Raw genomic sequence first — 61,685 nt, forward strand, 5'->3', positions numbered from 1 at the left:
ATCTACTGTTACCAGCTCTGTACCGTTTATGTTAAGTATGTTATGTTTATGTTATGTTATGCTTATGTTATGTTAATGTTATGTTATATTTATGTTATGTTATGTTTATGTTATGTTTGGTTTATTTATGTTACGTTATGTTATGTTATGTTATGTTGTTTTATCAATGTTGTTTTGTCAATCATGTCAATTTTATCCTGTAATTTGTTGTATTTATTAATAAGAAAAATGTTGTAATGTATGGCCAAGATCACTCTTAATGGGTGAAAGCCAAAATAAAGAATAAAAAAAAAAAAAAAGAGCCAAGAACGCTTTGTCTTTGACAGATTCCATTTTGCCGCGAGTCACGAAATGACAGGAAGGCATAGAAGTACATATACATAGACCACCACGAAATCACAGGAAGGCGTGGCCATGCTTGACGGAGAGGCTTGATGCGGGCTGTCAAGCCGCTAAGCATAGACAATAATAGACGGTAATTATTTACCTACGACTACCGTTTGAGAAAATATTCCGTACATGTTAGGTTAGGTTGGATTAGGTAGAATTAAATCACAAACCAGTCTATACAAACCTAGCGTAGCCCACAAACTACTTGAAAACTGGGATATAACTCTAAAGGGGACGCGAGCAGGCGTTATTAAAGGGGCAATTTTTTGTAGTAGTAAAAACGGTAGTCGTAGGTAAATATTTACCTAATAGACAACAATAGACAAAAAAAACTACGTGCTTGCGATCAAGCCGCTTGACACAAGATTTGAGTCATAAACAAACCACTCAGCAAAGTAGAGGAGACAATAAAAAAAGCGCGGCCATAGACAATATGATCCTTCTTAGGTAGGCACCTAGGGAAGATCATATTGTGCTATTCATCAGCCTAAAATATTATTTTAAAAATAAATCTTAGAAATGTTAACAGATTCTCCCAGGACGCCAAGGCTCCAACTCACAAAGTGCGGTCCTGCGAAAATGAGCTATAAGGCATCTTTACTTACGGCACATTTTCTCAAGATGGATGGAGAAAGGATGCTAACGAACAACACGTACGCATAACGTAAAGATCATTGGGATACCAGAAAAAAACAAAAATACCTGGGGGAGATTATCAAAAGCATCTACTCAGAATTAAAAATAGTAAATCCTAGCGAAATCGAATAAGCCACCCTATCTCCACCTGAGTAACCCCCAAGAAGAAGATTGAAGAAAAACCGCGAAATATTATCTTTAAATTGAAGTGCAGAAAACAAAAAGATGACATCATGGCAGCAATCCGGACCTAAGCAACCGGCGGGGCTTAACAGCAGAGGATATTAACTTGAAAATCAGATCAATGCTAATGAACATTTAACTCATAAATAAATATTAACATATGACTAGCACACATGGGCACTAGCCTAGTGTGATAGTCAAAAGAAAATGTGTATTTATTAAAAAAAAATTAAATATAGCAAAGTACTCTACAAAAAAGGTCAGAGAGTTTACCAAAATTAATAAATTCAAATTTTGCTGGATTAAAAATTGTAAAATTTATGTTAGACTAAATGAAAACTCAGATCACTATTGAATAAACTCTTATAACGATCTAGAAAAACTAAAAAATACGATATTTCCATCAAAAACGCTTAAAACATATCAGCAACTTTCATATTAACTGCATTGTAAATGGAATCTTTAGAGCTATATTATCAAAATTTAAGAGGTGTCAGAACTAAAACAAATACTTTTCTTCAAAATTTACTATTAAACAACTACGACATTATATGTCTCAGTGAAACATGGCTAAACAATTCAATCTTTAATGAACTTTTCGCTTCTTGAAGGTATCTTGATACCACGTTTCCAGACAAGATAGAGATTATCATAACCTCAATCAGAATCGCGGTGGTGGAGTTTTAATTGCAGTAAAAAATAAATATTTTTGATAAAAAAAATAGAATGGGGCTCTGATGCGGAAGACGTGTGGGTAACTAATTCACTTGCTGGTAAAAAAAATCACATATGCACTTATATCCCACCAGATAATAAACACCTCATAAATATTATGTCACACATAAACAAAGCATCACAAATTATCACAGATAACAATAATGAAAGTTTCATTATGGTAGAAGATTACAATCTACCTCACTAATAATGAGAACGGTGACTATATGGACACCGAAGCCATCAACTCGTCATTTAATAATCTGAAACAATATAACTCTCAAAGTAATAATATAAACTAGCAGTTAAAAACCCGCTCCGCGGGCCTTGCTGGCGGCACTTAGTAGGGCTTCGTCCAAATTAAGTGATACTAACAACAGTTACATTTAATAGGTAGATATTAGGTCATTCACAGAGATAATGTGAGTATTATATTGTAAAAAACACAGAACAGGAAGGAGTTAATGAATAATAATCCGTTCAATTTAGGCATAATAAGAATGACAGTTGTTTGAATAAATGAAATTGTACGTATTTATTTTTTCAAATGAAACACTATTATTCACTACATGTCTACAACTGATATTAACTGTATTAATTTTATCTAATATAATCTGCTCTCTTAGGAGACTTGCAGTGCTTAAATATGTGTTACAACAATGTCTATAAGTTAAATCAATATCGTATAGTTTGTCACAGCAATTAAAGACAGTTATTATTGTGCACAGGTTCCTATTTTTATAATTTTGTAATTACCTATTATTACCAGCTCTGTATTGTTTTTGTTAAGTTATGTTTATGTTGTACTTATGTTATGTTTATGTCATGTTTATGGTAGGTTAAGGTTTATGTTTATGATATGTTATGTGTATGTTATGTTATGTTTATGTTATGTTCATGGTATGTTTGTGTTATGTTTATCTTTATATTTTATAATCACATTTGTTTACTCTCATATGCTGTGTTTGTTTATAAGATTGTCAATTTCTTAGTTCTGTTTAAAAAAAACGCTACTAATTTTAGAAAAATCTTTGGTTAAATAACGAAAAGCGCCCAATTGTACACAGGTTCCTATTTTTATAATTTTGTGATATCCTACTGTTACCAACTCTGTTCCGTTTATGTTAAGTATGTTATGTTATGTTTATGTTATGTTTGGTTTATATATGTTACGTTATGTTAGTTGTAAATGGCCAAGATCACCCCTAATGGGTGAAAGCCAAAATAAAGAATTAAAAATAAAAATAAAAAACAAAACAAAGTTGACTGAAATAATAGATTATTACATATTGATTAATTGTACCCGTGTTTATGAATAAAAGAAGCGTAATTGTGCGATGAGTTTAACACGTTTTAATTAAAATGTGTTAATTTTACTCCAACTGATGGTAATTCTTTGCCTGCAAGTACCGTTTTTAATACGCATTTAAAAACAAATAAATATTTGATTCAACTTAACTTCAACCAAGCCTATCCTAAACTAACCTAACGTAATTTAACCTAACCTAACCTTACCTAACATAATCTATCCTTATCTAACTTATAATAACCCAAGTTAAAAGTTGAATCAAATGTTTTTGCTCTTTTTTAAAGGCGTATTTAAAATGGTAGTTGTAGGTAAAGTTTTACCCAACTGATATCAACTGTTACTGTGTCTAATAAAGTTAAAATTTATAACAAAGTATACTGAAATAATAGCTTATTAAAATCTAATGTTGAAATTTTATTGCGTACATATGCATTGATATACAACGGAAATGGATTAAATAATGTAATCTTACTTAACTTTATTTTATTAAAACACAAATAACTTTGTTTACATCACTTTATTATATACAACCTCTACAGGTTTCATGAACGAAGTTCACCTCATCAGGAGTAAGTATACACCGTATTCACTGAAGCACTGAAATCAAAAATTAAATATAGATTACAATTGGAAAAAAGAAGCGAAAGGAGGGGGTAGGAGTAAGAGTGGGTGGGGTTTATAAGAATTAGGAATTACAATATTGTTAGACGGGAAAGACCATTTAAGTGGGAAAATATTTAAAAGAAGTGATTTATGTTTTTTAAGAAATATATGTTTTATTATGAAATCACGTATTACATGAGGCGATCCTATTTCAGTGTGAAATCGGGTGTTAATTTTTCTGGTCCGGTCAACCGAACAGGCCTGTTCGGCCTGGTGGCCTGCAAACCGAAATGAACCTTACGGTCGGTTAAAATTGAGGGGCAGGTCGTTTTTTGCCTGCAGACCCCCGATTTATTTATTTTGCGCGAAGGCTATGCGGAATTTACGAAACATAAGATTTGAATTAGACCAATCAGAGGGCCGAAACCGTCCAGACGTTAGCTTAATAATACTATCAGAATAATCGCATTCTTGATTTAGCTGTAAGCAATATAATACTGAAAATTACGCACAACAATGTCTCATTAGTACCAGAAGATGTTTATCATAAAACACTGCTAATCTCGATTCTTTCTAAAAAAATAAAAACTTTAAAACTAGGTAACACAAAACAAATATTACAATTCATAAAAGCGGATTATTCAATAATAAACACAAAACTTAACGAAATTGATTGGGATCATGAACTGAACCATTTGAATACTCAACCCGCAAGTGACGTCTTCTACAACATATTGATCAATATTAAAATAAATTATGTACCAACTAAACCGGCAAAAAATTATCCACCATGGTATACATCATCTCTTATAAAAATAATTAAAGAAAAAAATAAATATCATAAAAATTTCAAAATTTACGTGACTACCAAACGTTTTCACTCTTAAGATCTAGACAAAAACGAATTGCACAACAACTCTACATTAACTATTAACATACTGCTGAAAGTAACAAGAATGGTAATCCTAAAATCTTCTGGAATCATTTCAATAACATAAAAAAAAACACAATCGTCTCTTCGAAGGACGATGCACCTAGATGATAAAAAAAGCAGAAAATGCTAAAGACATAATATGTAATATTTCCAATCAGTTTACATAAACGATAATAAACTACCTGCATTCGACATACCAGAAAACACAAATATCACCATGGTTAAATTCAAACGAGAAATAGTCTTAAAATAAATAAAAGCTCTTGACATAAAGACAAGCGCGGGGTGTGATGACATTCCGTCATAATTTATAGCTAATTGCGCCGAAACACTCGCAAAACCTCTCTGCTTCGATATCTTAAGCAACTCTACTTTGCCTACGTACGAAGTCATCTGGAGTTTGCATCAGTTATTTGGTCTATTATTTTACAAAATCCACATAAACAAAATCGAAGCAATTCAAAACAAATTCCTAAAATATCTTTGTTACAAGTCATTTTTAAGATATAATAATTATGCAGAGGCACCTTCATACTTTAAAATCGATTCACTGAGTGTACGGAGGCATCATAAGGATGCACTATTCCTGTATAAAGTAGTTAACAATAATATTCAATGCCCAGAGTTGCTAAATAAGATTCAATTCAATGTACCTGCGCGTTCAACCCGCTCTGATGTCCTGTTCAGGGTGGATCAGTGCAAAACGAACTCTAAGCAGAATTCTTGCCTGAACAGACTATGCAATAATTACAATAGCCTATTATCCAGGGTGGATATTTTCAGTTGCGAACTTACCAAATACAAGAGGTCCATAACATAATATTTCTCCGATGGTTATATATTATGATTGTTTATATTTCTATTATGATTTGATTTACCTATATCTAAAACCTCTCTCCATGGCTATAAATTTTTCGTTTTGTATAATCTTTTGTTTTGTATAAATTTTTGATTTCATATTCCTTTCTTACAAATTTAAATTACTCATTCCTTATTATGCTGACTCAGTAGGTAGAGGTAAAGTCACAAGGGGGAAATCCATAATTGGTTTTATTTTGGCTATATAATACTTATGTACAGACTGAAATAAATGTAAACTGTCGATTTCTCGAAAATTAATAAATAAACTAATGTATTTTTTTTAAATACCATACAGTTTCATTTTTTGATATGAAACAATACATAGGATTTTGCCGAATACAGCGTTCAAGTGATTCAATGTACAGAATCAAGATTGAATTTTCATAGTGCCGAAATATTTCGAAGATATCTAGTTTCTTAATTTGAACACCTCTGATATATGGGTGAGATGGTATGGGGTGTGGTGTAGTGGTTGTTTGAAATACATTGTAATAATATACATATTCCTATTCCACACTAGTACAGTTCCTACCTCACTTACAATATTTAGTTGTGAGGACAGTTGAATTTCCTTTCCGGTGGGGTGGTGTGATGACCTTGACGATGAATATGACAAACAGAAATACATACCTTTTTATTAGCGCTATTACCCGCTTAATAAAAGCGGGAAAGTTAATGTTTTTGTCGGAATATATGAATGGAGGATTGGATTAAATATTTTGAATGTTTAAATAACATAACGGGTTCTAAAAATAAGATAAAATTATAATTTTGCAAGTCAATAAATCTCGCGTGGAATTGCCGCCATTTTTCAAAAATAGTTTCATCCCTTTGACACAAGATGCCCCTTGCGGGGGGCAGATGTTTGCTGACTCAAATTTATGTTAGAAACACAGTGGAAAAATCTAGGGAAACAAAAGAAAATGGTGTAAATAATATGGTAAGTTTGACAATAAATATTTAATCGTGTATAAAATCGGTCTCCGTGTCTTGTTGGCCAGTTTGATCGTCAGTTTGGCGTAAATGAACGCCGGTAAAAATAAAAAAACAACCGTCTAATATACCGGGGATGGGGTCGAATGGCGGGGGTTGCGCATTTTGCCATCTCCGTCGGACGCCTTAATTGCCGTCAAACGTTCGTGTCCGCGAAAGGTGTGAAAGTTTCGTGTATTTACTTACGCCGATAGTGAAAATTATCGCAATATTACGAAAATGTGCGCGGTTCCGGTTTACGAGATGCGAAAAATCGATGACCTCTTTAACATTGGGATAGGCCGAAGGCTAATTAAAGTTTTTAATTATCCGCAGGGCAACTAGATGTAATTTGACAACAATGAATTTTTCACCATTTACGGGCCACTTTCCCGCGACAATACCGACGATACACCAGTTTGCTGCCAAGTTCACTCATGATGGCACCGCCACCGCTCTGGTGCAGAGTCAGGACTCTGGCAACCGCTACCACGCCAACAACGTCAGCCACTTCAACCAGCACCACACATCGCTGGGCATGGCTGTCAATGTGGGCAAGTTTCGGCAGGCGGAGAATGTGGTGGTTAGCCTCAACAACGTGCCCAACTCGGGGGGGAACGCCGCCCAGCAGAACAGCATCATGCATACAGGTTGGTGTCCAAGTTTTATTATTTCCTTGCCATGTTGTAAATACCGGTGCGGAAGTCACAATCTAATCAACAAATCCCATTCATGTTATATGACACACCAATTGCTATTTCTGTTGACCTACTTTGATATACACTGACAACATTTTTATCTGCATTTGATTGTGTATTTTAATTCATTTCAAGTACCCACTTACCGGGGATTTACAATTTCAGCAATATTAAATTAATACATTCTGGATAAAGATGTTGTTTGATAATTATTTTGATCCGTAAAAAAGGTGTTTTATTTTGTACCTGTCAATATGATTAATTTGAGACTTTGGCATTGTCAACATTTGAGGAAAGTTCTTGCTGAAATAAATGATTGGTAGGAGAATGAAAAGAGGAAGAGGAAGACTGGAATAGTAGCCATACAAAGAGAAATTCTAATAATTAAAAAAACCCACACAAATTTCATTCAGTTCATTGAACCCTCGTGGGGTTATGAACCCACCATAAATGGTCTTAGTCCATTCGTACACAAGCGACTCAAGTTACGCATAGCATATGCGCCGTTGTGAATACCTGCCATATTATTTTGCTAGTATTAGTACAGTTAGTTTGACATCAGTTGCACGCTACTTGAGTTGCATCATCTACTACTCGTTTGACAGAAATGACTTCCGAACATGATTTGAATGTTAAATTTGTTCTGGAGGTAAGAAAATATCAATGTTTATGTAACTATAATTTACCAGAGTATGTTAGAAAAGATTTATTAATATTTATTTCACTGTATGGGTGAACCCAAAATCTTCTTTTAGATAGTTTTTATGCTTGTATATAAAGAAGAACGATATTATTGTCTTCGTCGCTAGAGTCACTTGACATTTTATAAATTCCACGGCTGCACTTGAACAAATTATCAAGTATAATTCAGGTAGCGCAGTGTACCGAAATCAGCTTTAAAGAGTAGCATATCTGTAGACTACTTGTGGTTGCATCACAGTCATGTAGGTGTGAGCTCTGCCAGAGAGGTACAAGTATATCTCAAAACTAAATCAAGAACTAAATACAACAATACCAAGTGTTACAGTGATCATGTATTATATGTTACACAAAATATAAAGGTACACACCTATTTTAAAACACTTAGCAGTGATTTTTTTATTAATTTTCTCCTATTCCGCTTCACTCTTAATACGCAATATTTCACTTTCAAATAAATGGATTTAGCTTTATTAATTCAAAACATGATTTATTATGTCGGGGGAGACGGTAATGTACGCACTTTTAATTTTAATTTCGTTTATTAAGTCACTTACGCGATATGTCAATTAGTATGCGGCGCCGCCGAAAGCGACTATGTTCATATCAAGAGTTGGATTATATTCATAATATCGTAATTCATACCTACAAAATATTTCATAGATATTGCTGCCAACCAAAAAAATTAGTATTGCCATATTAAATAAATAATATCATCGTGTATAATTAATCCATATTAATATGTAAGTCAATGTATTATTTATAACAAATAATCAACAGATAATTAAATAAAATAACCCGAATAACAAACAAATAGAATAAAATGTGATTAAACGTATTCCGTTTAGGTTAGGTTAGGTTAGAACATGGATAATAGGTATTAGAATTAAATCACAAACCAGTCTATACAAACCTAGCGTAGCCCACATACTATTTGAAAACTGGGATGTAACTCTAAAGGGGACGCGAGCAGGCGTTATTAAAGGGGCATTTTTTGCTATAGAAAATCACAGTTAGATTAGGTTAGGTTATATATATATATTAATTTAATATTTTCAAGATTTTATTTTCTTTAACTGAATTAGTTAGTAGGTAGGTACTGTACCTAACCCGCGCACTGGCTAGGTAAATAACTAGTTGTGGTATTTCCGGCAAATGTCACATTATTTTGTTTCTTTGAAATCTCGTGTGACATATCGCGTAAGTGACTTAATAAACGAAATTAAAATTAAAAGTGCTTATTTTTCCGTCTCCCCCGACATAATAAATCATGTTTTGAATTAATAAAGCTAAACCCATTTATTTGAAAGTGAAATATTGCGTATTAAGAGTGAAGCGGAATTCGTAACCTTTACCATTTTTTTTATTCAACCAACATCTAAAGTAATTTTTTTGTAATATGTTGCAGTTGCCAAAAGTACGGTAATTGCTTGATATTTAACCTAAATCTTAATTTTGTTTCAAACATTATAAATAGTGGAAATAGCTGATCAGTTAGATAACTTGTCTATACTTCCGTGTATGGAGACAAACAATGCTCTCGTAGTTCAACAAATATTATTGCCCTAAAAATATTCGCAATGAAAGTCCGAAGCATAAACCGAAATTTTAATGAATTGTTGTTAGCAATCACAGACCTGACCTCTGACTTTAATCATTTTAAGTGAATGTTGGATCAATGAAAATTATATTCCTAGAAACATAATAAACTGCACACACTACAACACACAGAATAACCTAACTCAAAATGATGGAGACATTATATACATAAAAAACACATATCTCTCTCAGTAAACGAAATCGTAACCCATCACTCTAACTGTCTCAAAATTGTTATAGATAAACACGTAACCATTTTTTCTATATATCGATAACCTAGCACATCTAACATAACCCCTTTTCTAAATTCACTAAATCACTCCTTATCTGATTGTGATAATATCCTTATTATTGGTGATCTCAATGCAAATATTATTATTGCATTCATCCTCAAGCGAATGAATATATAAATCTACTAACTCTACAAGGTTTCGTCCCAGCCATCTCAGCACCCACCAGAGTATGTGGCTCGTCAGCAAGTTGTATTGATCATGTATTTTCAAAATGTAAATAAAAAAACTAGATCCCTTGTATACCAATGCACGGTCACAGACCACTACGCTACCATAACCTCTCTTTCGCACAAAATACACAAACCGCCGCCGGGTGAAATCTCACAAAAGAAAATATCCTATAATACACCATTTCAACTGGTCTCTCAGGAAATTTGGTCAAATATTTACAAACAGAATGATCCCAACTCTTCCTGCCAATCTCTTGTCGACACACTACATAACCATTTAACCAATGCCACATCCGACACAACTCACAAAACTAAACGCCGTGACACTAAACTCAAACCTTGGATAACTGCTGGTATAATTCATTCTATCCGCAAGCGTGATAAACTTCACGCAATCTGTAAAAATAATCCTGACGACTACGAATCTGACTTATTCTATAAGAAATACAGAAATGTGTGTAAAAAAATTACTTCAAAGGCCAGAGAAAGGCCATTTCTAGACACAAGCGCCAGCTTCTATAGAAGAGGAACATTATTACTATAAAAAACTAATCAATAATGACGAAAATGACAAAAAAAAGGGATATTATTAAGGACATATCTTACACCAAACAAACGACAACACCCATCAATAAGATTAACAGTGAAGAATGAAGTGAATCTGAAAAAATCGCACACCATTTCAATGAATTTTTTACTTCAATCGGTCCTAACCTTTCCAATCATATTGTGGCCAGATATAATGTTTCGGAACATGACCTTGCTAAAAAAATATCCCTGGCCCCCTTGAGATAGAGTACATTTATTTTCACTCCCGCCACAAAACTAGAAATAATAGAAATCATTTCTACTAAACTTACTAAGCACCTGAAAGTTTTTATTGCGAAGCCTCTCCAGCATATTATAAACTCAAGCCTCCAATCTGGCATATTCCCAAACTCTCTCAAACATGCTTCAATCATCCCCATATTCAAATCAGGTGACAGATTCTCCCATAATAATTACAGGCCAATATCCCTATTGAGCACAATTTCCAAAATCATTGAAAAAGTAGTATAACTAAGACTCCTCAAGTTCCTATCAAATAACCAGTATGGTTGTCGCAAAGATCGTAGTACTGCAGATGCAATTGCAACCTTTACCAAACTGATATTTGATAACCTCGATGGAGGCAATAAACCTCTTGCTGTCTGTCTAGATCTGTCTAAAGCCTTCAATACAATTTCACACCTCATTCTTCTAAAAAAACTACAACAGATTGGGATAGAAGGTACTGCCCTGATGTGGTTTAAAAACTACCTCACACAGGGATCATAAACAACTGTCATTCACTCCAATCAGGAATATAAAAGTAAACATTTACCGATCTCCTATTTCTCGTATATATGAACTCCTTATTGAATTTGGACATCGACGGTAATATAATATCTTGCGCAGACAATACGGTTATAATATTTACAAGTAAAACATTAATAGAGACAGCTAATTGTGGACTGAACAAAATAAAATAAAAAATGGTTAGACTTTAACCTCCTCACACTAAATGTTCAAAAAACTCAATTCATACATTTCTCAATCCGTAAACTTAAGCTCCCAGAAAACCTTCCTAAATTAATCATTCACACTTGCTCACAAAACCTAGATGCATCTCCACTATCTCTTAATAACAGTTGTGCATGCCCAATTCTCAAACGGACTAATGAAATGAAGTACCTAGGTGTCATTATAGATAACCAATTACGTTGGGAGGCCCATATTAGCTCCATAACAAAGAGACTACGGAAGTCATGCTATATTTTCTACTCTCTTCGATCAATCCTTGACATAAAAACTTTAAGAAGTGTTTATTTTGCTCCATTTGATTCAATAGCAACTTATGGCATTATAGGATGGGGAGGATAAAAAAAAATGTTTTGTCTCTTAACTCCAGTTAACACAGGCGGCAAATACCATACCATAACAACAGCAACCACCTCCTCTTCAGGCCTGAACAACCTCAGCCACCAGTACTCGGGGCAGATTTCCGTGCCCTACTCTCAACAGCAGGGGGTTTCGGAGACCCTGCAGCAGCAACAACAGCTGAAGGGGGACAGGGATAAAGGAAACAGAGAGGGCCAGTATGACCAGGACATGATGAATGCCACCATATTACATCAACAGCAAGGTGAGGAAAAGTTCTTACTTATGATTTTATGAATAACTTTTTAAGAGTTTTTTTTTAAAAATCTTTTTATCAAAATCCATTGTAATATGGAGGTGTGCACACATGGCGATGTGATAATATTAAAGCTTTTTTTGATTTTGAAATAGTCACCCAAATGTCAGGACAAAACCAGAATTTCTGCATATGTGGATTTACGCTCGCCAAGCCACTACACATTACACAACGCGGCACAATGATTCGCTAGTAAGGCAAAGATAGTGCCCGCCTCCGAGAGCAACCAACTTCATGTAAGCGGAGGAGAGTGGAGAAGTCACATGGAACGGTAGCTGACATAGCACGCATTGTTTAGTTTGAGGAGCTCCCCAATTAAATAACACTTCCGAAGCAGAACCGATCATGTACGATTTTGTTTAATTTTGTGATGTTTAAGTCCCATTTTCCCTCCTTTCACTCTTTCCTAAAAAAATTCTCTTCACACAGCTTCCCCAAAGATGATTTTGGTGAAATAAATGTGATTAATAAACAAAAACATATTTCAAATTGTTGATCTTTTGGAATCACTTTTTATCACGGCTTATCATCATTTTTTTATGTTAACTCCACACAGGAGGCCCTGAGGAAAATAAATTCCCGCAGGGCCTGTCATCTTCGGCGATGCTGTGTAGAGGGTTTTTTTGAGGAAAGGAAGGAGTTAACACACAGAGTCTTCAATACAACACCTATATATGAATTTAATTTCCAGCATCCCAGAACCAGAACCAGCTCCAACAGCTGCAGCAGGCGGCGGGCTCGCAGCAGCAGCTGGTGGTGGTGGTGCACGAGTCCAAGGAGCACAACTCTTCGGGCAAGAGCATCAAGCAGGAGAGCCGCTCCGACATCCGCGAGAGGACGCCCACCAACGGCAACTCTGACTTCTTGGGTAATTCTTTTCTATTTTCATCATCCAAATCATTATCAATGGATGAGAGAGCGGAAACTGATAAATTCTGATTGACATTTGCTGCAAGTGGCTCAATACTGCAAACTCAATTCCAAAGTCAATGACTTATTATGTAATATACTTTGTTTTGCTCCTAATCCATTCATTAGTATTTCTATCTCTCAAAGAGATACTGAGCATTCCTCTTTCTTTATATGAAGAATGTGTGGCCGTATGTCACGGACATAAATAGTCCATGTTATATACCTAATACTTAAAGTTACTTCAATTTAAATATTAGCCTATGTAATTTCGTATCAGTGGAAATACGGACAGAGAATCCTAGAATATAATGTGCCAAAGTAACATAAAAAATTGTGAATTCCAAAATAGATTCAGCTATATGCTGAAAACATGGCTCATAAGTAGAAATTCTTTATACTAATCATCACTGTCAATAAATAGTTGTTATTTATTGGCATGTAGATTTAGTGTGATTTTAGACTGTGTGCCAATAATAATAATCTGAATAACCGTTTTTAATACGCATTAAAAAAAAAAAAAAAAACATTTGATTTAACTTAATGACAATAAACAATAATTTTTGCATTTACGTTTTTGAAAAATATTGATATTTTGATTTTTAATATTTTATTTATCCGTAAATTTGCCATATGAAGTTCGCGCATAGTTTGCGTTTGTTTGTAGGCAGTGTAGGCACTGCCAACCTAACAATAAAAAAACATGAAACACAATGGAAAGCTAGAAACGCAAAAATCTAAATATAATTAATAATAATTGATTGTAAACAAATCTCTAATCTGATATATATTAATTTACCTTTACCCATTTAGGCAATTATTCGTGATCGCTGCCCACGCTTAATACGAGTTTGTTTTAAATAAAACGTTTTGATTTTAGGTTAGGTTAGGTTGGGTTATTATAGGTTAGGTTTTTTTAGATTGGGTTAATATAGGTTAGGTTGGGATAGGTTTTGTTAGGTTGGGTTATTATAGGATAGGATAGGTTAGGTAAGGTTAGGTTGGGTTATGATAGGTTTGGTAAGATTGGGTTATTATAGGTTAGGTTGGGTTATGTTATTTTAGTTATTTCTATGGAGTTTATAACTGACCAAGCAAATATTTTCAGTCTACAAAAAGTGCTAAAAATCGTGATCTACATTGTGCTTCTCGTAAACAAACAAAGTGCAACACATTAAAAAAGTGCATTGTATAACAATGGGCAATGTACAACTTTTGGGCAAAAAAGCTTCTTATATCATAGTATTAAACTCTACAACAAAATACCACTCACACTCAAAAACCTCAACACTTTAACATTTAAATCTGAAATAAAAAGCTGGATACTTAACATAGGAAGATCTGAAATAGAAAATTTACTGAAATCAAACACAGACTAAAACAGAATCAACTGAACTATACCAAAAAACATTTCATATATATAACTATACCAAAAAACACTTCATATATATATATCAAAAAAACATCTTACTTATTTTAAAATTATAAAAAAAATATATATATATATATTGCATGATATTTGTTCATAATTAAATTTATTTGTAACTTTGATGTAATATTAATTTTCTTATAATTAAATTATACATAATATGTAAATGAAATCCTCAGCACAGGAGATCCCAGTGAGGATATCATTATATCTATTTGTTACACAAAAAAAAGATAATAAAACACTTATTATTATTATTATTACAAATAATAAATAATTATAGTGAGAATAAACTTATTAAAATCGTGAACTTATTATAGGTTAGGTTGGGTTATGTTATTTTAGTTATTTCTATGGAGTTTATAATTGACCAAGCAAAGATTTTCAGTCTACAAAAAGTGCTAAAAATCGTGATCTACATTGTGCTTCTCGTAAACAAACAAAGTGTAACACATTAAAAAAGTGCATTGTATTACAAATAATAAATAATTATAGTGAGAATAAACTTATTAAAATCGTGAACTTATTATAGGTTAGGTTGGGTTATGTTATTTTAGTTATTTCTATGGAGTTTATAAATGACCAAGCAAAGATTTTCAGTCTACAAAAAGTGCTAAAAATCGTGATCTACATTGTGCTTCTCGTAAACAAACAAAGTGTAACACATTAAAAAAGTGCATTGTATTACAAATAATAAATAATTATAGTGGGAATAAACTTATTAAAATCGTGAACTTAAAAATAAAAATCTTGAAATTAGCATGACAAGTGACATTTGACAAGTAATAAGTCATAGACAAAAACATTACCAGAATTCTGTACTGGCTGTTACTACAACAGGAGGCAACTTTAAATTCTGAGCAAAGTGGGGCAATATTGAACACAATTTTTTTGAGAACTATGAAATGTCAAATACACGCAGCAATAAATATAACATCGAAAAGGAGGAAAAACCAAACATAGAAAAAATATTTGAATATATATAGATAAAAAATTTGAATCATTGAAAAAAGATATAATTAATACAATAGAGTCTAAAGAATATGGAATCCATAAGAAGTATTGAATATATTAGCACTCAATACGATGAAATAATTTGATCTGAATAATAGCCACAATAATAAAATTCAAAATAAACTTGAAAATATAAAAAAAGATCACCAGGGAAAAAATCTTCAATTAAAAAACTAAAACTCAGACTGGATGAAATGGAATACATCTCAAAACTTGACAGCCTGGAAATAGCAGGAATCCCACAAAAAAACGGAGAGCAGCTGGTGGACATTGTTAAAAAAGTCGCATCTGCAGCAGGACTAACATTTAAACACGCCTATATCAGCAGTGCAACCAGATCCACGGATGGAAGAATTAATGCTCCACTTAAAATCCTTGTAAAATTTACGGACATAAAACAAAAAGATATTCTTCTAACTAAAAAAAAGGGAACTTGACCTCGATTTACTAAAAGAGTTAACCAGTGAAAAAATATATAAAAAAAGGGAAAATAATAAGTCCCTATCGAAAGGAGTTGCTATGGAAAACCAAATAATTGGCGAAAGAAAAAAAGTACGATTATGAATGGTTTAAAAATGGAAAAATAATGGTTATTTATATTAATCATCTAGATGACTTGGATAAATTAATCTAACAAAATACCTAACTGAACCAACCGTATTCAAGTACTCCTAAAATGGATAAGGAAACAATTATTACAAATGAACCAGATAGACTGTTAACTTTGAAAAACAATTTTAATATTTTAAATAAAAATATACAAAGTATCAACAAAAATTTCGATGAACTTCAAATCCTAATTAAGAATCTAAAAATGAATCTAGATATAATTATCCTCACCGAATGCTGGATAAAGGATAAATTCTCCCCTACATATTAACCGGTACATCTCCTATTTTTTTTTAACAATACTAGCTATTTATCGATCACCAGCAATAACAAATATTAATCCGTTAATAAGCTTTATTTACAAAAAAACACTAATATAAAATATCTAGCACCTATAGGCAAAAGTGACCATATATGTTTGTTGTCAACTCTACAAGTAAGTACCAGCCATAACAACGGATCCTCCGGCCCGAGAGGCAAGAAGCCAAGACCCAACTATCACATAGCAGATTATGATAAAATAAATGAAACCTTAAGCACTCGTGATATAATGTGGTCTCTCGTGGAAACCACTACAACTGAAGAAAAGTGGAACTTTTTTACAAACATGTTTGAAGAGAAGATTGTGTCAAAAATACCACTATCCAAAGGCAATAAAAACCACAATAAGAACAAACCTTGGATCGACAAACGCATACTAGCATTGATTAAAGGGAAAAAGAAAGCCTGGGATGGTTATAGATTATCCAGAAAACACATGGGGAATGTAAATGAGATTGAAAATGAGTATTACAGAGAATATAAACTGAAAAATAACTAACTTGTGTCGCAACTAAGAAATACCAGAAAAAACTTTGAGCAAAAATTGATTGACAGCGGACAGAAACCATTTTACAGTTATATAAGGAAACAGATTGCCTCAAAAGTGTCTACTCCAACCATACTATATAACTTCTCTAACGAAACAGTTACCAGCGAGATAGACATAGCGAACATCCTTGCAACACAATTTGAAAAAACCTATGTCAATGAACCAGACACCAGTATACCAACTATTAGTCAAGATGTGTATGTAGATAGTTCACTATGCGAAATAGAATTCACTCCATCAGCAGTTGAGAATATTTTCAAGGGGTTACGAGAAGATAGCGCTACTGGCCCTGATAATATTCCTGCTATTGTTCTCAAAAAGTGTGCAGCAACTCTCAGTCATCCCATAGCTCTGGTTATGCAACAATCCTTTTTAGATGGGAAACTCCCTAAAGATTGGAAGAGAGCTATAATTACACCCATCTACAAAAAAGGTGATAAACTCAAACCAGCAAATTACAGACCTATAAGCTTGACTAGTATTATCTGCAAAACCACGAGACGAGATACGCTCGTTCCTGATCAAACTTGACATAATCTCAAACAAACAACATGGATTTGTGCCAAAAAGATCCACGATTACCAATCTCATTCTTAACATAGATTACTGGACAAACGAGTGGGACAAACGGATTCCCACTGACGTAATTTATCTCGACTTCGAGAAAGCCTTCGATACTGTTCCAACCAATAGACTGTTGGCTAAACTTAAATTCCTAGGCATAAGAGGACGACTTCTCGAATGGATCAAATCCTTCCTCACTGAGAGAAAATTACAAGTTCGAATTGGCAACCAACTGTCATCTGAGCGAAATGTGACCAGTGGTGTCCCTCAAGGATCAGTTCTCGGTCCAGTTCTGTTTATTTTGTACATCACGGACCTGCATACTATAATAAAATCAGACTCCAGCTGCTTTGCAGATGATACAAAATTCTTTGCCAACCCACACACTCATCACAACCAACTGCAAAACGATTTAAACGAAATATATCAATGGACAAATGATTGGCTTCTAAAACTCAATGTCGAAAAATGCACTGTCCTACATGTTGGAAAAACTAACCCTACACTTGCCTACAAACTTAATGGAACACCTCTAAAAGCAGTAACATTACAACAAGACTTAGGAGTTACCATATCACAGGACTTGAAATGGGAACCACACATCGCTGGAATTGTGAAAAGAGCAAATTCACTAACATATCTAATCAGGAAATCCTTCCTTGACCTAACACCGGACATGATGTTAAAAATATATAAAACATATGTGCGACCTAGAATAATAATACTACTAGAAAAAAAAAAATAAATAAATAAATAAAAAGAAACCAAAACACATTCATCGTATTCATAGACCTGGAGAAGGCTTTCGACAAAGTAGAATGGAAAGGACTTTTCGAGATTCTGAAGAGAATTGACATAAAATATAGAGATAGACGAATAATCCAGGCGCTATACAAGAATGAGGCCGCTATAATTAGATGTGACAATGAAACAAAAGAAGCCAGTATAAGACAAGGGAGACAGGGATGCTCTCTGTCACCTGTTCTTTTTAATGCTTATATACAGAGTGCGATTGATGACTTGAGAGAGAGAATGAGTCACAGAAAAGGTGTAAAGATACACGGGCAAAAGGTGGATATGATAAGGTTTGCTGACGATATTGCTTTGGTTGCTGAAAGCGAAGAAGAACTGCAAGAGGCCTTAACAACCATGCAAAGCATTCTTCAAAACAACTACAACATGAAGATAAATAAAGACAAAACAAAGCTGCTGACTGTAGGCCGAACGCAACATCAGATGAGAGTAGAGATGGCAGGAGTTCCACTAAAGAACACCAAGGAGTTTGTCTACCTCGGAAGCAAAATAACATGGGACGGTCGGTCTAAGAGCGAGGTCGACAGCCGTATATATCAGGCTAGGCTTTCATTCAATAAACGGTCGAAAATAATAGAATCCAATAATATAGACCTAAAACTGAGAATACTCCTCATCAAGACCTATGTATGGAGTATCTTGATGTACGGCTGCGAAACATGGTGCCTATCCGAAAGAGATAAACGGAGACTAGAGGCTTTTGAGATGTGGTCCTATAGAAGACTGTTAGGAATTTCCTGGAGAGACCATGTTACAAATGAGGAGGTTCTCCAAAGAATCGAAGGAGGAAGGCACCTGCTCAGGACCTTGTCCGAAAGGCGTGCAAGATGGATCGGCCATGTTATACGACAAGAAGGCCTCTTGCATGTCATAATAGAGGGTATGACCGAGGGGACCAACTCTAGGGGACGCCCACGCCGAGAGTACCTGGAGGACCTGCTGGTGGACGTGCGCTGCTCATCATATGCAGAAGTCAAAAGAGCCGCACAAGACAGGGAAGAATGGAAGAGGAGATTAGATAAAATTGCTGCAAACCAATCCCAGGATTGAAACCAGAGAGAGATGTGCGACCTCTCCTGGAATATGCTTTCCAAATATGGAGTCCTTACTTCGCAAAGGATATAAATCTCTTAGAGAGAGTACAGAGACGTTTCACTAAAATACCAAGAGCTCTGAAAGATCTACGATACGAAGATAGACTCAAGGAACTAAGATTACCAACCTTACAAGAAAGAAGAGAAAGGGGTGACTTGATCGAGACTTTCAAAATTTTATCTGGACATTACAGTTGCCCTAGCATCCAAGAAATCTTCACTACTAATAAAAATATAAATCTCCGTGGACACTTGAAAAAAATTACCAAAACGCCTTTTGCATCTAATCCTAGAAAACACTTCCTTGCAAATAGAGTAGTGGATGCTTGGAACAAACTCCCACAACATGTCATCGATGCAACAAATATAAATCAATTCAAAGCTTTATTGGATTCACATTTGGAGAGAAGAAAGGACTTAGTTCAAACTTAAAACAACTCAATTACTGTCAAACTTGTTGTGAAATCAGATATGAGCGCATCAGCAGAATGCTGCCTGCTCATTACATAATAATAATAATAATAATGTACACCTTATTGATGACATATTAGAAGATAGCCAACCAAATAGAACTGAATATATACAAACATAAGCCTTTCATGGATTTAAAAGTATGATAAATAAACCTACCCGAGTATCTAATGACAGCAAATCCTGCATTGACCACATATTCAGTAAGACAACTAAATCAACCAACTCTACACCACTACGACAATTTTATCCATTACGAGGATTACCCTACCCAATTATCCTGCAAAAAACAGAAACACAATGGATTGAAGTAAAACTCACAATGCCTTACGAGATGTGGACATTTTCAAGTGTAACTTGAATACATATAAAATGCAACTTACCTAACTGATAACTTAATTTTTTATTTTGTGAATTAATCCTATCATCTTAGTTTATTTTATTGTTTTTATTATAATCATGCGAAAACTGTATTACTACTAACTGTCTTTAACTGTTTTTATAACATTTTGTAATTCCTTATAATGTTTATTCTTTATATTTCTTTGTCATTTATAAATATATTGTATAGGTGCAAATATTGAATCAACGACTAGAATTAATGGAACATTATCGGTCTAATATTGTAAATAATTGCTGTTTATGCTAAATATATAAATGACTGTTTGTTTCCTACGTAAAATAAAAATAAAAAAAACAAAAGAATTGCTTCGCAATTGTGCGGAGGTTGCGGGAAGTGCGATAAAGACTTAACAAAACGAATTGAATTTGCCTTATATTGTTTACAAGAGAGGAAGAGAGTGGGAAAAGCCAAAAACTTACCCCTAGGTCTCGTCCTCCGTAGCCGCTGGTTCCTTTTACACCAATCATTTTGCATATAATTAAGGCAATTCCTTTTAACACTTGTTCACATAACATAAAAACAGTGACATTCACTGGGGCAGGTAAAAATGTTTCACTTGACGATGTGATGTTCCAAATAATCACAGCCGAGTTTAACACTTTGCGGGTATTCACAAATGACACGAAAATGTTCACGGAGACCAAAAATGCAATGATAATAATGTTCCTTGTCGTTTCGCCCGGGTTAGCAGGAAAGGGGACAAGGGGGCAAAGGAGGGTGAAGGGTACACATTTTAAGGCTATTCAATCAAACCTCACGCGCAACTAAGTTACTTAATACAAACTGCATAAACCTATTGGAGAACCTTGATATTAATAATGCCTGAAGTAAATTCATTGAATATATCACTCACAGCATCTTGTCAATTCGACATTGATCACGTTCCGTCCTCCTTTTTGCGCCACGGAATGGTTGGCGATGTGATGGATAGCGAACCTCATCGACATCTTTGTCGGCCATTCCCTTCCAAGTAATACTTATAACATCTTACTTATACAAACTTAACATACATGGCACAATCAAGTGAATCAGATACTCGAGTCGGGCCATGTCAAGACATCAAGAGTCAGAATAATAAAAGAGTATGTATGAATGTGAATGAGGCAACAAGTGTGTGCCAAGACCGAGTTGTTTGGCATTCCGTCTTCTCCGCCTACCCCTGCGGCGAAACAGCGTGATGGTTAGTTAGTTATCTTGTCGTACCAAAACAACAGAAAAAAAGATTTCACCCGAAAACCAACATCTTCACAGACGGCCAACTACAATCGTAGTGGAAGAAAAGTTCTCCTAGAGAACGGCTCACTACAAGTGTAGTTTTGAGCATTTGTCATGTTCATCGCTAAATATTTAGTAAATTTAACAGTAAAACTTCGAGGTTAAAAATGTTTTGCATTGAGTTGTTTATTTTCTACCACATCCTTTTAACAGATTCTCCTTTTTACGTATAGTTTTTTTTTTAACAGAACTTTTAAGTACGTTGTATCCCTCTTCACTTGATTCTTATCTTCAGCGCACGCATACAGTCTTAGTTGTCCTTTCGCCGTGTGAGTGTCGCGTTTCTGGCCGTTCTGCTGGACACTGTTTATTGTTATATTAGGGTGTCCGTTTTTTTATTACTCTTGGAGTGTTTCTGTGTTAATATTTACTTTTATGAAGTGTTTCGTTCGTATTTATTATTATATTGTGGGTATTATTTGTGAATTTAAGATCATTTTATTGTTTTGTATATTTGAGTGTTGTAACTATTTAAATTTGATTTCTAATCCTTAAAATGAATGAAGACGTCATTGAAAACTTTGTGATAGATTTCGATTTTGATTTTTCGATGAGTGATGATGAAGATTATATTCCTGAACATTTGGAGAGCTTAGAGGAAGCTTCAGAACAAAATGGAGATAGTGAAATTGGAGATTTTGAATGCTTAGATGAACTAAACACCATGCTCCTGGGTCAGTAAAAAAGGTAAATCGAGTAGGCGACTATACGCTGAGGCTAACTGCCAGACATTTTCCTTCGGACGTTCCACCATCTTCAAATTCTAAGAGAAAATCAGTTTATCAGGAGTGTCACGTATGCAAAAATTCGTCGCTAAATCCTAAACGTCGAGTTCAGACACGTTATTGGTGTTACTGTTGTCAAGTTGCCTTGTGCCCAAAGATATTAGAAGAACGAGATGTGCTATGCGCAGTTCGTACTGAGTGGAATTGTTTTGCCGAGTGTCGCCGGTTTTGTTCACCAATACTACTGCACACCTTCGCTTGCGCTAAGGTATCCGCACTAATACATAGAACAGATTTCTGTGCGTACACGTCCCGATACCGTTCAAAGTACCCTAATTAGGTAGTACTCCGGCTACGGTCCGGCGGCCAACATAGCATATCTCGTTCTTCTAATATCTTTGCTTGTGCCCCACTACATGTATTCGTATATATCACACTGTAGAAAAGTTTTAATAATTAAAAGAGCCCGTCGCGCTGTACAATCTTGTGGTCACCCTTTCTAATGCTGACAAGTGGCCTTGCGCAAGTGTATGCGTGTTGGCCAAATATTTTTCTGCATTGTACGAAAACATTTATTATAATTACTGTGTAGATAAAACTCATCGTAAAATTTAATAACTTGATTGCCAAAGGTTCATTTTTGTGTGAAAAAAGGAATTTTTACGACTTAAATAAACAATCTGTGAGTGTTCCATTCCGGGATTTTGTCATTTGAAGGTAATATTTTTTATTTACATTCCATCTAACAAAAAATAACCCAGTAAAAATATAATATTAAGTGAACCAAACTAATTTTACAATATTAAAGAATACCGTAAAATAAATAAAAACATTGTAAAATCTTTAGGTACAGCTAAATAATATTTCAAACCTGGAGTGAGTATAAAATGTAATTTACGAAAATCTAGCCGTTTCAGGCGGGCAATTCATGCAAAATCTGCTAGTCTTCTAAGGGTTAAACCGGGGATAACTCAAAACTTTATAAATTGCATTAGAAAAAGAGACGAATTACACAAAAAAGTTAAACTAAATCCAAGTGATATTTTTATACTACGATATTACAAAAGATACAGAAATATCTGCAAAAATTTTATAGGTAATGTCAAAAAAAACTATTATATATATAAATTTAATGGCTTTTCACCCCAAATGAGTGTTCTAGCCAAAAACTATTATAAGATGAAAATAGAGGAATGGAATAACATTAATTGTCTATGGACATTCTAGCTGTCAGTTGTGTTGTTCTACAATTCACCAATTTTCAAAGTTAAAATACAAGTCTGCTGTTAAATAGTGATAATATTAATTAAAATTATATCTGTTATTAATGCCAGTTGATTTGGCAACAAACTGTCCTGGTGTAGAAACTGTAATCATATTTGTTCGTATTCGTAGTGTTGACATTGTTATTCGCATAGGCGTAGGTATCTGCGCTCATCGCTGCCAAAGTGCACAGTGCTTGGTGTATCGGCTAGTATAGTACCTAAAGTCCTATCATTCATAGTGTAATCAGGGCTGTGCCATTAACCATATTTACCAAATAATAAAAAATATTAATGCTAACCAATGCATGATGAAGGCGCAGGAGATAATCAATCAAATCCATTTAATTATTACCGACAGTAATAATAAATTCACCAAAGAACAATTGGCCTGAAACAAAGAAGCAAAGAACAATTAAAAATGGGGATCATGGAAGGCGAAATATCTGCATACAAACATATTATTAATAACCAACCTGCAATCACTGGAACGTCTCAATCCACTTCAATGGAAATATGTGACGCAATTAATGAAATTACGGAAAGAAATATACGTTCTAAAAATCTTATTCTGCTGAACATCCCTGAAAAGACGTCGAGAATCAAACTAACAGGATATCTGATAACAACAACAAAGTATGTTATTGATAAGTATCGACGGTATATTACAGATAAATATCTCTAAAATTTACAGACTTGGCGTAAGAAAAACCGATAAAATCAGGCCCATTAAAGTGGAACTCCAAGATTCGCACCAAGCTAGGGAATTATTTCTCAATAAATATAAGCTGACAAATGGTACCAAAATGAAACAAGATCTAACGGAGCTGCAAAGAAAACAAATATCCGATGTATGGAAATAGTTTGAAACAAGGAAAGCTGATGGGGAAACCAATATTACAATAAAGTATATTAACTCTGTTCCAAAAATAGTTACAAATATACCAAAAAACTTAAATATCACCTAAAATTGTTTTTACCAAAACGTTCGTGGGATGATAACCAAACTACAACATCTCAAAACAATCTCTCCCACCATTCCACACGATATTTTATTATTAACTGAAACTTGGCTAAATAAGGATATCAGTTCATCGGAATTAGGCCTAAATCAATACAACATTTATCCTCTTGATCGTAACCACACTACAAGCAATAAATCATAAGGAGGCGGTGTAATGCTGTGCATATCCAAAAAAATATCATCCAGTAAGTTACCAGTCAAGTACAAAAACGTTGAACAGATGTTTGTAATGCTAAACATTTCAACCAGTAAAATTATTATCGCTTGTACCTATATTCCACCAACGTCAGACCTACAGATATACAAGAACCACAACGAGGATGTAGAAATATGTACTGAAATATAAATATCCTAAAGCCAAATTTATAATTACTGGCGATTACAATCTACCGAAAATTGACTGGTTCTTCGATATTAACAACGAAGTGGTTGCTAACAAAACAGAAGTACAGTGTGCCAAATCAAAGGAAATGCTGGACATGTCTTTCTTCCTAGGACTAACACAGTTAAATAAAGTGCATAACTCTAATATTCGAATGCTTGACCTTGTATTTTCAAGTGACCCAAAGACAATAGTGGAAAAATCGGACGAACTGTTATTACCTCTTGATCAACATCACCCCGCGTTAGATATTATTATTACAAATGAATCTAGAAATTTGCAGAATTTAAACACTTCAACATGCAATTTTACTAAAGCTGACTACCCAAATATTGTTGATTATCTAGACCATGTGGATTGGTCATTTTTAAAGGCTGGTAACAATATAACTGAGCAAGTAGAACAATTTTATTCATTTTTAAACACTTCAAGATCTTTATGTTCCTAAAATTAATTTTAAGGCTTCACTTTATCCTATATGGTTTTCAAAAGAATTAAAAGTAAACAGTCCACAGTAAAAAACAAATGCACAAATTGTATAAGCAATCTAGAAACGTTAACGACTGTACTAGTTTTACTAACTTAAGAAGGCAATGCAAAGAATTATTCAGTAAATGCTACAATGATTATATTAGTCTTATGGAAAAAGAGGTTCATCATAACACAAAAAGATTGTGGAATTTTTCTAATGCTTAACGAAAGAATTATTGTGGTTTACCAAGTTCGATGTATCTTAATAACAAATGTGCTAACAGTACCAAAGGCATAGTCGATCTTTTTGCAGATTCATTTAAAAGTGTTTATGATTTGGATATTCCTGATAGTGAGATCCCTAACGATATATCACTTGAAGAATCACTTAACCTAATCCATTGTTTCATTAAAATAGCTGCAATAGAAAAGGGTATAAAAGCATTAGATTCCAATAGAAAGATCAATTAAGTGTATGAAGAATGGTAAGGCTGTCAGTTTCGACAATATTGCTGCTGAATATTTTAAAGGAGGTAGCCGTATAATTCTCACATGGTTGTGCAATCTTTTTAACCAATGTTTAAAGGAGGCTTACAAGCCTTTAGATTGGAGAAGGGCAGTGATCATGCCATTATACAAAGGTAAAGGGTCACATATGGAATGTGGGAATCATAGGGCTATTAGCCTGCTAAGTTCAGTTGGCAAGCTGTACAGTAGAATTTTGATTGAAAGGGTAAGAAAGGAAACAAAGGATAAAATATGGGATGTGCAAGGTGCTTTTATGAGTGGAAGGGGGTGCATGGACCAGATCTTCTCATTGCGTATGCTCACCGAGAAGTTTCTGGCAAAAAACCAGAAACTTTTCTGTGCCTTTGTAGATCTACAAAAAGCATACGACCGAGTCGACAGGAAAAAGCTATGGAAGGTGTTGTCCAAGTATGGAGTGAATGCGAATCTGACTCAGGCAATTGCGTCTCTGTATGAGGGAAGCGTTGCATGTGTTAGGGTGAACGGTGGTTTTACGGGGTGGTTTGATATCACAAAAGGTGTTAAACAAGGCTGCGTAATGTCACCATGGTTATTCAATCTATACATGGATAATTGTATGCAAGAATTGAAAGAGGTGGGATTGGGCGCGAATTTGAGTAATTTGAAAGTATGTTGTCTCTTGTATGCTGATGATGCGGTGCTGATTGCTAATAGTATGGATGATCTGCAGTCTCGTGTCTAGGATGAACGAAGTATGCATGAAGAATGAGTTAATGATGAATGTAAGTAAGTCTAAAGTAATGGTGTTTGAAAGAGAGAGTACGAAAACAGTGTGCAATATAGCTGTGAATGAGGAATACTTGGAGCAGGTGGATGAGTTTGTATATTTAGGAAGCATGTTTACGAGAGATGGGAAGGCTGACAGAGATATTGAAAGAAGGGTAAATGCAGGTAACTCCATTAATGGAGGACTGAACGCAGTTGGCGCTAACAAAAAATTGTCCAAAGAAGCGAAGTTAGCAGTCCACAATGGAGTGCTGGTGCCTACCCTGATGTATGGAAGTGAGGCATGGAACTGGCAAAGAAAGGATGAAAGTAGATTGAATGCTGTTGAAATGAGATCTCTGAGGCGTATGTGTGGTAAAACCATGTATGATCGTGTGAGGAATGTGGAGATCCGCAAAGAGTGCAAGGCTGATGTAAGCGTAATGAGTAAGATCAAGAAAGGGACGCTTAGATGGTTTGGGCATGTAGAGCGAATGAGCGAAGAAAGGAGTGTAAGGAGAATATACGATGCAAATGTGAATGGTAGCAGAAGTCGGGGACGCCCGAGGAAGACATGGCATGACCAAGTGAATCAGATACTTGAGTAGGGCCATGTCAAGAGTCAGAACAATAGAAGAGTATGTATGAGACGATGTATGAATGTGAATGAGGCAAGGAGTGTGTGCCAAGACCGAGTTGTTTGGCGGTCCGTCCTCTCTGCCTACCCCTGCGGCGAAACGGCATGATGGTTAGTTAGTTAGTTTATCAAACTACAGACCAATATGTATACTGTCGCTATTCCCAAACTCTTTGAATCGTCAGTCCTAGATGTCATTACAAAACAAATCAATAATATTATCGTACCCAATCAGCACGGCTTTATCACAGGTAGAAGCACTTTTAAGTAACTTGATCATTTATGAAAATTATATAACTGATTCCCTTGTTCTCAAGCATCAGGTGGATTCGATATACACTGATTTTTCCAAAGCTTTTGATAAAGTTAGACATATTCTTGTGCATATACTAAGGACGGGTTGTTTCGGAGAATTTGAACAATTCATCAAATTTCAACGTTCATTTTCGGGTTCCGTGAAAGACTTATTCAAGTTCTGTTTTTATATCATTGTAGGCTAGTTGCTTGACAAAACTGAAATAAAAACAGAACTTAAAAAAATCTTTCACAGAACTTGAAAATGAACGTTGAAATTTGATGAATTGTTCAGATTCTCCGAAACAACCCGTCCTTAGTCTTTTGGGCATTAAATAATAATAATGATTTATTGTCTTCTTTTCTTAGTAACATATAGAGATAATGATATCCTCACTGGGATTTCCCGTGCTGAAGATTTCATTTACATATTATAATTTAATTATAAGAATATTATTATTACAACAAAGTTACATATGAATTTAATTATAAACATATATCATGTAGTATAATTTTTTTTTTAAATAATTTTACAATAAGTAAGATAGTGTTTTTTGTATAGTGCAGTTTAGTAGATTCGGTTTTAGTCTGTGTTTGATATCAGTATATTTTCTATTTCAGATCTCCCTATATTAAGTATCCATCTTTTTATTTGAGATTTAAATGTTATAATGTTGAGGTTTTTGAGTGAGAGTGGTATTTTATTGTAGAGTTTAATACTATGATATAAGAAGCTTTTTTGCCCAAAAGTTGTATTTAGTAGTTATTTGTTGGATAAGTTTTTGACCATGAGATCTAGTGTTTCTATTGTACGTCTTTGTTGTTATTTCTTGGGTTTTGTACTTATGAATGTAAATGAGTATAATTTTAGAATATAGTTGTTTAATTGACATGATGTTAAGATTGGTGAAGATTTCGTCAGTGCTAGTTCTTACAGGAACTTTCAGTATAATTTTCGTTATGGCTTTTTGAGTTTTAATTTAAGTGGATTTAGTATATTTTTATTTGCACTGCCCCATCCGATAATACCATATTCTAACAGTGATTGGCAGAGAGCCATCAGTGATTGGCAGAGAGCCATGTAAATTTTGATTAAGTCTTTTTTAATGAGCATATTCCAGATAGTTTTGAAAAAATAACTTAGTTTTTTAATTTGATTATCTAAAAAGCTAATGTGATTAGTCCATTTTAAATTTCCATCAATTTTAAAACCTAGATACGTTATATGGTCAACGTTTTCTAATGAGGGACAATTACAATGCTCATTTAAGTGATGCGGGCTATGAATTTTCAAGTAAAGGTTTTCTTCAGAGTTTTTTGTATTTTTTATTTTGAAAGTGATGAATTTGGTTTTATTAGCATTTAGTGTAAGTGAATGGTAGTCTAGCCATTTTTTAATCCTGTTTAGTGTGTCTTCTGCTTTCTTAAATGTTTCTGTCCAATTATTCCCATTTATAAGGAGAACAGTATCATCCGGAAAACTGATGATTTCTCCGTCACATTCTATGTCATTAATGGTCATTAATGTAAATTAGGAACAGAATCGGACCCAGAATTCTTCCTCGAGGAACCGCGAATTTGACATTAATACACTCACTGGTTATGTTGTTAAGTTTCACAGTTTGCTTTCTATTTCCCATGTAGCTTTTAAAGAATATCAGTTCATTATCAGTGATCCCTATGTTCTCTAGTTTTTCAAAAAGATGTGTGATTTATTGTGTCGAAGGCTTTAGAAAGGTCGAGAAATACTCCAATGCATTTTTTATGTGAATCTAGAGAATTTTTAATATATTAAATTACTAAGGCTATGGCGTTGGATGTTCCTAAATTTTTTCTGAAACCAAATTGTTTTGGTGATAATAGTTTATTTGATTCTAGGTAATCGACGAGTTGAGTTTTAACTGTTATTTCTAAGATTTTAGATAATGTGTTCAGAATTGTGATTGGTCTCTAGTTATTGATATCTGTACGATTTCCTGATTTAAAGATTGGTGTAATAGTCGGGATTATTTTGAGTTGGGATGGAAATCTGCTTTCCGTAATAGATTTGTTTATTAGAAAGAGTATCGGTTCGGTAATTATATCTTGTATGATTTTTAATGTTTTCATTGTGATTTCATCACTACCAGATGAAGATGTTGGTTTGAATTTAGAAAATATTAGTGTTAGTTCTTGTTTAGTGATTTGTTTTAGAGCAAATTTAAACCTTTGTGGATTTGGGTGTTTGTTTATTTTCGGGTTATAGTGTTGGGGTTTGTTTATTTTATTCGCTAAGTTCGAGCCTATGTTTGCAAAAAAGTTGTTTGTGTAGTTAATTAGTTTATGTACGTTTTTGTTGAGCGAGAGTACACCGTTCTTTGTGTTGATTTCTTCCAATGGGTTTGCTTTGTTTTGATTTGTGTAGGTGATTTCTTTAATTATTTGCCAGATAAGTTTTGGATTATTATTGGATTGATGTATTTTAGATCTGTAGTAATTTTGTTTGGCCGGTTTAGTAAGATTGGAGCAGATGTTTCTATAATTTTTGTAAAATCGTGTTAGGGAAAGGTCGTATGGATAGTTTTTTACTTGCTGATGGATCTTGTCTCTTTTTCTTATACATTTTAGTAGGCCAGGTGTGATCCATGTTTTGATAATTTTATTGTGTGAATATTTGTAAGTTTTTATTGAGGTGTGGTTATGTATTTTTAATTGTAATAGTTTAATAAATAATTTCCAAGCATCTTCAAGGTCTTCAGCTTTATATATTAATTCCCAGGTTTCAGTTTGTAGTGAATTTTTTAGTTCGTTGTAGTCTATAACATGTCTATTCCCCGTTAAATTTTGAGTTGATGGTCGATTTTCCTTTGCATGGATGTTAAGAATTAAAGTGTACAGTGATAGTGGATTGATGTATGATTGAGTATTTTTTATTTGTTTTTGTCATTATGTGGTCAATGCAGGTTTGCGAGGGGATTGATTTATTCATTTTGTGATCCACTCTTGTTGGTTCCCTTATTGCGGCAGTCATCCCGTGGGAGAGGAGGAGTAATTGGTATTCCTGTGTTTGTTGCCTTCCAGTGAGTTAATGTTGATGTCCCCTATGATGAACAAGTTCCTGATGTTTCGTTCTTGAAGTAGTATGGAGTCTAGTGATTTAAGAAATGGTGACAAATTTGTAGATGAAGGCGATCTGTAGATAGCGAAGATGCATGTATCTTGATCGAGTTTTACTTTCAAACAGTTTGCGTCTTGTAGTTCGATTTCTTCTATTTTGCATTCCATCTTATTTTTACAATATACAATTACTTCATCGTTTTGATTTTGTGAAGTTTAGTATTGAAGACTTTGTAGTTGTCAATGTTTTTATGCACATATGTTGAGGGATTTATCCAACATTCTGTAAGGATTAATAAGTCCGGTTCTAAATATAATTAATTTATCAGCACAGTGAAATCTTCGAAGTTTTTGTTAATACTTCAAATGTTTTGATGAATTATGTTCAGGATCGGTAACTCGTCCTGGATTATATGGTTTAACATGCAGGTATTTGTGGTGACTATTGGTTCAGGTATCAGTTTTTCCGTTGTGAAAGAGGCCATTATAAAGATATAGAGTAGATGAAGTATCTATAGGGTTTTTTTGTTTTTGTTTTGTTTAAATCATCTTAGTAGGTATATCGTTAAGATGTTTTATTTCGACAACCTATATTTAATCTTTAGTTTTTCTTATAAGTATTTTTCCCGATTTCACCCAAAGATATTTATATTCTTTTATTAGGGCTCTTTGTTTGGTGTTCCAAGGTAAATTTTTGTAATACTGGGTTAATGCCGAATTTAGATAGACGTATTGGTCTCCTTTCCCGTTGATTTTTTTATCAGGTCAGTATGTTTCGCTGCTAACATAATGTGTACTTTTTTGTTGTCTGCAAAATTAATTCTGATTTTTTTTTGGTTATTTGGTTTGGAAGTTGTAATTTTAAATGTATCCTCAGGTGATATGGTAACTCCTGCGAGCTCAGCGATCTGGGTTACAGTATGGGCTGGGGGTATGTTTTCTTGTAATTTAAGGCCGCTTATTACAATACTGTTTAACAGGGCTGATTGTTCAATATCTGCCAGGTGAATCTCCATCGTAGCCAATCTTTTCTCCTTTTCTGCCATTTCTTCCTTAAGTTTGTTTATTTGTATTGGTGAATCCATGATTTGTGACAGTTTAAGAATGATGTCATCATATTTATCGTTAATAAAGTTGTTAAACGTTTTTATTTCTTGAAGCTCAGTTTCTATTTTTTTAAACATAATTGTTTTCATTTCTTCGAATTTTGAGTAGATGAATTCGAATATTGGGTCATCTTTGGTTTTTTTGTTAGACCTTGTTTCCATGTTTTTAGTTGGTTTGGACATAGGGTTAGTAAATGATCCTATGTGCACTAAAAACTTTGATTTCTATTATTTATAAAAAAAAAATATTATTTTGATGTTTATAAACACTGTCACCATCTATTGGGCAATAGTTGAATTAAAAATATTTTCCTTCGCAAGTTTGCAAGCATAACTCAGTTTATTTTATAATTTTAATGCATGTAGGTAATTACTGACGTAGAGTAAATATGCCATATGTAGGTAGAGCATCCAAATAATTTGTTAAAATCTCAGTTTTAATTTTTTTTTTTTGAGTTCCTCTTAAGAATGCGGTTCAGTACATACATAAAATTAGTTCCAGAATTTCTGCCGCACTATGATGCACGGATACACAAGTTATATAATGTTTAAAATAAACTTTTTGCGCTTTATTCCACTATTTTATACGGAGCAAAATTATACTTGACGTCTGTCATTGACTTTGTTGTAATAATTAAAGGAATCTTATTGATCTGGATCAACAGTTATCTTAGTAAAAGAAAGCTTTGTTTTAAAATAAATTCTGTAGAATCTTACATCTTCGAAGCCACAAGTGGGGTTCCCCAAGGATCTCACCTCGGACCAATTCTGTTTTTATTATTTATAAATGAAATTGTTAGTGTATTTAAAGATGTACAAGTTCTGCTCTCCGCTGATGATTTGAAAATATATAGAATGATACGTAGTATAGAGGATTGCCATATTTTACAATCTAATTTGGATAAATTGTATCATTGGTGTGTGATCAACTCATTATGTATTTCTTAATATTCAAAAGTGCCAAGTTATTCGTTTTCGTAAAATCCAAAGTCATGTTACTTATGAATACTCTTTAAATAATGTACTATAGACATCAGTCGCTCAGATCAGGGACTTAAGTGTTATATTTGATGAAAAGTTAAGATTCACTCTGCATGTAAATGATATAACAAAGGGAGCTAATAAAATGCTTGGTTTCATATGCAGAACGGCGAGTGATTTCAAGTCACTTGAATGTTTGAAAACATTGTACACTTCTTTAGTAAGAAGCCAGGTAGAGTATAATTCGCCTATTTGGTCCCCATTGTATAAAACGCATTCTGACAATATTGAAAGGGTACAGCACAAATTTCTAAGATTTATTAACTTTAAACTGAATATTCCAATTCAAAATATGAACTATTTTCTTTTGATGAAACAACTTAACTTAATAACGCTATCAGATAGGCGGATCATCTCTGACCTTGTACTTTTAAATAAAATTATTAATTCCATTGACAACCCTGAAATTCTCGCCAAAATAAAATTTTACGTACCGACTAGAAATACGAGGCAAAGTGCTAAATTTTTCTGTGACAATTTTAAAACCAACTATGAAGCTCATACACCTATAAATAGACTACATCATTTTGCAATAAATTTGGGAATATTGTAGACATGTTTAAAGATTCCGTATTAGTTATAAAACAAAATCTTTTTAATCACTTTATTGAGAAGTATGAATTCACAACTCCGTAGTGAATACACTTTTGTTTTTATATACATATCTATGTTCCTTAATACATATTTAGCTTTCCGTAATCCACACTATCAATTTGAATTTACCTTAATTTAATCAAAAATCATTATTTATTGTAAACTATGTAACACAACTGTATTACTTGTTAACTACTTTTGTAAAAGCCCATTAGGGCGTAAATAAATAAATAAATTAATGAAGACCATTAATGAAATTACAAATGCAAAATCTTCTCTTAATTACAAGAAAATAGACAAATTAACAATTGAAAATACACAAATCTCATTCACAAAGCATCCTGACAAAATACTCAAATACATAAACGAATGTTTCACTAATGTGGGGTCACAATCAGCAAAGAAAATCAAACAACATTTAACAAATAGCATTTTACATGGAGAAAATGAAAATGTGAACCAGAAAAAAGAACTACAGTTAACTGAAGTGGCCAGCACTGAAATCAGAAGCGTAATTGCAACCCTCGATACCAATAAATCATCGGTAGATAATATAATCTCAAATAAAACACTTACAAAATGAACTGACATTCCCATTGACATACTTGTTCAATCTTTCTATATCTAAAAGTGTCTTCCCTTCTTGTCTTAAAAAAGCCACATTTATACCCATATATAAAAATGGAAATAAAAAGGATATATATATAATTACCAACCTATAAGTCTCTTAAGCTCCTTTTCAAAAATATTGGAAACTGTCATGAAAAAGCAAATTGTTAAATTTCTGGAAAATAACTAAATACAGGGTGGCGCAAAACTGCAGATATGGTTTGAATGTGTAATAACTTTTTTATTTAATGGGAAATATTTTTGGCTTAACCACTCGGAACATTAGAACGTCAAAAGACGTAAATATGATAATAGCGGTCAAGACATTAGTACGTCTTTTCACGTAAACGCGCGAGATTTTACAAAAATCGATTTATTTCCATCACTAGTATACGGATTGCCATGATTTAAAAAACAGAGTATCGATAATGAATAACGCTACGCGTCTGCATTCAAGAATATCTATGGAATGTAGAGGTGCATTATCTGAGTCGATTGAATCTGTCATCTTGTTCGTTCATAATTTATTGCGTTTTTAAATAATTTATTAAAAATATTTTAGTTTGGACGGTTAATATTTTGAGGTGACTAAAAGTTTTTAATTATATTTCTTCAATATATAAAGTGTTATTTCTTTATGATACTCAGAAAAAAGTACATTTTTCACAGCTTTGAAATAATGGTCAGCGATTTTTACATATTTTTGACATTTTCAGAAAATGTATATTTAGACACGCAAATATTTACGTATAACAAAACAATACGATAATGAATTTCATAATCTTTCCAAAACATTTTTTAGAATGAGGCTACGTTTCCCAAAACGTGAGTTATGAAGCTTTTAACAAAATTCGTGAATAACACAAAAATTTTCGCGTTTTGACAGTTCGCAAAGGAACACAAAGTAAATAAAAGTCCTTTTCTGAGAGGTTAAGTGTGAAAAATTATATCCTGCAAGTGGTGGCCATTTTCGGCTTCGCACATTCGTGCTCTTTCCAGTACATTTTGCATAACTTTTCATAAAATTTCCTGTGTTATGGCTTGAATTTCATTGCGAATATTTTGTTTTAGCTGTGGTATGGTCGCTGGCTTATTTATGTATACCCTTTCTTTCAAATAACACCAAAGAAAACAGTCTGGCGCTGTTAAATCCAGTGAACGTGGGGCCAATTGAAATCGCTTCTACGCGAAATAATGCGTTCGCCAAAGAGGTCCCGTAACAGAGCCAATGTGTCCCTTGCAGTGTGGGCTGTGGCTCCATCTTGTTGGAACCACAACTGAGGATGGTTTTCTATAGCTGGCCTCAAAAAATTGTCCAGCATCGTTCGATATTCAGCACCATTACCCGAACTGAGGCGCCATGGCATTATTTCAAAGAAATATGGACCAATGATCCTTTCAGACGATACACCCCACCAAACAGTACACTTAAGTGGGTGTAATTGTTGCTGATGAACTGTACTTGGATTCTCCGTAGCCCATATCCTGCAATTTCGCTTGTTTACGAAACAATTCAATTGGAAATGGGCTTCATCGCTCATTATCAAATTGTTAATGAAATCACGATTTTCTTCTGCTTTTTGTCAGAATGAAATGGCATAATCAAGCCGTTGTTGGTAGTCTATCGGCTTCAATTTTTGCACAAGCTGAACCTTATACGGGAACATGTGCAATGTGGCCAAAATCCTCTGAATGGACCTCCGCGATAGCCCCAGTTGTGCCGAACGTCTTCTTGTTGATGTTTCTGGACTGTCCTGCACGCTATCCACAACACGTTTATTAACGTTTATCAACACGGATATTTTCTTCCGTGTGGACCGTACGTGGTCTTCCGGTACATGTAAGGTGTCTTACTGTACCATGTTGTCGAAAATTTGCAACCAGGCCATTAAAAAAACGACGATAAGCACGCTGTGTCAAAACAATTGACTCTTGATTTTCAAAATGAAATTCAACAATTGTTGATCGCTTTTCTGTTGTGTAGTGTTCCATTTCAAATTCCCCAAGTTTTCTTCACAAAATTCTGAAATAAAAAAAAAATATATAAATAAATTTTAAAAGTTATTAAACATTCAAACCATAACAGTAGTTTTGCGCCACTCTGTATTATCACCATCCCAATATGGCTTTCGGGAAAATCTAAGTACCACTGATGCCATAGAAAATTTAACAAAAATAGCCATAAGGAATATAGATGATGGGAAAAAACAACAAGTACAGATTGGCAAACAAAAGAGAACTATTTCTTTTAAACTATGACGTCCCCCAAGGAAGCGTACTGGGACCGATTCTATTTATTATCTATATAATGCCTAATTATAGAAAAGTCACAAAGCATAAAATATCTCAGGGTAATAATTGATCAAAATCTTAGATGGGACCTACATATCAAAGGTATCACGGAAAAACTTACAAAACTTATATATTTCTTTAAAAATTTAAGAAATGTGGTAAATAAAAAGGACATGAAAAAAATCTATTTTGCTTTATGTCATTCTTGTATTGAATATGGAATTATTGGATGGGGATCTGCTGTATCTAAGTATATACATAAACTGTACACAATTCAAAAAGGAATCATAAAGACCATACTGAAAGTACCACACATTATCACATTATTACATATTTTTAATTATATTTAAATTTTTGCGTTTCTGGCTTCCGATTGTGTTTCATGTTTTTTTATTGTTAAGTTGGCAGTGTCTACACTGCTTACAAACAAACGCGAATTAATATTTTTTCGGTGTTCTGTCAAAATGGTGCGTCGGTTGGCAAACTTTCGCTTAAATTATTATTTACATAAATAATATTAAATATCAATATTTTTCAAAATAAAGGAAAAAGTACATATAAGTAATAAGGTTTACAATTTACAATGACAATATTTAAAACTACTCTTCCAGAGAAGCATTATCTTGTTATTGGAAGAGGAGTGTACATTATATTAAATTTAACTGATGTCAGTATCACTGGGCGAAGCCCAATTAAGTGCCGCCCGTGGGGTCTAGCAGCAAAAAACCGGCAGAGCTGGTTTTTAACTGCTAGTTATTTATTATCACACCTGCAGGGGTGCAATTTCGAATTATCTTATCTTTTATCTTGTAACCCATAGGGTCAATTGCTTCCTTTTAGTACACTGTACATCGATAGCAGTAAATTCGATTCATTCCCTTTCCGGAACCAACTGAGACGGCCTCATAAAAATAGTTTTATCTCCTTTGGTATTACGGTATAATATATTATTTAAGAAGCGTTAGAAAGAGATAAAACCAAATTTTCTCTTTGCATTTATTTACAACATGACAGCAAAAACTCATAGACCAGAAGGGTTAACAAAGGTTTTGTCTTTTAAATTTTGCAGTACCTATAATAACTAACGTTTGTTTGCCCAGGTGGTGGTGGCATGGCCATGCCTGCCTCATGGCAATCCTTGGCGGCACCAGGCTCTGCCGTTGCCGACTACCTGTCGCACCTTCCCGCCTCCACGCTGCCACTCTCGCTGCACCACTTCCTCAAGTACTCGGCCGACTCCATCAAGAAGGACGACACGGTCAACCTGATTACGGCGGCTGCCAATGTCAACGGGCTCAATAATGTGGTACATACTTGGTTTACATATGACTGCAAGGCCTGAGTCTCGGACCTCTTATTCCAATTTGTTTTTTCTTTTAATCAGTTGAAAAGTATGAAACAACCAATATAATATTGCACCTTGTCTTTTTTTGCATTTAAGTGGATATTTCACAGCTCAGTGATAGTAGCCTCGACCTATAAATTTTCCGACAGAAAAAGCTGGACAAATTTTAGAATCCGATAGCTTACCATTCAATAGCTTTTTAGTCTGACACACAAACAGATTTTCTGCTTTTTAATTTAGACATCAGATAGCGGAAGGTAGACTTTTAGTTTTATATTATACAAATGCTTCCTATCACATTCTTTTGAAAACGGAAGAATCTTAAACCACATCTAAAATTCCAGATGTCGACAAACAGCGTGGTGGTGCAGTCCTCCATCGGGCTGAACCAGTCGGGAACCCCCACCCCATCCATCTCCTCCAGCAAGAAGAAGAAGAAGAAGAAGCCACCCAAGGAGAAGAAGCCGCGGCCCAAGCCGGGTGAGATCCGGCTGACCACGGCGCTGGACGGCAGCACGCTGTACTGCTGCCCCGAGTGCCACATGGCCTATCCGGAGAGGGGTATGCTAGAGCAGCATCTTGTCGGCCACACCATGGAGAGGAGGTTAACTTCATTACATATCAACCCCAATATCAAAATCAAAGATATATGGGTTATTTATGACAGTAAACTAACTTTTCACCAACACCCCAACGATTTAGTAAGCTGAGCAAACAAGCTTCTAGGCTACCTTTGGTGATTTGTGATTAGTGATTAGTTTGGTGCATAGCAGGAAAGGGAATCAACAATTCACAGAGCGCCGTAATTACGATAAGATCCCATGCAGTTCTTTAGTCGATCTGCCCCCTCTCCTGAGGAAGATTATAGCGTGGTGTGTCACCCGACGTATATGCTACGCCCAAATTATGCATGCTTAATATAGCACCACGAAGAAAGCGTAGATTATAATTTATGTTGCGTTTAACCAAGTATTACCACAAAGTCTTAGTTTTCTTGAAAGAAATGGAGTTACAAGCTAGATAAAATTCAAATAAAAAGAAAAAAAGGTAAAATAGTGTCTTGGAGTAAATACTATATTATAGACGATAACTGTTGACTTACAAGACAAATATATCCATTTCAGTCTGTCTCCTGATGTAGCGGTGCTTCATCAACACTTATACAAGCTCCCTCAGTGAGTTTATATCCATATTGTGTAATCTCCAGGCTCGTTTTGGATTTGGTGGTTGTCTCGATTCATTCCTTCCGTTGATGGTATTCGAGCCACTTTGAGCAATGGGTTAGCGTAATATGTGTATATTATACTAATTTGTTACATCCAGGTTCATTTGTGACATCTGCAATGCAGCCCTGAAGCGCAAGGACCACCTCACCCGTCACAAGCAGTCGCACAACCCGGAGCGTCCCTACGTGTGCTCCGTCTGCCTCAAAGCCTTCAAGAGGAAGGAGCAGCTCACCCTCCACTTCGTCATACACTCGGGGGAGAAAAGGCACATCTGCCAGGAGTGCGGGAAAGGTGGGTGGTTGTGTTGTTTAGATAAAATTAATTAAGATACGCAACTTACGAATTACCGCTCGGCCACAGAGCTAGTAGAATAAATTTGGAATAAATAACTATTTTGAAATATTTTTCCGCTTGACTAAAAAGATATTATGCCGTTATTATTGATTATTGCAAGAATCATACCTACTAACTGTTTATTATGTGTATTAACACTTTTTCCAAGAAAACACCCAAAAATGCAAATTACAACTGATTTAAGGTGATAAGTAAAAAAAAAATAGTTTTGACAATTTTTGTTTGTTTGACAAAGTCATCAAATCGCCATTCAGCTCCATTTTGTTTTTTTGACAATTGAAAGGTCCCCATTGAACGTCGATTCAAGGTGCGTTTTAGCTTTCTATCAGATATGATAGTTCTCCTCTTCTGCTGATCACAATTTGTTTAAAAGCTGAAACAGACTTTGAAAAAAAAAGTTGGCTGTTTGATGGTAATGTTACATTTGAATTGTGAAACAACCCGTCATAAAGTTTTCGCATGACAGTTGGATTCATATTTATGGTCTGAATCAAGTTCCATAAAAAAATGTCTTAAAATTGTGAATTTGTAGGTTTCTATCGAAAAGACCACCTACGCAAGCACACTCGCTCCCATATTGCTCGGCGCGTGAAGGCCGAGCTCAGCCAGCAGGGGGGCGCCAACAACGGGGGCACTCTCCTGTCCCTGGCGGTGCCTGCCCCCGCCCCTCCGCCCCCCTGACCCTTGCCTCCTGCGCCCATCTCGGCGCAGACCAAACCCATCGACTTCCTTGCCTTCGTTTCGGCTGCTAAGGACGCTTTCTAAGTAGCCTGTGCAAAAGAGTCCATTAAAAAAATGGTTTGAATTGAAACATTCTATTTATAATTTGTTTTAAGGGTGTCATATAGTACATACTCTGGATAGATAGAACTGGTTAGTTACAGGTACCTACCACAACAAAACAAAAGTGATTGTCAAGTTTTGTTTTCATTCTATTTTTTAACACTATTTTTTTTGTCTATGTATGTCACTGAAAAAGTGTTTTCAGATGGTTTCTGCTTATATTTTCTCTACCACAAATGTTGTCTAAATGAGGCTTATATTCTAAATAATGTTTTAAATACGAGTTCATTGATGGTTCATAATGATTACTAAGTAAAGGACATCTTGTTAAACTAATTTATAACCTTACATTCCAAATTATATGAGTTTTAATGTTTCGAGTTTGCTAGAATGAGAGATAGTTCAACTTTTTACCAAAGTTTTATGTCATGTCATGTTTTATGTTGATTTGACTCCACACAGTTGTTTATTTTACATTTAGTTTAGTAGTTTATTGAGAATACAGTAAATTTTCAGGAACGCTGGCCACACTTAATAATAATATATATTTTTTAAACTTTTCAATTAAATCAAAACGATTCACCTTAATTACTACTCCAGAATTCCGCCAAACTAGTGTATATTTAATATGCATAGATGAAATGGTAATATTGTCTCTCCCAGCTCTTCGTTATGTTATAGTGTCAGCGATATATCTATATTGTCAATACCAAAATGAATATGGACAGAAATTATTATAAATGGCTGTCATCCCATACGACGAAAGCAAATTTTCATTTAACGTAATTATAATTTTGAATGCAGTATTATCCATCGCCCCGAATGCAAATAGTTGTATTTTATAGTAATTATGGTGAATCTAAACGTTTTTTCTAAAAAATATTAGCACTAAGCGTGGCCTGCGATCACGAAAGAAATACTCGTCAAGATCTAGTCCTCACACAATATGTAAGACAATCAATAACGGAATATTCAGTGTGAATGTTTTGTAAAATCTGTGTTTGATGTTTTGTTTTACAGTAAACTATTATTGTGATAGTATGTATAGTAACTGTGTAGAGATTTTGCCATTTTATCCATAAGAAGGTAATTATTTATTTATGTTATATTCAAGCATTGTTGGAATAAAATAAAATTAGGTTCTTTTGAAGGTGAAACCATCTGTACATTTATCATCACAGCTCAAATGTATTTGTAGTGTAAGGTACATTATGGTCTGCAATTAGGTGCTTAATGTTTGGTGTGGTCAAAACTTATGTCATAATAGTCTAGAGTAGGTTTGGTTTGGTTTGGTTTGGTTTGATAGGTCGTGTGTTGTCAAATGTGGGAATATATTTAAGTGTGCTGACAATGATTTTATTACTGATTATTTATAACTTTTACATCAATATTCTGTTCTCAAAACTCCCTTATAAATTTGTGTATCGATCAGTGTTGGCATAAAAGAAACATGTTTTGATTTAATAATTTCTGAGATTTTAATTGTGAAATTAAAATGGCAGATCACAAATTAGTTACAAGCATTTCGATATTGGTGAATTTTACTTCACTTTTCACTTTTAATAGGCACAGATTATGGAAATTACAGTTTGGTTCAACTAAATTACTACAAACAAGAAACAACGATTTACATTAATTAGATGGTAAAAGATGCATTATAATTCCATTTTTATTCTATGGAAGTTTATCTTATAAAACGATCCCTTTGCCGCCATTTTGACCTTTTTTGTTTGTAGTGACACTTGCAAAAGTTTCGTTTCAATCTTAATTACTTAATTATCCCACTCCACACAGGAGGCCCTGAGGAAAATAGTTTCTCCCAGGGCCTATATGATCACTGGCATCCCCAGCCCGTGTGAATAAGAAGTGGAAGAATAAGAGAACATGTACCTATTTGACCTATTTAGACCCATTTTGTAGGAGGGAGGAAACACGGAGGCTGGCAAATCGTTCCACAGCCGAGCTGTTGAACTCAAGAACGAGTCGTAGATGCGACCCAGTCTCATGTGACAAATGTCAACCGTGTACATATGTTGGGCGCGCGTTTGGCGTGTTTCCCGATTATGCACCGGTGCCGAAGGGATCAATGACGCTAGTTCCTCGGAGTCTTGTAGGTCTTTGTATGTCTGTTTGTAACTCTGCTTCAATGAACTCTATAACTCGGATTTGCTTTGAATTTAGATGTCATTTTCTAAAATTCTCATTGATTTTAGAAAATGACATCATGGAACTCATTGATTCAGGTAAGCGTCTTCCATCATTGCATGTTTTCTGCTTACATTCAAATGTGTACCATTTTAGTATCACCCCCGGGTGAAAGACCCCCATTCAAAATTGAAACTTTGCTTGAAATGGCTTTAGCTGTGTTTGGTGACCAGAGTTGAATTTTTTTTAAATTTCCGGGCGTTTATTACAATAACATCATATACAAACAAGTAAGTAACCCGCCTCACTAGAATATAATATACTTCCTCTCCCCACTACCTTCCACCTCTCGACATACCTCAATTGGTGATGCCGTAGTCTCACTGACTCCAGACAGTTGGGAGCAGTTGGGACTCTTGTGCGGTACTCACATTAGAAATTTAATAAAAAATGTTGCAGATTTTTCAACTTCCCAAACTGAGATGCCATAGTTAGTGCGGTGCCTTCCCTCCTTCTGCCCCCTGCTGCAGGAGGTATTATACTACCTTTAAAGATCCCTACTATACCGCGACATGTAGTACAGTATAACCATCCTTATTTGTAGTGTTGATATCAGCACCATTTTCAATGAGATACTTTACAGTTGTTCATTGCATTGAGTGGATTAATGTCTGCGCCGCACTCCACTAAGTACTTAACAATATTCAGTCTATCGCGGCTAGTAGCTATACCTAAACTGGATGTAACAAATTAGTATAATATACACATATTACGCTAACCCATTGTTCAAAGTGGCTCGAATACCATCAACTGAAGGAATGAATCGAGACAACCACTAAATCCAAAACGAGCCTGGAGATTACATAGTAAATACTACAGTAGTTTAGATTACAGTAGTAAAATACCTCCTTCTGCCCCCTGCTGCAGGAGGTATTTTACTACCTCTAATGATCCCTACTCTACCGCGACATGTAGTACAGTAAAACCATCCCTATTTGTACTGTTGATGTCAGCACCATTTTCAATGAGATACTTTACAGTTGTTCATTGAATTGCGTGTATTAATGTCTGCGCCGCACTCCACTAAGTACTTGACAATATTCAGTCTACCGCGGCTAGCAGCTATACCTAAACTGGATGTAACAAATTAGTATAATATACACATATAGCAGGGTACTCACCAAGAGTGTAGCACCGTGTAACGTAACTGATACTGTATCAATCTGCAAGTGGGTACGGCTCGTCCACGGTAACCGCGTATCCAGCTACGAGCTCCCGGATCCGCCTTTGGTGCTCGCAGTGTGATCGCAGTGAATCCGCCGTCGGCGGCTCGCTGCGATCACACTGCGCTCCACCCGCGAGCGGCTCGCAGTAGGCTCGCGCCTACGTACTCACTTGATACAGTATCAGTTACGTTACACGGCTAGATGAGTACCCTGCTTATTACGCTAACCCATTGTTCAAAGTGGCTCGAATACCATCAACGGAAGGAATGAATCGAGACAACCACTAAATCCAAAACGAGCCTGGAGATTACATAGTAAATAATACAGTAGTAAAATACCTCCTTCTGCCCCCTGCTGCAGGAGGTATTTTACTACCTTTAAAGATCCCTACTCTACCGCGACATGTAGTACAGTAAAACCATCCCTATTTGTACTGTTGATGTCAGCACCATTTTCAATGAGACACTTTACAGTTGTTCATTGAATTGCGTGTATTAATGTCTGCGCCGCACTCCACTAAGTACTTGACAATATTCAGTCTATCGCGGCTAGCAGCTATACCTAAACTGGATGTAACAAATTAGTATAATATACACATATTACGCTAACCCATTGTTCAAAGTGGCTCGAATACCATCAACTGAAGGAATGAATCGAGACAACCACTAAATCCAAAACGAGCCTGGAGATTACATAGTAAATACTACAGTAGTAAAATACCTCCTTCTGCCCCCTGCTGCAGGAGGTATTTTACTACCTTTAAAGATCCCTACTCTCCGCGACATGTAGTACAGTAAAACCATCCCTATTTGTACTGTTGATGTCAGCACCATTTTCAATGAGATACTTTACAGTTGTTCATTGAATTTTGTGTATTAATGTCTGCGCCGCACTCCACTAAGTACTTGACAATATTCAGTCTACCGCGGCTAGCAGCTATACCTAAACTGGATGTAACAAATTAGTATAATATACACGCTAACCCATTGTTCAAAGTGGCTCGAATACCATCAACTGAAGGAATGAATCGAGACAACCACTAAATCCAAAACGAGCCTGGATATTACATAGTAAATACTACAGTAGCTTAGATTACAGTAGTAAAATACCTCCTTCTGCCCCCTGCTGCAGGAGGTATTTTACTACCTTTAATGATCCCTACTCTACCGCAACATGTAGTACAGTAAAACCATCCCTATTTGTACTGTTGATGTCAGCACCATTTTTAATGAGATACTTTACAGTTGTTCATTGAATTGCGTGTATTAATGTCTGCGCCGCACTCCACTAAGTACTTGACAATATTCAGTCTACCGCGGCTAGCAGCTATACCTAAACTGGATGTAACAAATTAGTATAATATACACATATTACGCTAACCCATTGTTCAAAGTGGCTCGAATACCATCAACTGAAGGAATGAATCGAGACAACCACTAAATCCAAAACGAGCCTGGAGATTACATAGTAAATACTACAGTAGTAAAATACCTCCTTCTGCCCCCTGCTGCAGGAGGTATTTTACTACCTTTAAAGATCCCTACTCTACCGCGACATGTAGTACAGTAAAACCATCCCTATTTGTACTGTTGATGTCAGCACCATTTTTAATGAGATACTTTACAGTTGTTCATTGAATTGCGTGTATTAATGTCTGCGCCGCACTCCACTAAGTACTTGACAATATTCAGTCTACCGCGGCTAGCAGCTATACCTAAACTGGATGTAACAAATTAGTATAATATACACATATTACGCTAACCCATTGTTCAAAGTGGCTCGAATACCATCAACTGAAGGAATGAATCGAGACAACCACTAAATCCAAAACGAGCCTGGAGATTACATAGTAAATACTACAGTAGTAAAATACCTCCTTCTGCCCCCTGCTGCAGGAGGTATTTTACTACCTTTAAAGATCCCTACTATACCGCGACATGTAGAACAGTAAAACCATCCCTATTTGTACTGTTGATGTCAGCACCATTTTCAATGAGATACTTTACAGTTGTTCATTGCATTGCGTGTATTAATGTCTGCGCCGCACTCCACTAAGTACTTGACAATATTCAGTCTATCGCGGCTAGCAGCTATACCTAAACTGGATGTAACAAATTAGTATAATATACACATATTACGCTAACCCATTCTTCAAAGTGGCTCGAATACCATCAACTGAAGGAATGAATCGAGACAACCACTAAATCCAAAACGAGCCTGGAGATTACATAGTAAATACTACAGTAGTAAAATACCTCCTTCTGCCCCCTGCTGCAGGAGGTATTTTACTACCTTTAAAGATCCCTACTATACCGCGACATGTAGAACAGTAAAACCATCCCTATTTGTACTGTTGATGTCAGCACCATTTTCAATGAGATACTTTACAGTTGTTCATTGCATTGCGTGTATTAATGTCTGCGCCGCACTCCACTAAGTACTTAACAATATTCAGTCTACCGCGGCTAGCAGCTATACCCAAAGGATCATATCGAGATGGCCCCTCCCTGCAGCAAGGTGAAGGGCAGATTCCATATCTTTGCGTATGTTCAATAATAAACAATAACGTTCAACATTATTTTTTAATTTCTAAAATAATATTTCTAAGTAAAGTATAATATTATTATTTAAAACAGCCACGTGGTTCAATTACTGATTTAATTTTTTTTACTCAATTAATTATTCTTGAGATACAACTTAAGGTAATAAATAACTTGACAAAATAAATTGATAAAAAACGTGCAAAAAATAACTTTACCACAGTATCACGAGAATTTGCAATATCCGGATTAGATAAATTTGTTTCAACAGTTTCAACCGTGTTTGCAATACGTCGGTTAAATAAACTTGCAAAAAAGATCTGTTCCTTAGTTTCATCAGAACAAGTTTCGATACGGTGTAAAATATTTGTGGTTATTTTGTCCAATACAACTTCCCAAACTGCGATGCCGTAGTTAGTGCGGTGCCGCCCCTCCTTCTGCCCCCTGCTGCAGGAGGTATTTTACTACCTTTAAAGATCCCTACTCTACCGCGGCATGTAGTACAGTATAACCATCACTACTTGTAGTGTTGATGTCAGCACCTTTTTCAATGAGATACTTTGGTAAGTCTCCACCCAGGGCCCCATGCATCAGAACAGACCTGTCCATTGCATTGCGTGTATTAATGTCTGCGCCGCGCTCCACTAAGTACTTAACAATATTCAGTCTACCCCAACTAGCCCAAGGCTTCTTGTGTACTGAATACACTGAGTAGAAATGTGACACCGTGTTTGTTTTTTTCTTCAACTGCAATATGCAGAGCAGTTTGGTACCACTCGTTCCTAAATACCGCTCTGTCTTCAAGCCACAGTTGACTAATGCATTTGGCGTTTAATTCAAGTGTCTCTGACATTGCCGTTTCATTTAGTTGCACATTCATGAAATGTCTGATGATCCTGCTGTCCGGATGAAGCAGTATTTGAAGGAAAAATATTTCTTTAAAAAGATCATACCTGCAATGGAGCGTTTGTTGATGCAGCCAGTGGACCACCATTTGCGCGGAGAAATACTCCGTTTAAGTACGGTGGACAAATTGGAAATCTCTGTCACCCTTTGTTTGAACCAAACTAACTCTGTTTAATTTATTTACCCACGTCAAAGTTCTTAACAAAAAAATCTGGAAAGAATGTTTTGAATCCAAGTTTACAGTGCATTTCGGTTACACTGCAAATAATTTTTTTTTATTATATGTTCATCCGTCGCTGCTCTTAGAGATGTTTTATCATTAAAGTAAATTTCATATTTTAACGAAATAAACTTATTGTACAGATTTGACGCAGTTGCAATTTTGATTTGTTTTAATAAAATTTTCCAAGACTGATGCACTGATGTCAGCCTGATCGACCAGCATCCTCAGCTGCAGGGGAACCCCCATGAAGCTGTTCGTGTCTGGACCGAGAACTCGCTTTGCTTGTCGTAGCACCTCTCCGGCGTACTCCTTTAGTTGTCTCTCTTTCTCTCCGTAATCTTCCAGCTCAAGAGAGAGACAGGAAAGCTAAATCAGAACTAAGAAAGCTAAATCAGAACTAAGAAGTTCTGTTCCTCTTCTACATTAAATGGTACAAATAACGTACATAATTCCTCTTCTGACGAACTTTTCAGATATATTCAGATAGATATATTTGGACTGCTGGTATATTTTTAAAGAAAATATGGAGCATGATTATCTTCTTTTTGGCACTCTCTTTGTCTTTAACATAATCATCCAGCTCATCAAATCCGTCTAACAGTAATACGCTGGGAATGTGTCTTACTTTGTAGCAAATACTCAATAAGTAACTAAACTGTCAGCCTGAGAGCGACACTCGCTTAACAAAAAATTTGCTACGTTATTAGGAGTAAGCGGATCTCATAATTTATCTCTTATATACCCTTGGGAGCGTTTTAATTCTAAATAGATAAGCCATGGTGCATCCACGAGTCTTGACAAGTTGGCGAGGGAAGTTCAGCTCATCAAACCCGTCGAACAGTAATACGACCCACTTGGAATGTGTCTTACTTTGTAATAAATACTCAAGTAACTAAACTGTCAGCCTGAGAGCGACACTCGGGCGACAAGCGAAACTTACGGAATCCGCAAATTCCAACCAACACTCCGGCAACGAGTTGAAGTAACTCTGTCCCTCCGCGAAGTAAATGAAGTCTGCAGCTCGGTTAAAGAATTTAATCTGCACCTCCACTGCCTCCATGAATCGCGACTTCAGCCACTGCATCAGCTGCTTTTAGCCATTGCAGAGTTTCGGAACAGACTCACAACTTACTGTTCGGTTCAAAGAATCCAAAACAAATTTGGGGAGCAGTTCGGTTCTTTCGACATTAAGGTTATACATCGCGATCAATTTCTTTAGAATGGTCAATTCGCTTTGCTGTTCTTGTAGTATATACATTCTGAAAAGCATTTGCAATTCGATTTCGGAAAAAACTAAAATAATTAACATTTTCTTGGGATGCCGAATATAAAATTATCATTTTTAAAGGCATATAAAAAATTATTCATTGAATGAGACTTTCAGATACAGGTCCCGCCCTTCTTCCTCAGTGGTTAAGATCCTCCCCCGCGTAGCCTCAGTCCCGTCCCCCCAATAGTCCTGGCTGATCTGTTCTAGATTGCTGATCACTAGCAGTGGTCCATTGGCCCCACTCCTCTCCAGTAGTGCGGTAAGTCTCGATTTCTCCACTATCTTGGTCCCTTTGGAACAAAAAGATCCTCCCCCGCGCAGCCTCAGTCCCGTCCCCCCAATAGTCCTGGCTGATCTGTTCTAGATTGCTGATCACTAGCAGTGGTCCATTGGCCCCACTCCTCTCCAGTAGTGCGGTAAGTCTCGATTTCTCCACTATCTTGGTCCCTTTGGAACAAAAAGATCCTCCCCCGCGCAGCCTCAGTCCCGTCCCCCCAATAGTCCTGGCTGATCTGTTCTAGATTGCTGATCACTAGCAGTGGTCCATTGGCCCCACTCCTCTCCAGTAGTGCGGTAAGTCTCGATTTCTCCACTATCTTTGTCCCTTTGGAATAGAGAGTATCTAATTCACAAAGCCTCGGAAACTTGTTTGGAATTTTAACCATATATTGGTTGTCCGTCACGAGGTTCTTTAAAATTGGTGAAATTATTTGATTGATTTTCTTTTGAACCTGTTCGTCGTCAGATGTACAATCATTTCCCAGTAATGCATTGAGGTTTAACATTTCTTTCCCTAGTGCTATTGTATTTCTTGCGAGTGTATAGCGATCGCGCACATTTTCTTGGGATGCCGATTATAAAATAATCATTTTTAAAGGCATATAACAAATTATTCATTAAATGAGACTTTCAGATACTGGTCCCGCCCTTCTTCCTCAGTGGTTAAGATCCTCCCCCGCGCAGCCTCAGTCCCGTCCCCCCCATAGTCCTGGCTGATCTGTTCTAGATTGCTGATCACTAGCAGTGGTCCATTGGCCCCACTCCTCTCCAGTAGTGCGGTAAGTCTCGATTTCTCCACTATCTTTGTCCCTTTGGAATAGAGAGTATCTAGTTCACAAAGCCTCGGAAACTTGTTTGGAATTTTAACCATATATTGGTTGTCCGTCACGAGGTTCTTCAAAATTGGTAAAATTATTTGATTGATTTTGTTTTGAACCTGTTCATCGTCAGATGTACAGTCATTTCCCAGTAATGCCAATGCCAAGGAGGTTTGACATTTCTTTCCCTAGTGCTATTGTATTTCTTGCGAATGTATAGCGATCGCGCACATTTTCCTTGGGATGCCGATTATAAAATTATCATTTTTAAAGGCATATAAAAAATTATTCATTAAATTCAATTATTCATTAAATGAGACTTTCAGATACTGGTCCCGCCCTTCTTCCTCAGTGGTTAAGATCCTCCCCCGCGCAGCCTCAGTCCCGTCCCCCCAATAGTCCTGGCTGATCTGTTCTAGATTGCTGATAACTAGCAGTGGTCCATTGGCCCCACTCCTCTCCAGTAGTGCGGTAAGTCTCGATTTCTCCACTATCTTGGTCCCTTTGGAACAAAAAGATCCTCCCCCGCGCAGCCTCAGTCCCGTCCCCCCAATAGTCCTGGCTGATCTGTTCTAGATTGCTGATCACTAGCAGTGGTCCATTGGCCCCACTCCTCTCCAGTAGTGCGGTAAGTCTCGATTTCTCCACTATCTTTGTCCCTTTGGAATAGAGAGTATCTAATTCACAAAGCCTCGGAAACTTGTTTGGAATTTTAACCATATATTGGTTGTCCGTCACGAGGTTCTTCAAAATTGGTGAAATTATTTGATTGATTTTCTTTTGAACCTGTTCATCGTCAGATGTACAGTCATTTCCCAGTAATGCCAATGCCAATGAGGTTTGACATTTCTTTCCCTAGTGCTATTGTATTTCTTGCGAGTGTATAGCGATCGCGCACATTTTCTTGGGATGCCGATTATAAAATAATCATTTTTAAAGGCATATAACAAATTATTCATTAAATGAGACTTTCAGATACTGGTCCCGCCCTTCTTCCTCAGTGGTTAAGATCCTCCCCCGCGCAGCCTCAGTCCCGTCCCCCCCATAATCCTGGCTGATCTGTTCTAGATTGCTGATCACTAGCAGTGGTCCATTGGCCCCACTCCTCTCCAGTAGTGCGGTAAGTCTCGATTTCTCCACTATCTTTGTCCCTTTGGAATAGAGAGTATCTAGTTCACAAAGCCTCGGAAACTTGTTTGGAATTTTAACCATATATTGGTTGTCCGTCACGAGGTTCTTCAAAATTGGTAAAATTATTTGATTGATTTTGTTTTGAACCTGTTCATCGTCAGATGTACAGTCATTTCCCAGTAATGCCAATGCCAATGAGGTTTGACATTTCTTTCCCTAGTGCTATTGTATTTCTTGCGAGTGTATAGCGATCGCGCACATTTTCTTGGGATGCCGATTATAAAATAATCATTTTTAAAGGCATATAACAAATTATTCATTAAATGAGACTTTCAGATACTGGTCCCACCCTTCTTCCTCAGTGGTTAAGATCCTCCCCCGCGCAGCCTCAGTCCCGTCCCCCCCATAATCCTGGCTGATCTGTTCTAGATTGCTGATCACTAGCAGTGGTCCATTGGCCCCACTCCTCTCCAGTAGTGCGGTAAGTCTCGATTTCTCCACTATTTTTGTCCCTTTGGAATAGAGAGTATCTAATTCACAAAGCCTCGGAAACTTGTTTGGAATTTTAACCATATATTGGTTGTCCGTCACGAGGTTCTTTAAAATTGGTGAAATTATTTGATTGATTTTGTTTTGAACCTGTTCGTCGTCAGATGTACAGTCATTTCCCAGTAATGCATTGAGGTTTAACATTTCTTTCCCTAGTGCTATTGTATTTCTTGCGAGTGTATAGCGATCGCGCAAGAGCTAGATCGCTTAATTCAAACACTTTAAAAGACTTAGTTTCAACGGTTAGATTAAAATCCATTAAAAATTGTGAATCTATCGGTTCCCAGCTTGACAAGCTTCTTGTGGACACATGTCTCAAAATTATTTAATAAACTTCTCAAAATATCGTAGCTTGGGTGTGAGTAATCATCATTTGGAGTATCGAACTCAAGAACAAGCAGGTTGTCAACAGTGACATTATTCTTGTTTAAAGCTTCGATGTCTATATTCGGGGATATATATCAGTCATATCATTACAACAGAGGAATGTGTGATTATCTTCTTTCAAAGATGTGTTTTTAATTTGAATTAAAATATTTTTTAATCTGGCAGCTTCAAACTTTATATTACTGGTCTCAATTTGTAAAAATCGATGTTCAAAAGCTTCTAAAAACTTTTGTACACCCAAGGTGTCCACACAGTCCAGAATATACTTTCAAGGTGCATAGGTAGGCCTGGCCAGCCATGTATAACGGCCCTGACTCTATACTTTTGTTTTGTTTATACACAGCATTCATGATCTCTGTAGAAAACCAGCGCAACAATTGTTTTGTTAGTCCAATCAACTTTTTTGGGCAAGGTGCGGAGGTAGGCCTGGCCAGCCATGTATAACGGCCCTGACTCTATACTTTTGTTTTGTTTATACACAGCATTCATGATCTCTGTAGAAAACCAGCGCAACAATTGTTTTGTTAGTCCAATCAACTTTTCTGGGCAAGGTGCGGAGGTAGGCCTGGCCAGCCATGTATAACGGCCCTGACTCTATACTTTTGTTTTGTTTATACACAGCATTCATGATCTCTGTAGAAAACCAGCGCAACAATTGTTTTGTTCGTCCAATCAACTTTTTTGGGCAAGGTGCGGAGGTAGGCCTGGCCAGCCATGTATAACGGCCCTGACTCTATACTTTTGTTTATACACAGCATTCATGATCTCTGTGGGAAACCAGCGCCACAATTGTTTTGTTAGTCCAATTAACTTTTTTGGGAAAGGTGCGGAGGTAGGCCTGGCCAGCCATGTATAACGGCCCTGACTCTATACTTTTGTTTTGTTTATACACAGCATTCATGATCTCTGTGGGAAAAAAGCGCAACAATTGTTTTGTTAGTCCAATCAACTTTTTTGGGCAAGGTGCGGAGGTAGGCCTGGCCAGCCATGTATAACGGCCCTGACTCTATACTTTTGTTTTGTTTATACACAGCATTCATGATCTCTGTGGGAAACCAGCGCAACAATTGTTTTGTTAGTCCAATCAACTTTTTTGGGCAAGGTGCGGAGGTAGGCCTGGCCAGCCATGTATAACGGCCCTGACTCTATACTTTTGTTTTGTTTATACACAGCATTCATGATCTCTGTAAGAAACCAGCATTTGTTTTATTAGTCCAATCAACTTTTTGGGGCAAGGTGGAGAAGTAGGCCTGGCCAGCCATGTATAACGGCCCTGACTCTATACTTTTGTTTTGTCTATACACAGCATTCAGGATCTCTGTGGGAAACCAGCGCAATAATTGTTTTGCTAGTCCAATCAACTTTTTTGGGCAAGGTGCGGAGGTAGGCCTGGCCAGCCATGTATAACGGCCCTGACTCTATACTTTTGTTTTGTTTATACACAGCATTCATGATCTCTGTGGGAAACCAGCGCAACAATTGTTTTGTTAGTCCAATCAACTTTTTTGGGCAAGGTGCGAAGGTAGGCCTGGCCAGCCATTTATAACGGCCCTGACTCTATACTTTTGTTTTGTTTATACACAGCATTCAGGATCTCTGTGGGAAACCAGCGCAACAATTGTTTTGTTAGTCCAATCAACTTTTTTGGGCAAGGTGCGGAGGTAGGCCTGGCCAGCCATGTATAACGGCCCTGACTCTATACTTTTGTTTTGTTTATACACAGCATTCATGATCTCTGTAAGAAACCAGCATTTGTTTTATTAGTCCAATCAACTTTTTTGGGCAAGGTGCGGAGGTAGGCCTGGCCAGCCATGTATAACGGCCCTGACTCTATACTTTTGTTTTGTTTATACACAGCATTCAGGATGTCTGTGGGAAACCAGCGCAATGATTGTTTTGTTAGTCCAATCAACTTTTTTGGGCAAGGTGCGGAGGTAGGCCTGGCCAGCCATGTATTACGGCCCTGACTCCATACTTTTGTTTTGTTTATACACAGCATTCATGATCTCTGTAGGGAACCAGCGCAACAATTGTTTTGTTAGTCCAATCAACTTTTTTGGGCAAGGTGCGGAGGTAGGCCTGGCCAGCCATGTATAACGGCCCTGACTCTATACTTTTGTTTTGTTTATACACAGCATTCAGGATCTCTGTGGGAAACCAGCGCAATAATTGTTTTGTTAGTCCAATCAACTTTTTTGGGCAAGGTGCGGAGGTAGGCCTGGCCAGCCATGTATAACGGCCCTGACTCCATACTTTTGTTTTGTTTATACACAGCATTCATGATCTCTGTAGGGAACCAGCGCAACAATTGTTTTGTTAGTCCAATCAACTTTTTTGGGCAAGGTGCGGAGGTAGGCCTGGCCAGCCATGTATAACGGCCCTGACTCTATACTTTTGTTTTGTTTATACACAGCATTCAGGATCTCTGTGGGAAACCAGCGCAATAATTGTTTTGTTAGTCCAATCAACTTTTTTGGGCAAGGTGTGGAGGTAGGCCTGGCCAGCCATGTATAACGGCCCTGACTCTATACTTTTGTTTTGTTTATACACAGCATTCATGATCTCTGTGGGAAACCAGCGCAACAATTGTTTTGTTAGTCCAATCAACTTTTTTGGGCAAGGTGCGGAGGTAGGCCTGGCCAGCCATGTATAACGGCCCTGACTCTATACTTTTGTTTTGTTTATACACAGCATTCATGATCTCTGTAAGAAACCAGCATTTGTTTTATTAGTCCAACCAACTTTTTTGGGCAAGGTGCGGAGGTAGGCCTGGCCAGCCATGTATAACGGCCCTGACTCTATACTTTTGTTTTGTTTATACACAGCATTCAGGATCTCTGTGGGAAACCAGCGCAACAATTGTTTTGTTAGTCCAATCAACTTTTTTGGGCAAGGTGCGGAGGTAGGCCTGGCCAGCCATGTATAACGGCCCTGACTCTATACTTTTGTTTTGTTTATACACAGCATTCATGATCTCTGTAGAAAACCAGCGCACCAATTGTTTTGTTAGTCCAATCAACTTTTTTGGGCAAGGTGCGGAGGTAGGCCTGGCCAGCCATGTATAACGGCCCTGACTCTATACTTTTGTTTTGTTTATACACAGCATTCAGGATCTCTGTGGGAAACCAGCGCAATAATTGTTTTGTTAGTCCAATCAACTTTTTTGGGCAAGGTGCGGAGGTAGGCCTGGCCAGCCATGTATAACGGCCCTGACTCTATACTTTTGTTTTGTTTATACACAGCATTCATGATCTCTGTGGGAAACCAGCGCAACAATTGTTTTGTTAGTCCAATCAACTTTTTTGGGCAAGGTGCGAAGGTAGGCCTGGCCAGCCATTTATAACGGCCCTGACTCTATACTTTTGTTTTGTTTATACACAGCATTCAGGATCTCTGTGGGAAACCAGCGCAACAATTGTTTTGTTAGTCCAATCAACTTTTTTGGGCAAGGTGCGGAGGTAGGCCTGGCCAGCCATGTATAACGGCCCTGACTCTATACTTTTGTTTTGTTTATACACAGCATTCATGATCTCTGTAGAAAACCAGCGCAACAATTGTTTTGTTCGTCCAATCAACTTTTTTGGGCAAGGTGCGGAGGTAGGCCTGGCCAGCCATGTATAACGGCCCTGACTCTATACTTTTGTTTATACACAGCATTCATGATCTCTGTGGGAAACCATCGCAACAATTGTTTTGTTAGTCCAATCAACTTTTTTGGGCAAGGTGCGAAGGTAGGCCTGGCCAGCCATTTATAACGGCCCTGACTCTATACTTTTGTTTTGTTTATACACAGCATTCAGGATCTCTGTGGGAAACCAGCGCAACAATTGTTTTGTTAGTCCAATCAACTTTTTTGGGCAAGGTGCGGAGGTAGGCCTGGCCAGCCATGTATAACGGCCCTGACTCTATACTTTTGTTTTGTTTATACACAGCATTCATGATCTCTGTAGAAAACCAGCGCAACAATTGTTTTGTTAGTCCAATCAACTTTTCTGGGCAAGGTGCGGAGGTAGGCCTGGCCAGCCATGTATAACGGCCCTGACTCTATACTTTTGTTTTGTTTATACACAGCATTCATGATCTCTGTAGAAAACCAGCGCAACAATTGTTTTGTTCGTCCAATCAACTTTTTTGGGCAAGGTGCGGAGGTAGGCCTGGCCAGCCATGTATAACGGCCCTGACTCTATACTTTTGTTTTCTTTATACACAGCATTCATGATCTCTGTAAGAAACCAGCATTTGTTTTGTTAGTCAAGTTGTTAGTTGTCTGCGTCGTTATTAATGCGATAAATCCTACCAATGTGTACGCCGCACATGTTGATACGGTTGGGAGCCGACAGGTAGAGAGTTATGTCCAGCCCATCTAAGTGGGGCACATTCATCTCATACCTGTAGTAATGACCATTCTGTACTTGGTCCAACATGTCCCAGGCCCCCGGACTATCAAAACTAACGGTCTTAGCATGTATACCTCCCTTGGGGTCCTTTTCTAACCTACTTTGACTTTCTATACGTTTAATGGCTAAATACTTGACTGAGAATGCAGTTATCTGAGCAAGCCACGCCCCCAGGGAGTGGTCCGTGAGTGTGTAGGGTGCATTGTATTGATTGCTTTTTCCATTGTAATACTGGTAGAATAAGGACAGCATACCCACCGGACGCCTGTGCTCTAAAGATTGCCATCCGCTTGTTAAGATAGGGGAATCTATCAAACGGACCGCCCGATTCTACACAGAGTCAAGGGTTGTTTTCAGGTACTTTGGGGCTCCAGACCAGAGGTGGCTGCCAAATGCAACAGTGGGGCGCACTTGCGATTTGTACAGGGTCAGCAGTTGTGTACTATCTGCAGTATCTGCGGGCCCTGTACAGTACACCCAGCTTATGTGAGGCTAGCTTTACTCTGGCTTCGATGGAGCCCCCATACCTCAGCTGGTTACTTAGAGTTAAACCAAGTATATCAATGGAAGACATGTTGGGACAATTTCTTGTAATAACTGTTGAAACAAATTGTAATTTCCATAATCTGTGCCCAAGAGTGTGGCGGCTTCGGAAATATTTAATTAATTATGTGTTCGCAAACTTTGTGAACATGACACAATGTGCAATAATATTGTTATTCTTGAATTTTTTATTATTATTTGTCAAAATTTCTGATAATATTATAATATTCTGATGTTTATTGCCGTATGTGTTCAAAGCATCCTTGAATAAACTATACCTTTATACAGAATTAACGCAAATTTTATCAGAAATTACGTGGTGTAAATAATATCTGTGACGGACTTCGATGGAAATATGTACGCAAAAGCAATTTTCGCGATTAGTTGTGTGTGAGTAAATTTCCAATAAGGAATAATTTTATAGAGTCGGGATTATAATACGATTGCATTCTATCCCAAGATAAAAAGAAAAAAAACTGACACGACGAAAAAAAAAAATTCTCTTTTAACTCTCACATTTTGTTGGCACCATTTTTTGACACAATGCACATAAATAGTGTGAAAAAAGCGAGAGATTTTATTTAAAATAATTTATAATCATGTATTTGAAATGAGTTGTAAACTTATAAATAGATTTTAAGAATTAGTTACATAAGTCTAAAATACAGTGCTGAATGATTAATGCAAAGTTGAATGGAAGCGTCTCAATTTGTGAATATAACAACTTTGCGTGTGTTTTGTTGATGGAAGATGGCCAGTGGCACTGGCTTGAAGGGTCTACTCTTAATAATAATAATTGTTACTTTAGCATAACATCAGTACAAATACAAATTACATTGGAATACCTCAGCAAATAATAAAAATATGTCATTACAAATAGTTTTTTAGCTGTTGGCATTAGAATGTGTGGAACAGTAAAATTATAATATCATTTGGTAGCGGATGTTCCTACATTTAAATAGTATTTTCTGATCCTTGCACAACTGATCTGGTTGTATGGTTTAGTACGGCCCTGCCGCTGAGAGCTCCGTTGTAACCTCTCTTTCTGTAATGCTTCATTTAGCGGTATTACCGCCATCTTTATTAATACAGGTTTTAGTAACTAAACCTTGCTAAACCCAGTTCAAGAAGTCCGAAAACAGATCTCTTTAACTGTCGGTGCAGTTTCTACAGCACGGCCTGTATTAATATTATGGTCCTGCCGCTGATAACTCAATTGTGGCTTCTCTTTCTTTTAGATGCATCGTTTACCAGAAGGAGTGAGAGGTTACAATGGAGGTATCAATGGTATTCTTTTACTTATTATATTGGTACCTAATTGACATTTATTTTTTCATTCTTGAAAAAAAAAAAACAGTACCTACTTTCTTTAATTTTTTTTAGTAATGATTTAATTCTAAAGTACAACAATGAAACTAAATATATTATGGATAGTTTTATTATTTAAGTTTTGTATTTTATGGTTGTGATTATTTGTTTAATTATTTTACAAATGTTTGTTGTACCTGTTGTTTGTTTTGATTCTCTCTGTTTGATTCACCTGTTAGACTTACTCACTAAGCTTTTGAAGCAATAATACTTTATTTTTGAAATGCCTGAAAGGCTCTAGTCATCTACAAATGTATTTGATAAATATTTTGATTTTATTTATCCATTATGCATTTAATAATCTTCCCCAGATTGTATTGTATATAAATATGTATAACAACCTGAAGAAATAATATTTGAAGTAGGATTAAGAATAAGAAAGTAATGAAAGATATTATATTTAATTTTATAGTGTTCTTGTAGCACTTTGAATATTATAGTGTTTACGACGAGAGTAATAATTAAAATAAGAATTATAGTACATATTTTACTTTACCATTTAAACTATAATAATAGATGTTTATCTGCGGATGTATCTTGTTCGAATGCCAAAGGGTCTTTTAATTGTAGATGGCTGTGAGTAAGGGTTATATCTGACGAGGAAAAGAAGAATGGAGAAAAGTTGGGGCGGCCATAGCCAAGAGTAGTGAAGTCTAGGAATAGGTATGATCTCTCAGAATAAAGCTACGTAAAGATTATGACTGTTTCAAATGAAATTATACCACAACATGAAGAACCAAAGATCTGGAGAAAGATTTGGTTATGATTGTATTCCTTACTAAATCTTGAATCTAGAATCCATACTACATAATATGTATTTCGGTAAAGTTCAAATTCCGCTTCATGCAAAGGCTCTTAAAAAAGAACAACACTTGATTTCAACTTAACCGTTTGAGTGCCAAAAAAATTCATACAGTTGCTTGTAAAATGCCACCAAAAAAACATTATTTTTTATGAAACTATATATTTTTTTTAAACCCCATAAATTCTTTGAATTTTCAAGGATTTCGATGATTTTTTCGGTGTATTATTAAAGAATATTGGTTTAGAATCACGCGGAGGAGGATCCCGAAGTCCAGGCGTTTCGAAAAAATGAGAATTTTATGTACCGACGTACGCGCGAATCAGAACACGACTGACGCAATCGACGGAAATCGACGATCGGCAATCTTCGTTAAAACACGAATCGACGATTGGCACTCAAACGGTTAAATACCTAATGGATAGAACTATTTAATTATTAATGACAATATTAGCGATTCTTAAACGAAAATTTGAAACAAAAATCAGAAAAAGATACGGTCGCATCTAGGACTTGAGTCCAGGACCCTCGTCTTGCCGAGACGCCGCCCTACCAACTGAGCTAATGGGACCCTATCTCCAGTCCCATTAGCTCAGTTGGTAGGGCGGCGTCCCGGCAAGACGAGAGTCCTGGGTTCAACTTCTAGATGTGACCATATTATTTTCTGATTTTTCTGTTTCAAATTTTCGTTTAAGGCTCGCTAATACTGTTTTTTTATTAATTAATTATTACAATTTGAGATTTTACTCATTAAGTTATTCCAATAGAATAAAGAACTATTTGAGTTGTGGTGTTAAGTAAACAAGCACAAAATAGTTTTTTTATTATTTTCCTAACCTTCAAACAACTTTGATTGAGAAAAAATGGAACTTTAATCCATCTTTTACCATCTCCCTCGACATAGTTGTTTCTTGTAGTAATTAAGTTGAAACCAAGTGATATTTATAATTTTTTTGCGTATTGAGCATTAAGCGGAATTCAAGAAGTTTATTCGTATTTCAATTAAAACAGGCATAATTGCGGCCATTTTACTAATTTTAGCATAAATTTACCTACTATATGTATTTCGTATATTATGTATATGACATGTCGTATAATGAGAAACATAATTTTTTGGACAAATTTTATATACTTGTGTGATATAAATATATAGTCAAACTACAAAAAAAAACTACGTTAAGATGTATTGAATCGATATTTAAATCCGTATTTTTATCACAATTTTGTGGACAAAGAAAATTATAATATTATTACCGATTCCTTTGGTTGCTATGCTAATATTATACATGAAACAAAGAATACAAAAAGAGAAATATAACTAGTATTTTTGTAATCAAAGTAATGGACATTATTTTATTTCCATAGGGTACTTTAATAAATTGATATTTGAAGGGGGAGATTGAAACAGTACAAAATAATCTGAAGCCATTGCACTTAACACATAAGTCAGTATACAAAACATGTACAATATTTGATTAAAATTAATAATAATATATTTAATTCTTTAATAATATCCAGTCATGTTAATCACTCAGTAGAAAGATTCTGTATGCCTTTATATATTGTAAAATCAAAGATGCTTGTAGTTGTCAATGGACACTCTTTTTGTAGGTATCGTTTTTACGATTTAAAATATAGAATTGTGTCCTTTGATTTAGATACGCATTTCGCCAATATTGTGCTTCCCTCTGATTTTTGTAGCCATCCTTCGCTTGACTAAAATAAATATGAATTTATTTCGCAATACGTGTTTTATTCTCGCTTCAATAATATTATACACCAGGACAATATATTATTGTGGTCCTAGATATTTTTATTTTGAATTAGGTACGATAATAATATATACTTAGTCTGTCGTCCAGTGATGGTATGTCTGCGGGGAAGTCCCCATATCTGGGGGATTTTGAATTTCGAAGGGAGTTTTTTTGAAAAAAATAAGAAATCTAGAGGATTATGTTTAACTGTCCATTTTGTTCAGTGGACAGCTGTGAGTGATGTGTTAAAGGCTGATGTGAACAAACTTAGTTGTAAGGGTTGTGTTTATGAAATATTACACGCTGGATTTCCAATGTTTTCACAAACTACTGTAGCTATCTGGGTATGGCCCGGTGTGTCAGTATTTTTTAGTCTAGGCCTATTTTCCCAAGGCTTCTACTCACGGTTGTAAAATCTCTCTCGTAGCAAATATAAAATGGGCCAATATATCAGTTGCATTGCATGACGGCTCTATCTTTACTGAGTGTCGTTATTTTCTTTGCTCCTGCTGAAATTTAATTTTCTGCGCAGGGTATTGCAGCATTCGGTTTATGTCAATTACTTACCGACCCGCGGGACAGCGGGCTTACATGGAATATCTGTTACCAGATTATTGTGGCACAATGATTCAAGGTGATGGTCTGTTTAGATTAGATCTGATGACTACAATTATTTTTATTATTATAATGTATTTTTATAGCATCTTATGATTATTTTTAATGAACAAAATAATTAAACGGCCCTGTTACATGCTCGTATCCAAAAACCTTTGACACTTTAATTCTCTGCTGAAAGTGTCTGTTAGCCACGAAAATTATACCCATTGAACGCCGCTGTGGTCGATAGGCACATTGAAAACATACTTTCTTTTCATAGAATCTTGCATTGTGAAAAATGGTTGTAGCTTTACATAAATTTATTTCGATTGGCAACAAAATAAACAATGAGATAAGAGTTCTTACTTTTCATTTCGTAATGAGCTGTAATTTAAAAATAATAACAAAGTTACTACAGTGTCATTCTTGAACGCGCCCGTCTGATGCTCAGTTTGTGTAGTTTGTTGTGAATTTTCAATAGTGAAAAACAATTTTTTAGCTTTATGGAAAATATGATAAAAGTATAG

At 35.9% G+C, this 61,685-nt stretch overlaps 1 protein-coding gene across 1 annotated transcript; it reads left to right on the top strand.

The window, feature by feature from the left end:
• The first annotated feature begins 6,506 nt into the window (after positions 1-6,506).
• On the top strand, positions 6,507-44,532 carry LOC149419035 (uncharacterized). Its single transcript, XM_089638062.1, has 8 exons — positions 6,507-6,570; positions 6,939-7,252; positions 11,992-12,225; positions 12,968-13,144; positions 37,616-37,821; positions 38,205-38,464; positions 39,184-39,377; positions 39,973-44,532. The coding sequence occupies exons 2-8, from the start codon at positions 6,964-6,966 to the stop codon at positions 40,119-40,121; spliced, it is 1,509 nt and encodes a 502-aa protein (XP_089494188.1). The 5' UTR covers positions 6,507-6,570; positions 6,939-6,963; the 3' UTR covers positions 40,122-44,532.
• Positions 44,533-61,685: the final 17,153 nt, after the last annotated feature.

The sequence above is a fragment of the Hesperophylax consimilis genome, chromosome 12, assembly GCF_061612785.1.
Source record: "Hesperophylax consimilis isolate HC1 chromosome 12, BYU_Hcon_1.0, whole genome shotgun sequence".
Taxonomy (NCBI): Eukaryota; Metazoa; Arthropoda; class Insecta; order Trichoptera; family Limnephilidae; genus Hesperophylax; species Hesperophylax consimilis.

Bases quoted from the DNA above. Each gene is read 5' to 3' on its own strand.
- LOC149419035 (XM_089638062.1), top strand. From the start codon at position 6,964: ATGAATTTTTCACCATTTACGGGCCACTTTCCCGCGACAATACCGACG. The intron at 38,465-39,183 runs GTTAACTTCATT...TGTTACATCCAG, and splicing joins GGCCACACCATGGAGAGGAG to GTTCATTTGTGACATCTGCA. The intron at 39,378-39,972 runs GTGGGTGGTTGT...GTGAATTTGTAG, and splicing joins CTGCCAGGAGTGCGGGAAAG to GTTTCTATCGAAAAGACCAC.